This window comes from Urtica dioica, chromosome 6 (assembly GCF_054948205.1).
Source record: "Urtica dioica subsp. dioica isolate 48M chromosome 6, U.dioica_male_clone48M_v1_H2, whole genome shotgun sequence".
Lineage (NCBI taxonomy): Eukaryota > Viridiplantae > Streptophyta > Magnoliopsida > Rosales > Urticaceae > Urtica > Urtica dioica.
The window spans coordinates 5,285,720-5,346,667 of record NC_142761.1 but is presented as its reverse complement, the minus strand read 5'-3'; the positions used below and the strand labels follow the sequence as shown (position 1 = coordinate 5,346,667).

The 60,948-nt window shown below is 36.7% G+C and overlaps 2 protein-coding genes and 1 pseudogene across 3 annotated transcripts; 1 reads left to right on the top strand and 2 right to left on the bottom strand.

Moving 5' to 3' along the window:
* Window positions 1-435: 435 nt before the first annotated feature.
* LOC149393094 (receptor-like kinase TMK4) lies at window positions 436-4,627 on the top strand (annotated as a pseudogene). The gene is made up of 3 exons (XR_016299758.1): window positions 436-2,688; window positions 3,664-3,719; window positions 4,018-4,627. The product of XR_016299758.1 is annotated as a receptor-like kinase TMK4 (transcript).
* A 9,663-nt stretch (window positions 4,628-14,290) lies between these two features.
* On the bottom strand, window positions 14,291-19,339 carry LOC149393093 (sulfate transporter 3.1-like). Its single transcript, XM_089617499.1, has 12 exons — window positions 18,805-19,339; window positions 18,062-18,269; window positions 17,721-17,892; window positions 17,556-17,621; window positions 17,344-17,457; window positions 16,123-16,239; window positions 15,907-16,033; window positions 15,547-15,833; window positions 15,283-15,473; window positions 15,103-15,188; window positions 14,959-15,035; window positions 14,291-14,873 (listed from the first exon to the last, which is right to left on the bottom strand). Exons 1-12 carry the CDS (start codon window positions 19,151-19,153, stop codon window positions 14,685-14,687), a joined length of 1,983 nt encoding a protein of 660 aa, XP_089473625.1. The 5' UTR covers window positions 19,154-19,339; the 3' UTR covers window positions 14,291-14,684.
* Window positions 19,340-57,424: 38,085 nt separating this feature from the next.
* Window positions 57,425-58,069, bottom strand: LOC149393092 (uncharacterized). The gene has a single exon (XM_089617899.1). It carries the CDS (start codon window positions 58,067-58,069, stop codon window positions 57,425-57,427), a length of 645 nt encoding a protein of 214 aa, XP_089474025.1.
* Between the last annotated feature and the right edge of the window lie 2,879 nt (window positions 58,070-60,948).

Sequence of the window (60,948 nt, the reverse complement as noted above, 5' to 3'; positions counted from 1 at the left end):
TAATTTCAATTTAAGGCTATTTTTATTTCAAAATTGAGAATTTGGAAGTTAGGATACTGATTTAGATTTGATTTGGTTTTTCTTATATAAGAGTTAATATCAATGAAAGGGAGATTTGTGACGCTGTTATTCATTTCAGGGTATAATTTCGTCATTTTAGTTAAACAGATGGTATAATTTCGTCATTTTAGTTAAACAGAGGGTATGAACTCGACATTTTTGAAAACCGATGGTTAAACTCGACATTTCACTAAAGCACAGGGTATAAATGTGTTATTTTCCCTTTATATAAAATGACATGGGATAAAAATATGGCGTTTGATATACGCATAGAACAGTGCCGTTGACTGAGAAGAAAAAGAAAGTCAACTGGTTTACTACGTAGTCTATACGTTACAGAACCAAAAAAAAAAAAACACCCAAAATCCATGAAAACCCAACTCCAAATATGTAGACTACGTAGTAAACCAGTTGACTTTCCGCCATATTTTTATCCTCTCTCTCTGGCGTAGTTCTATGAGAGGAGAGAGAGAGCGGGAATGACTCTCTCTCTCTCTAAAACCAGCATGAAGAAACCACAGCTCAAAACCCTACTCTCTCTCCTCGCCGTCCCGATCTTCCTTCTCTCCGTCGCTGCCGCCGATGACGCCGACGTGATGACCCGGCTGAAGGCGTCGATGAAGCCCTCGCCGGCGGGATGGTCCTTCGGCGAGCCATGCTCGTGGAAGGGCGTGAAATGCGACTCATTCGGCCGAGTCACCGCCGTCAATCTCGCCAGACAGTCTCTTTCCGGAACCCTACCGTCGGACCTCAATGCTTTGTCGGCGCTCACGACTCTCTCCCTCCAGGAAAACAGATTCTCCGGCGCTCTTCCTTCCATGGCCGACCTCGCTCAGCTCCAGGAGATCTACCTCGACGGCAACAATTTCACCTCCGTCGCTCCCAATTCCTTCCGCGGACTCACCAACCTCCTGAAGCTCAGCATGAGCAACAATGGCGACCTCTCTCCCTGGGGATTCCCCTCCGACCTCACCGACTCGCCGAGCTTGGCCACGCTCTACCTCGGGTCCTACAACATCGTCGGTCCGATCCCCGATATCTTCGGTTCGTTTTCCAATCTGCAAGATTTGAGGCTTTCGTATAATAATCTAACAGGCTCTCTCCCCCCGAGTTTCGCCGGATCTTCGATTCGGAATCTGTGGCTGGACAATCAGATTTTGGGACTTTCCGGTGAGGTCAGCGTTTTGGCCAAAATGCCCCAATTAACCTCAATTTGGCTTCACAAGAACCAGTTCACGGGTCCGATACCCGACCTCTCGGCCCTGGAATTGCTCACGGATCTCCAGTTGATAGACAACCTCTTCACCGGCGTGGTTCCTCAGTCTCTTGCGAAGCTCCCGAGCCTCAAGACCGTCGCGCTCGCCAACAATAAGCTTCAGGGCCCGAGGCCGGCGTTCCCGGCCGGAGTAGTGGCTGAACTCAACGGGACCAACAGCTTCTGCCGGGACGTCGCCGGAGACTGCGATCCTCAGGTCTCGGCTCTGATCTCTGTGGCCGGTGGCTTCGGGTACCCGGTCCTATTAGCCGACTCGTGGAAGGGCAACGAACCCTGCGTGGACCAGAGCTGGAGCTTCGTGTCCTGCGACAGAGACGGGAATGTCATAACGCTCAACTTCAAGAAGCAGCATTTCTTCGGGATGATCTCCCCGGCTCTGGCGAATCTCACATCGCTGCAGAGCGTGTTCCTCAGCGACAACAACCTCACGGGACCGATCCCGAACGCCCTCGCGAAGATGCCTCAGCTCAAAACCCTCGACGTCTCGAACAACAATCTCACTGGTATGGTTCCAAAGTTTCCGGCGAATGTGAGCGTGACCACGGCAGGAACAGTCTGCTCGGGATACCGATCAGCCCCGGGAGTGCGTCCGCGTCTAGCCCCGGGACGAACGATACGAGCTCCGGTGGGTTGAATTCGACGAGCAATAAAGTCTCTGCGGGTATGATTGCCGGTATTGTCATCGTGTTTGTTGTCGTCATGTATGTGTTGTTCAAGTGCTACATCAAGAACTTGCACAGGCAGTTCAGGGGGATCGAGAATCCCGAGCTGCTGAGGCAAGTGACCATGCACAGGCAGTTCATTGAGTTGCAGAGCCAGAGCAATCCAGGCGATTTCAACGTTTTCGAGGTGCTGAGGCAAGTGACCAGCAATTTCGGCGAAGAGAACATCTTGGGCAGAGGGGGATTCGGGGTCGTCTACAGAGGAGAATTGCCCGACGGGACGAAGATCGCCGTGAAGAGGATGGAATGTTCCAACGAGGACACGAAACGGATGAGCGAATTCCAGGCCGAGATCGCGGTCCTCACGAAAGTGAGACACAAGCACTTGGTCGCTCTCTTGGGGTACTGTATCAGCGGCAACGAGAGGCTTTTGGTGTACGAGTACATGCCTCAGGGGACGCTGACTCAGCATCTCTTCGACTGGGACGAGAACAAGCTCTCTCCTCTCACATGGAAGCAGAGGATCACCATAGCGTTGGACGTGGCGCGCGGAGTCGAATATCTGCACACCTTAGCTCAGACCAGCTTCATCCACAGAGATTTGAAGCCCTCGAACATACTTCTCAATGAAGACATGAGAGCCAAGGTCGCTGATTTCGGTTTGGTTAAAAACGCCCCCGACGGCAAGTACTCACTGGCAATGACGGATCCAGAAATCTTATTCAGTGGGGGCACAAATAAAATAAATGTATAATAAATTTATAATTTTTTAAATAAATTATGTACACAATCAACAAAAATCATTTTTGAATCTAATAAATAATATAACAACTTATGTTAATATGAAGAAAAAAAAAAGTATTTTGATATCCAATGTGAAGAATAAATGAAAATTTATCATATTTGATTTGAATTATTTTGTATACGTGTATATAAGATATACAAGTGGATTGTGTATAAAAATAAATTCTTAAATTTGTTTAAAATTAATAATTCTTATTAAATTTATATTTTATAAAATAGATTAAAAATATAAACTTCAAAAATACTTCATATGATTATAAAATATATTAAAATAGTTAATAATATTTTATGTATGCATCGATCATCAAAGAACCAATGAATTAATTTTTTTTCTTCTCAATAAAGTATATATTTGATGCATAGAAATAAGAAAAATAATTATAGTTAATTATATTTTAAAAAAATTGTATTCGAGTTTAGAACGGTAAGAAATACATAGAATAGACTATTTTGTTTTTAATTAAAATGATCAAATTAATAAATAAATAAAGTATTCGAGTTTGAAATTTATAGAAAAATATGAGTATACAATTCATTATCATCGAAAGTTAACGAGGAAAGAAAGTTAAAGACAACATAATTAAAACAATAAGAGAACCGATGAAGAAAAAAACTAACTAACACTGTAAAGGAAAAAAGCAAAAGCTGAGAGTCAATCCCCTGACGTAGAATAAAAAAGCATACTGCTCTTACCATCACACCAATGTTGCACTTTGTTGTAGGCTGAGAAATGCAAATATATATTTGCAAACACATTTAATTATATATTAATTATTTTTGCTAATTCTACATTAAATTTGTTTCCCAATTTTTTGAGTGGGGACACGTGCCCCCACTGGCCCCTACCAAGATCCGTGCCTGCTCACTGGAGACTAGGCTGGCCGGGACTTTTGGATATCTTGCCCCAGAATATGCCGGTAATCACTCAATATAAATTATACATTATACTCTTTCAAAATTAATTGATTAGTCAAATAGACAAAAGTTTCGAGCCTTCAGCATAACAGCCAAAGTTACGTTGCCAAAATTGTTGATGAGACATGCATAAAAAAAAAAAAAAAAGTACTGACGCGGTTACGTTTTTGCAAAATAGTCAAAGTTCGTTGTCAGAAATGTTTTTTGAAACATTAATTAAACGTTTTGACGATTCGTATCAGCAATTTATCGCTTTCCCGATAAAAAGAAGTACTAATTGTGGTTATATTTGTTTGACAGCTACGGGAAGAGTAACAACAAAAGTGGACGTGTATGCGTTCGGAGTCGTGTTAATGGAGATAATCACGGGAAGGAAAGCTCTCGACGACACCGTCCCAGACGAGAGGTCTCATCTCGTCAGGTGGTTCAAAAGAGTCCTTGTGAACAAGGAAAACATCCCTAAGGCGATCGATCAGATTCTCGATCTTGACGAGGAGACGATGGAGAGCATATATAAGGTGGCTGAGCTGGCGGGCCATTGCACGGCCTGCGAGCCGTACCAGAGGCCCGATTTGGGCCACGCAGTCAACATATTGGGCCCGCTCGTCGAGCAGTGGAAGCCCAGTCGTCAAGAAGAGGAAGAGAATGACTTCCATATGAGCCTCCCTCAAGCCTTGCATAGTTGGCAAGGCAGCGAACGGATGTTCAACGACATGTCTTTCGCTCAAAGACATGCCATGTATTTTACAAGTTTATAAATTGATATATTATGCAATATTATTCGGAAACAAACACAAACAATGATTGAAAGAGTTAAAGAGAAATTTCGAAAAAAAATCTTGTATTGAACTTGTTTTTCCTTTCGCATAATAATAACAGTGCGGTTATTATTATGCTCTTTTCTCTGCCAAAGCCAAACAAAACACAATCTCAATCTCTCTCAGCTTTTGATAAAAGACTAACTGAAATTAAAACTATAACATCATGAAATCAAAACTCCAATATACTAACTGATTAACACATTTTGATAAAAGAAAAACAGTCAAAAGGCCATCAAACACAAGAACGTGATTAATCAATGAGATAAAATATCGTATTAAAAAATCGCTTGGTGTTTAACATTATTTGTTAGCTAAATTTGTTTAATTTATCAATTGATAATATGATAAACTCACCGCCATCAACAGAAGCAGCTCGGAAATTCGTGTACGAAGCACTTCTTGTGGACGATCTCGTCATACTCGCTCTTCGAAATCCACCTCTGAAAACATTTCGTTCAAAATAGCCGAGCACATGTGCGCAAAACACCCAACCAAAATATAAATAAATAAACGAATGAATAATCTTAGTCAGTTTTGACAAATTCATACCTGCTAGAAGGACGACCTTGATCTCCTTGCTCGTCCTGTCGGCGATCCTTCCTGATATGCTGAGATTTTGTTCCCGTACAGATCCTCACCTTCTACGGTCCTTATGAGAATACAAAAGCACTCCTCAGAGTCCTAGCAAAGGATAATAGTATACCAGGCATTTTGTGGAATACATGACAGTTAGAGACACTGTTATGCAAACAGAGAAGTTGCTTCCAAGAGGCACAATCCATCAATATGAACTGTCTACAATAAATCATATACTTGCCGCAGAAATACTTAATATTTTTTCAAAATCATATTTATATATCTAATTTATTTTTCGATAGCAAAAATATATGGGTGTGTTTGATAGTTAACTCAAAAAGTTTTTGTTTTCTATTTTCTAATTTTTGTAGTTTTACTGAAAAATTATTTTGCAGTTGTTTTCAAAAAGCTGTTTGGTACAGTTTTCATTTTTGTTTTTGAGAAATTGAAAAAACTGAAAAAAGTGTTTGGTACCGTTTTCATTTTTGTTTTTGAAAAAATGAAAAGAGAAGATGAGTAGAAGGAGGAGAGAAGAGAAGAATTTTTTTTTTTTTTTTTTTTCCAAAAACACATTTTATTTGTTTTCAGTTTTCTTTACTCTTTTCCAAAACAACTCCAAAATTTTTTAAAAAATTTTTCCGGAAAATTAAACCAAACGCAATTTTTCGTTTTTTGTTTCCAATTTTTTTAAGGGCACTGTAGCGAAATAGCCAAAATGAAATTATGAAATTTGTTTTTAGCCTATGTTTCACAACTTTTAAGGAAATAGCCAACAGACTTATGTGGCAATAATTAAGGTCTGATTTACCCTTATTTATTAACAAATTCGTTACTTTCTCTCTTCTACTTTTCTCCTACACTTTTTTTTACATAAAAACTTCAAAAAACCATATCTATCTCATATGAACTCGAAATTGAGTGATTCCAAATCCTACGGATTCGTGACGCCGAGATCTTCAAAAATAGATCCACTGTGTTTGATGAAAAATCATGTTTAATACCATAGATGTATAAAATCATGTTACTACCTTAAATATGGAAATAACTGGAAATTTTTTAAATTATCAAAAAAATAAATGGAAACGTAACTATGATGCATTAAACATAATTTTTCATCAAACACAATGGGTCTATTTTTGAAGATCTCGACGCCACGAATTTGTAGGATCTGAAATCACTCAATTTCGAGTTCGTATGAGAAAGATACGAATTTTTGAAGTTTTGATACAAAAAAAATTATTTGAAAAAAAATAGGAGAGAGAAAATGACGAATTTGTTAATAAATAAGGGCAAATCAGACCTTAATTATTGCCACATAAGTCATTTGGCTATATCCCTAAAAATTGTCAAACATAAGCTAGATCCAAAATCACATGTTTAAAGTGGCCTAGTTACTTACAAATCTTTTTTTTAACTAAAAAATTCTCTTTGAGATGAGAACCAAACACACTCATAATGTAACGTTTTAGGCACCGTAAGTATCTAAGCCGTTAATTTAGATGAAAAAACACATGTCAGTTTCAGATTTAATGAAAAAATTAATATTTTTCGTAAAACTAATCAAATATTAATTATATAATTTATTAGTACAAAAAATTCTATAGAAACTTTTTTTTTATTATTTATCTTCGTTAGTATACAAATATTATTAATTTTTTGTAAAAAGTAAATAAAAATTAATAATATCATTTTTTAATCCAAAAAAAATTATAAATGTCTCCCCATTAATTAAAAAAATATATTATTAGGATTAAGGTTTAATTAGCTTCGGAAAAAGTAGTGATATAATTAACATTTAATTAGTTTTAAGAAAAATTACTAAAAAGATGTATTATAAAATGTTATTATTAATATTTAATTAATTTTAAGAAAAAATTAATAACTACTGTATATAAATGAGGAGATATATATTTTTTCTTTTGAATTGTTTTATATTATAAAATTATATAATTAATATTTGATTAGTTTTAAGAAAAAATATTATTTTTTTAAAATATGAGGCTGACAAGTAGGGGTGGCAATTCGGGTTACGTGTCGTGTTCGTGCTGTGTCTTATTCGTTTTCATGTATTTTTTGACAGACCCAGACACGACCCATTTATTAATCGTGTCTAGGAACAAGACCCAAACACGACCCACTATATTTTTGCCAAACTCAGACCCAACCCACTAAGACCCATTTATTAATCGTGTCTTAATGGACTATGTAACCCACGAACCCACTTAGACCCACAGACCCATTTAGACCACTAAACTCATTTGAACACGCGAATCGGTTTAGGCCCTTAGGCATGTTTACTTCAAAATATTGAAATTCTCTAAATCAAATTAAATAACAAATTAGTCAGAATAAATAATTAATAAAAATACTCCATATAATCAATTAAGCCACCAACATAATATTTTTAATACAAAAGAGAAGTTCAAACACAATCCATTGGATCATCATGGGTCTTGATCGTATTTACCAATTAACAACCCATTTAATATTCGTGTCTAATTAGGTCCCAACGGGTTATCGTGTTCGTGTCGTGTTCACCCGTTATTTAATCGTGTTCGACATGGATGGACCCAGATCCATTTAAGGTTGACCCAAACTCATTTACACCGTGTCGTAACCGTGACATGTCTCGTGTACGGACCCAAATTGCCACCCCTACTGACAAGTGTTTTTCCATCCAACTTAACGGTTTAGGTATCTACGGTGAAACTAAAATGTAATATTAGGTATTTTTGCCGCGGAAAAAAAAGATTTGTACGTAGAAGAGATTGTGGAACCATCCAAGGAATTTCTGTAAGTCCTCGAAATGGAATCATGTTGGAAAGAATTTTTATCCAAACATTGATTGGCCGTGTATTAGCAGACGATATATATATATATATATATATATATATATATATATACATATATATATACATATATATATATATATATATATATATATATATATATATATATATAGGCTCACGATGTCTTGCCATTCGAAATCAAGATATTGGTATTGGACTTGTCAATCGAAAAATATGTAAGTATGATTTTGGAAAAATATTAGGTATTTTTGCTGCTATTAACTCTAAATCATATAACATATATTTCATAAGAAACACCAAACAAACACTTATGCGTTAAAACGAATTGACAAAACAACCGAAACAACAATTTTCAACGTAAAACCAAAGAAAAATTCGTTAAGGCTCAATTGCAGTTTTTCTCCTAACCGTTTCGTAGATGGGAAAAATAACTTGCCGGTTGTTGGATAGACATTATGTGAACAACACATATTTACAGTAAGTCACTATTATTCGCGAGTTAGCTCATTCTCTCCCTCTAAACTATTATATCACAAAAATAACTAATTAACTCACCCATTCCTCTCATGAACCTAATGACCCCCTAGTGACCTATTTATACTAAATTTTTTTACAATGAAATTGATGGAGCCTAACAGAAACATGGTCAAATCCAAACATTATTGAGGTTTACCTCATGCAATGGTTACGCAGAATACTTCACAAATACCGAAAGTAAATAAGAAGAAAAAAAGGAGGATTCAAACCTTTCTCATGTGTCCAAAGATGACGACACGCTGAACAGAGTTTTGGCTTGGATAATGAGATGGTCTGAATCCGTACTCTCGCACTACTACAAATTCACATTTTTTTGTGCGGAAGGGTCGCACCTAAGCATACTTAACAAATCACACCAAAAAATAAAGGGAAAAAATATAGAACGGGAAGTTTTTATTCATACAAAATTATAAAAAAAAATGAAATACTTTGTACTTGGTCAATGACTCAAAGTTCCTTCATGAAACATGTGTGAATAAACCCCAGTATCTAGCCATCCCGCAGTGGTGCACCTGAGCACACATGACAAAAAAAAAATACAAATTATGATGTATTTATAATCAAGATTCCAAACTTGAATTGCCAATAGTTTCATGTAAAATCCACTCTAGTCTGTAATGATTGACATAATTGAAATTATGTTTAGTCAGAGATAAAATATCGCACACAATGTAGAATAAATGTATGCGACAATTTGTTCCGATGCAAATGATGTACTATATAAAAGACAATGCATAAAAGTAAATGACACAAAGAATGATAACTCAGTTTGGTGCAACGCCATCTACTCTGGAGGGCAGTGAGCCTAGTGGAAACGAAATCCACTATATGAAAAGTAGTCAATAGTACAACAATGGACTTATATGCAGAACGATCCACGTTTCAATGCCATTTTACTATTCCTACCCGTGAATTTCAACTTAGGCTTCCCTTGAATCCGAGCTCTCTTCGCTTCCGCGCTCAAACACTCCCCAAATGTTTGGCAATCTTTAAATATCAACGCACGTGAATTTTCAATCACGAATACAAAAAACCCACACAACCCTTTAACACTCAAGTGATCTGAAAAAGTGTTTAGAGAGTTACACCACACACATCACACAAATAGTTTCTCAGTCTGCCGATCGTGCACGTCTAAGAACCTTAAAAGTATGATGGATGCGTCAAAACTACTAAGGGTGAAGCCCTTTACTTTTATTGTAGTCAACACCTCTGGAAGTCGAATTAGAGTTTCCTTACTCATACACGCAAAGAGAACCAATGTAGAAAGTTTTCAGCGAAACAGGAAGCTTCCCAAAAATACAGAAATGCGAACAGGGCCAAGATGTCTCAGCACATTGTGAAACATGATGCTAGACAACTTGCCATACAAACTTGCAGTAAAAAATAAGCCAACATCACACGTAACAACAAACTCCCTCATTGACTATTTTTTAGGAAAGCACTTCCAGAGCAATAATCCAAGTAGAGACTAGTAATTAAATGGTCAACACAAATGACATTTTAACTACCTCTACCCCCGATTGCCTCAAAAACAGACCAAAAGCAAGGATAAACCAAAACAGAAGAAGGCAAAAATTTGATAAACACACAAGAGTACTGAAACAAGGTTGCAAAAACAACTATCATCCAAAATAAGACAAGACTGAACACAAACACAAGAGTACGAGAGGTGATCAACATACAACAGCCACGAGCAGAGTCTTAAGCAGCACATATTAGAAGCAAGAACGAAAAGAACATAACCAACCATCATAATATCCATATAGTACAAACCAGAAACAAATCAAGTAGAGGGAGGAGGATCATAACCATCCTCATAATCATCTTCCTCTTCATTTTCTACCTCTTTACCTTCTTCTTCCTCTTCTTCATAGTAGGAATGGCAACGGGTACAGGTCCGGCCGGGTCCTCTTGTTCCGTACCTGTTTCGGTTTAAAAATAGACCCGTTACCCGAGCACGTTTACCCGGTTTTTAGAGCGGACCGGGTAACGCGTATACCCACCGGGTAAATGGGTAGAAAAGTGTCGGACCCATTCCCGTTTAAAGTGTTCGGGTCTCGGGTCGGGTAGACCCGATAGACCCGTTTAATTAATAGTGGTGAATTTAGTTAGCTAATTGGGGTTTTTTTAATTAATTTTTCAAATCATAAACATAATTAAAAACACTATATTAACTACTTATAATATTAGTCGAGTTGTAGTAAAAGCTTGAAATAACTTAATGTGTAAGGGATCAATTTTTAATAAAAACTATTTTTATAGTGTTAAGTTGTTAACAGGCCGGGTCCCGGATAGATGGTTACGGGTCCACGTATTCCGTTACTCGGACCTGCTAAAATCTTAACGGGCCTTACCCGTTTACCCGATAAGAGCGGGCCTTATTCGGCCCCTTTACACCGGTTGGGTAACGGGCCGGGTAATGGGTAACGGGTAAAATTGTCATCCTTACTTCATATTCTTCTTCTTCATCATCTTTTTCTTCTTCAGCATGAGCATCTGTGGTGTCCTTAGCAAGATGGGCATGCTGGGAGGAGGAAGTACCATCAGTGCGAGCAACATGGGTCATGACCTTGATCAACCCTTCACATATAGCATTGTGACGAGTAAAGGTGAGATAATCTCCTGGAGAGTAGAGACCTCTTTGATTAGAGCTCTCAAGATGTCACAAGACATATACCAAGACAGAGGAGCCATATTGAGAGTTTCACTATAGCCGATAGATGTCGCAACAGAGAGTCTGACAATATCACGAGCATGCTTCCCTTCAAACAGTTTGTGACCGAAACTCAGCTCAATTGGAACATCTCCAACAACATCATAATCTCTTAAGATATCCTTTTTTATGAGAGAGAAGGACTCCAATGATCAATGAAGGAAATCCAATAGGGAGTTTCACAGCATTTTACTCTACATGTTTTACCATCTATCAAAGATAAATTCTCCAAAATCAAATGAGGAGTGAATACCTATCTGTTAGAGAAGATTGATGAGAGCAGGGGTGACACAAGACCCATGAGACGAATGAGTCCAATCGGAAATCTCAATCCTATAGAGGACTAATTAAGCACTTTGCACTTAGGTAGGCAGAGGGAAACAATCTCATCTTTGGCCATTTCTTGTCGCCATGACCAGAAAGCTCATCCACAATAGTCTTCACAGAGGGCAACCGATCGGCATTTGTGATCCTATCATGACCAAGGTAGTCATTGATCACAGCCGGTGAGAGAGTGAAGCAGTGACCTCTCATGAACACCTTCCTGAAATCTAGTCTGTCAGGTTTATTGAGACCATAGGGCAGGTTACAAATGAACTCCTTAACAAGTTTAGAATAGTATGGACCAATCCCAACAACAATCTTTAGTAATTGGGCATCTTCCAGCAGCTCCATGACTTCACTAATCTTCTGAGCCTCCTCATAGAGCTCTCTCTCATGGACTATTCTCCTATAGTACACAAGCTTCCATTTCACCACATTCTCTTCGGCATGAAAGGACACATTGTCCAGATGAGCAGAATGAATATTAATCTTTGAGAGCTTCTTCCCTGCAATAGAATGCTTCCCAGACTTTGGAAACTTTCTAGAACGCTCATCCTCTTCTTATTCTTCCCAGATGTCGCCCAATATGGCCCGCAACATCTTCTTCAACAACCTAGCTTCTTCGCAGTTTCTTCTTCATGAACTTCTCATTATTCAAACTCACATTCTCCTTCTTTTTCGTCTTCTTCTTCTTCTCTAGTGTGCAGGTACTTAATCCTTCTCTGAATATCTATTTGAAACTTCCCTTGTTCTATAATATAATGAACATAGACATGCTTTTAGGCTACAATTTCTAAAATTCATTTTCATCCAGATTTTATGTTTCCTAAAGTAATCAAAATTTAATTCCTTTTTTACCCTCTGGACTCGTACCTCGATTTCATTTCACCCCCTGGACTCGGAATTGTTGCAGAACTAATCTCAGAACTTAGACACGTGTTACAACTTGTCACTTCCGTCAGTATTTGGACGTTAAGTTTAACTTTTTGATGACGTGTCAATATTTTAAAGGGTATAAGAGTATTTTTTATTATTTTAAATATTTTTAATATTTAAATATTGTTATCAGATTAAATATTTAAAAAATTTCTATTATTCTCTCTCTCCCCTCTCTCCCTCTTTCCTTTCTTCTTCTTTTCTTCTCTGATCTAAAATCCCCTAAAATCCAAATACACGAACAATCCTCCGAATCCCAATCGCAAACCCTAGCCATGGCGGCGAGAGATCGAATCTCAGAATCACGCAGCGGAGAGTGTCTCCTTCCTCTGCGAGCCAGTGGATTCCGCCGTCGGCGTTGGTGGCCTGGAAGACGTGCTCGATGAAGTACGGCGGCGTGTCCTCTGCCGGAATCCAGGTCGCGACGGACTGGTCCATCGAGATACTCGAGGTGGGCGACGAAAGAGAGTCTCGGTACGGAGAAGGGCTAAGCGGTGGCAACGAGTCCAGAGAGAAGAACGCGGGCTGAGACAGAGACCGTTTATGGTGGCCCTGGGTTTGTGGGACCTAGCTGAAGCTCTGGTGGGCCATCTGGTGGTTTATGGGCAGAGTCACGGGGATCTGCGAATATGGCGAGAGAGGAGGAATCAAGTTCGGGTTTCGTCGATAAACAAATTTCCCGTGTTGAAGCTTTTGTGAATGTGCGCTACAAATTTTGATTTTCTGTTCGTGAAATGTGAAACGAAATTGGGCTTTGTTGTGTCTGCGTGGTCTTTTTCCATTATAATCCTAAATTTGGTTGCTTTTTTATTTTCGTTCTTAGTTGTTTCAGTGAAATTCAATTAGTTTGCTTGGCGACCTCATATTTCGCGACAATGAAGTAAGTATTCTTGCTCTGTTATGTACATTTTTCAATCTCGTAGCCTCTTCAAAGATTTCCGACGACGGAGAACTCTGACCTTTGTTGATCGCTACGTTGTTGAGAACTGAATTAACCTGGTTGAACATCCGAGCGGAGAACAGAGATCCGGCGAGAGCCAGGTGAGATCGGAGGTCGAGTTTATCGGTGGCGTTTGCTCCGAGGAAGTTGAAGAACTCCAGGCGGCGGAGAATTGGAACCTTAGGGTTCGAGAGCACGATGTTCGTGACGCCATTGTTGAGCTCCGAGAAGTTTGAAACAATTGTAAAAAAAGTATTTAAAAAAGTAATTATTTTTTTGAAACAATTGTAATATTTAATAATTATTCTAATAATTAATATATCTAATATTATTTAAACAATAAAAGTATTCAGTATATGCAAAAGTACACTTATACCCTTTCAGACCAGCTCACGTGTTAAACACGTGACCACTTAACGTCCAAATACTGACGGAAGTGCCACGTTGTAACACGTGTCTAAGTTCTGAAATTAATTTTGCAACATTTCCGAGTCCAGTGGTGAAATGTAATCGGGGAATGAGTCCAGGGGGCAAAAAAAGGAATTTCTTCTAACTAATATACTATCTTAATTCGTTCATACTTGAATGCAATTTTCTTTTAAATCTATTTTTTTTTCTTTCCTAGGGATCCCGAAGTACTACCATGTCTGTTCAAAGAGAAGTATTTTAGATGATCTGAGCTGGAAGCAGCAAATTAGCCAGCATGAGATGCTTTGGGAATGGGATAATGTTAAAAGAGAATACTGACATGTTGAAGTGCTTGTATTTTTCCCTCGAGTCGGTATGCAAGTTCTTCCAAGCTGGTAATTTTTGGGAAGGGTTTTTTTTATTGTTTTCCCAGCGGTGTACTATGGAGTTTGAAGCTTGTTTGTAAGGAATTTTGGGGTTTTCCGAATTTTTGGGATATTACTCTTTGGTATGATTGATTTTGGTGTCTCGGTGACTGTGAAAAAATGTTTTCCCTCCTAAATTGAGTGGTCATTTCTAATCTTTGAGACTACCAAATGCTTACATCTGCTTGCAGATCTTCATATATATGACATATTTTGTTACAATCTTCTTAGTCTCTCCACATTGGTTTGTCGGAATATGAAATATTTTGTTGTAGGTACATAAGTTGAGAGCTTTGAGAAAAAAAAAACTTTAACCCATTTGCTTGAGCTCTCACGAGAAACTACGTTTTACATATGCCACCATTTTCAAATTATTCTAAGATTACAAGAAGAATCTATTCGTTCTTCTTAACTATTGTTGAGTGAATTGCTGACAGATAACACATAAAAATTAACCGTTGATATTTTTTGTTATTACACATTCTCATCTTGCCTATTTGTGTCTAGTGGTGTAACATTTGGCTTGTAGTTTTGCGTCATGAAGTTACACGCTGCAACAGCTTCTCCCACGGTGAGGTAGATCCAATCGTTACCAATCGCCTCCATCAACTTGGACTTGTCCAGCTTCTTTATCACCTCACTTCTTGGGTTTGCTACTACGAGCTGAAATCGCAGAGGTAAGATTAGGAAACTCGAGAAATGAAGGTTTCAGCTATCAGGTGATTTTTTCAAATTTTGTTATTAATACCTGGAGACCTTTTCGATCGGTACTTTTCTTGGCCTCTTCTAGCATACTAATCCCACTTGTATCGATGCTTCCGACAGCTGAGTTCAGAATCAGATTAAAAACAATCTCAAACAACATATCATGAAATAATTGTCTTGTACTCACAGCTTAGGTCAAGTATGACATATTTCAAACTTGCTTCTCCAGAGGATTTCAGCAAGTCTTCCTCCTCGGAGACCCACCTCGAGATCCTGCGAAAATCGAAACATATAGAACTGAAGCTTAGTATAGTAAGAGTTTATCAAACATCTAGATAAAACGACTCAGTTCAGTCATGTCTATTACCTTTCCCTCAAGTAGTTTGAGTTGGCAAAGTAAATAGGCGCGTCGATTTGAAGAATGAGAACTCCGGGGACGGTGTTTGCGTTCGGGTATTGATCGGTGCTTCTGTATATCATAGAGTTCGGAATGTTTCCGAGTACAAAAGTTCTTGGCCTCGCAACGAACATAAGCACTCTCAGCAGCGATATCGTAACCTGCGAGCATAGTATACCCAATCAGAAAAAAAAAGACCCAAAGAAAAAAACAGCTTTCGGGTTTATGAGTTACCGCGATGATCAGGCCAATCTCGATGCTGGCAAAGACGACACCGAGGTAAGCTCCGATGCACACGAGGAAGTCGATCTTGTCGAGCTTCCAGAGATGGATGGCTGATTCGTAGTCGATTAAACCAAGCATCGCGACGATGATAATTGCAGAGAGGACCACAATAGGGGTATAGTGGAACAGCGGAGTCAAGAACAAGAGCGTGATCATCACCGCGATTGCCATCACAATGTTGGAAACCGCAGTTTTACATCCCGCGTTGAAGTTCACAGCGCTTCTCGAAAACGGCCCTACAGATTAATTAATTAATTAATTAATCAGTTTATCGACTTATCGATTAATTTACAAAACATAATTTTTTACCGGCAGTTAAGTAGCAAGAAGTGCAAGAGCCTGCAATGTTCATCATTCCGAAAGCGATCATCTCTTTGTTGCCATCAATGTGGTAGTTCTTGAACGTTGCAAAGCTTCTTCCAACTGCCACTCCTTCCTGAATATAAATTAGAATTACATTAATAACTTTTTTAGAATGGAAAAAAATAGATTTTTTATTAGGAGGCAAAAGGTTGTGTCACGTACAGCCAGACCGATTATGCCAACTACGATCCCGGTTTTGATTGCCAACGTCAGATGTTGTGACCCAAAATCTAGCTCGGATATGGATAATGGGTTCAAACCCTTCTTCAGGTGTCCAATCTGTTACGAAGAAAGCATGTTATTGTAACGAGTAAATTAAGAAATTAATAGATAATCATCACGTACAAAGAAGTATCACTTTCTTTTTCTTTTCTTTTTTTTCCTTTTTTTTGTAATTTTTTAATATATATATATATATATATATATATATATATATATATATATATATATATATTTTAGGTTCGTATGGTAAAAATCGATGAATTAAAGAATAGGAACTTAGGGAACAACGGTAGGAACATCCGAACCGTATTAAGTATTTTATTCCGAAGGAGCATCTTAGCAACATAGCTAGAAACTTAGGTGCTTATTACTTTTCTAACGGAAATAGTAAACAAATTTAAAAAAAATCGGTAAAGCATAAAAAAAAAAGAATTGTTTACAACTTGAAAAAAATTAATTTTTTGATAAAAATTTTAGATACGTTATTCTTGCGGTTAGTTTCAAAAAATTATTATTACATGTAATTTCTACCATATACTTTTGATACCGGGCTAGGGTGAATGAGTTAGTAGGATAAGTAGAGATTATACTTCTATACTAATTATATTTCATTCATTTTTTTTATTTCATAAATAAATATTTTTACAAAATTAAAATTTTATAAAAACAAAATCATATGGAAAAAATGAGTTATTTTTAAAGTTTTAAAATATGAAATATTGATATAATTATGAGATATTTGTATAACTCTCAGTTTTTTATTCTCCACTCGAACTAGCTTTAGCTACTACTACTTGTTCCGTTGCATTTCTAATGCGCCAAAAAAATAGCTCTATGATGAATAGTACTACAAACTTTTTCCAAAGTAAAAAAAAAAAAAAAAAATTAAAGAAAAAAAAAGAGCACTTGTATTGTACTATTATATATTTATTTATTTTATATTGTTTTAATAAATCATGAATGAATAAAGGGCGGGCATGTGTAAAGGTCTTGTATGATTAAATTGGTGTACTAGAATGAGTCAAGCTTAGTTGGGTAGATATGTCACATAGTGAATCACGAGTGAAGGCATATATTGGTCCCAAACTATTTTTTTTGGTGGTCAGGTATGTCTTGTCGGAACAATTCTAGAAATTAGAGAGAAAATTCCAATAATTATACCACTTGGACGCCATGTTTTTCAGCGTGTGTTAGGTACACAAGAACACTCCCAAGAATCACAGACATCAGTGGTGCTAAAGCGTTTATCCAAAAGAAGGCCTTCTTTCTCTTGCACTACATAAAAAATAAAATGAAACACATCATTATATATATATATATATATATATATATATATATATATATATATATATATATTTGCTAGTTAGACTTACTAAGTATTTTGTGAGCATTAGGAAGAAGATGAAACAAACTCCCAAGAGACTGCTTTCCCATTTCCACTGCATTTAATATATAATTAATTTCCACAAGTTAGAGACATTATAGCTCACTAGGTCTAATAATACTAATATGTATAATAAAATTAATTGATTAATCACCTGGTGAATCTGGGAAAAGATAGAGTGAGAGACAGACATGAGATCAGTTTCGTGAGTGAAATGAAGCAAACCAAGCACTCCTTTGAGTTGCTGAAGACAAACCACTGTCGCTGCACCGCTCATGAATCCCACTATTGTCGCATGTGACAATAAGTCCACCACAAACCCAAGTCTATACATACACACACATATGATAATATAATTAATTAATGGGAATTTATACGAGTATTCAATCTCTGATTGAATTTTGTAATCTTTTTACAATTTAAAAAAAAAAAAATTAAAAACTAGCCCAACCCCTCCAAGTTTTTTGTTTTCTTTCCCCCCTAAATCAATCTAACCTTAAGAATCCAAGAGAGGCCTGAAAAACCCCGGCGAAGAACGTCGCGGTCATGGCTAGTTGGAGATAGAGCTTAGGGTTTTGCGTTGGACTGACTTCTTTGGTCAACATCGTCGATATTAGAAGCGATCCAACGGCTACGGTTCCAACTGCCAAGTCTCTTGAGCTTCCAAGCACGGCATACACTAATGGTGGCACAAAGCTAGAATCTGAACAAATAAACAGATATTGATCGTATCATTTTTATATGAGTGATGTAGTTAAATAGCCAATTTAAAGTTATGAATTTGCAAAATAATCAAAGTTTGTATAATTTAATGAAATAGCCAAAATGTGCAATAATTTAGTTTCAATTTTTCTTTTACCTCAAGAGTAATTTTTTTGAAAGTGATAAATTGTTTATGATAATCGTAATTTTTTTTTTAATTTTGACTGTCAAAAAAATTTTGAAAACATAAATTTGGCTAATTTTGCTGAAAAGTTGAAACTTTACACTTCATGTTAATCAATAAATTTCAAATAACTATTTTGCACAATTTTTCCTTTTTTATATTAGCACTATCGTTTTATATTACGCAGTAAGATACGTCATGTTTGCATGTTTTTAAAAGAAACAAGTATGTATATATGGGTACTTGTGATACAATTCTCAAGTATATAGTAAAACTAATTAAGGAAAACACATATAATTATGACATGATTAACGTGTTAATTATAGATTTAGGAAGACTTATTATGACTTACAAAGGCCGATAATCGTAGGCAAGTTGGCGAGGCTAGCGTAACTAATTCCCTGAGGGACGGCCAAACTCGCGATGGTGATGCCTGAGATGAGATCAGCTTTGAAGAACTCGAGGGTGTACCGTGGACCCCACTCGAGGATTGGGAAAAAGTATTGGAGACCGAGGACGAGCCTCCTTAGGCCCGGCTGGTTCTTGAACTGCCTGAAAGGATCGTCCGGGAAGAACGTCTCTTTCACCGATGCCTTTATGGCTTTGCGAAAAGGCTTCTCCGGTGGTATCACAACACGATGAGAACGATATTCGTAATTATTGTTGACGCTATCTTTGTCTCCCATTTGATCTTGCACCATTATTATTTGTTGGTAACAAAAGATAGAGGAGTCTACTATTGTATGTAGATAATATATGGATTACCCTAGTTTTAGATATATGGTTGCAATAGTATTATGATCAAGATTCAGGGGGGCAATATGAGAGAGAGAGAGAGAGAGAGAGATAGAGAGATAGATGTGTAAGTATTAGTAGTAGTAATAGAAGTGTGTGAGAGATGAGCTTTAGAGAAGGATCGATATGGCTTTATATAATGGTAGTGACTCGTGAAAAAGAAAAACAACGTATATATAATTGTCAATAAGCATTTTAGTAGTGCTTTTTAGGACCCACACGTTGAGTGCCACGTGACTTATTTTGAGGAGACCTACAGACCTTGAATTGGGGTCCTTACTTTGGAAAAGAGAGTTTGGTATATATGTTTCTTACCTTTAACGTTCGACATTGATTAGGATGTATTAATATGCTAATAATATGTGATATAAGTCGAACGACATTAGTTCAAGTGCGTGGTTGGATTTTATTGGAGCAATGAAACAAGTAGTAAAAAACGACGCGAGTCCTAATTAATTCAGTATAATTTGTAAAAAATAGTTCAGTAGGTCACATCTTGTGGCGTTTTGGTCCTAGTATTTTTTTTGGAGGATTTTGATTTTTCACATGTTTATTTTTGCAGCATTTTAGCCCTTTAAAAAGTATTTATATTATGAATTAAGACACCTGATATTAACCTAAAACATGTTACAAACTAAAATATACATTGTTAATTCTATAAAAGAAAACTATTAAATTATATTTTGACTCTAAAAACACTAAACAATAAGTTAAACAAACTTAGATTTATAAATCACCTTTTTATGTTAGGGATACTCTTTAAAATACAAAAGAATTATTAGTTTGTAAATATGTTTTACGTTGATTATTAGTTGTTGAATTTTATAAAAATTAAATTAAATTTTCTCGAAGTGGCAGAAAAAAAAAAAACAACTTTCAAAGACTAGTAGTTATATATATGAATAATTTGTTATAACTAGTCAATCTTCTAACTTTTTATAAGATTTTAGTCAAAGTTTTATTTTAATTAAAAAAATAGTCCATCAGAATCGAGTAAATTGAATTAACTTAGTTCGGCTTGATAGACTATTTTCTTAATAAAATGAAATTTTGACTATTTTTAAAATAAAATCTCTAATTAGGTAGTTATAATAAACTTATCTAGTGATCATCAATAATGGACATACATCGTATTGAACCAAACATGATCTACGTACCCAATAATATGTAAGTACTGATCGTTCAATGAATATTCAATAATTAATCGATCAACCATATATTAAATACATATATTATATTACATATTATATTATATATATATATATATATATAGAGAGAGAGAGAGAGAGAGAGAGTATATAGTTCATATATTTTCTCATCTTTTTAGGGTTTTGAACATAACTTTACAGTAACGTATATGTTATCGTGGGAGACTAGACATATGGGCGTATTATTGTTATTCCATTTTTATTATATACTTATTAAAGTCGTGCATATACATCTTTTAGCTAAAGGTGCAATGAAACGTCATGTATCGTGAAACACTTTTTGAAATAGACAAATGTGGTTCACTCGTACTGCAATATATCTTGAAGAATATTCAACCACTATATTATCACATCTTCATGTATGTGGGAATATTCTCGCCCATGGGTCTCTGCGAGGTCAACTATCTACAGAAAATTTTATCATCTGAATAATAGATACACTATTTTTATTGTAAAAATGTATACAGATTAGTCCTGAGAGTTTTTTTTTTTTTTTTTTTTTGGTAAAAAGGATTAGGAGACAACAATTACGTAGTGTGGCTACTCACTTGACGTGCCATATATAATATATGTTATGAGTCTAATACAGATCTAAAAGCCAAATTTGCAACTCACTTTTTCTTTTCTTTTTTTCGCTACTTAATACATTGACCGACCATTTTAGTCTTCTTTAGTGGGCTTCTGACACGTATCAGAGAAACGTGTCATTAAAGTCAAGCCGTAACCGAAACTATTCTTTTCCGATAACTTCAATTGCTACGATCGTAATATTTGTTTATTATGCCGTACACAATCAATTCGTAATTACTTAGATATTTAAAAACAAATTATGAGATGCAATTTTTTAACTTAGACGTAAAATTGTATTTACATTTCATAAACTTTGAACCCTTTTCTCAAATGAGGTGATCTCACCCAAACAAAATGTTTGGGGTCATGATTTGATGCATAATTTGATAGTTGTCTTTCAGAATTACAAGCGATTCTTTGTAAGGAATTGTGGTTGTTTACGAATAAACCCTCCTTCTGTTACTAAAATGATAATGTCATTTTGACATGTTAGCTAAAATATGGTAGGATGCTCAAAATCGACCGTTTCTTCTCACCGAAAAGTGAGTATAAATGGGTGGCGCTTCTTATTACTCTTCCATACGTTGCCGGTAACTTGATTTTAACTTATAGGCTTGAGTCTTAAATTGATTTTAGACTTAAGTCACGACTTGATGAACCGAATTGTTTGATATCAATCGTTTTGAGCTGATTTGATCGACATACATGTGCCATATTTGATATATTATCGGTTTACCATATTGAATGATATGACCATCAAGCGATAAGATATCATGAACACCTTTTCCTCACAGATAAAAATAAATTCATAGATTCCTAGCTCTATGAGATCAGCGTTTGAGATTTGTTTTAGAAATATGATAAAAAAAAAAAAAAAAAAAACTATTTTCGAAGTATATGTTGATAAGTGGAAAACTCTTAAACCAATTGAAATTTTATAAAAATAACGCATCTCAAAGAAAATTTCGTAAATACCATTAAATTTAGGGAAGTTGATGTTATTTACAAAATTTTCTTTAATAAGCATTTCGTTGACAATTTTTCTTCTTTTAACTACAACTACACGAGGACATGTTCAGTTTCTAGTATCTAATACATGTATATACCTAAGCAAATTGCTCATGGACTAACCGAAAATTCCAAAAATAACAATTATCAGAAAATTTTCGAATATATCATTTTTTTAAATATATGTTGATAAGAAAAAAAAAACCCCCCTTTTAAATTAATTGAATATTTTCAAAAATAACACTGTTCAAAACAAATTCCAAAAATACCATTCTTGAAATATGATTATATGCTTTAATTACACGTGCAAAGCATGTGTTCAATTCTCTAGTGTATGTGTGTGTGTGTATATATATATATATATATATATATATATATATATATATATATGTACATATTAATAATAGACGTGCTTCCACAAAATTATATATATGTGTATATATATATATATATATTTCCTTTAATAAGCATATGTGTAAGATAATAATATCTTAAAAAATAAGACTTATTAGTGTTAAAAGCTTGAACTATCAAAACACATATATTTTGTGCTAGTATTCTTTTTAGATTCTGGGTCCACTGCTGATAAAAGTCACTAAATAATGTTGCCTACGTTAATTGGTTACAATATTCTCTGACCATCATGATGATCAGAGTTTAAATATTTTTTTAATAAGAAAAAGAAGATCTGTGGATGAGAAGGTCGTCGAGTTTATAAGGTTGGTCGTGTTTAATTTGTGACCTGGAGGTATATAATATTATTGGTTTCATAGTAGTTCTATTTCCGGTGTGTATAGTATACAACTATACATATATACGAACCACCCCAGAAGCAGCCTACTCTGCATATATATAATATATCCATATCTCTCTCTCTCTCTCTCTCTCTCTCTCACACACACACACACACACACACACACACACACACACACACACACACACACATATATATTCTTCATTACTTGACTACTAATTCCAATCACTGACCGCTCCAAATTGAAAGCCCACCACTGCACTATTAATATAATCTTAATCACACGCGTTATATCATCTTTTGATTCTATTATTTGAAGACAGCGACATACAAAAAAATTATAATTTCAACCGTCACATTTGTCTGTTGATGTTAAAAAATAGATACAACATTTGTCTCAGCGAAATTTCATGTATATCGAACATGATATGTCGAATATATGATGATTTAGGCCGAATTATTCATATAATAGACGAATCTAGTTATAAGAAGAATAATAAATAAATATTGAGGGTGCTGATGATAGGTGAGAAGCATTGCGAGTCTAAAAAAAATGAGATCCATTTTTTCCACTTTCTTGATGTCCTTATATAGTGCTTGGATTATCTACAATGTGGATTGATCAGACTCACGTTTTGACAGTTATATTGATAACCGTTCATTTTGTGTCGAAGTTATTTTGATAACTGCTTTGGCTTATGTGGCCAATTGACAGTTATCTGGAGTTTAAGTGGCCATTGTAAATATTCTATTTTGACTAGTCTTCTAGTAACCGCTAACTTCTCCGATCTTTTCCGTTATGTTCAGGGCTTATCGGACCTTAACTTATGATCATTGTTCGTTTCTCATTCAAAGTTGCCACGACATATCTGTTGGGCATATAGTTGACTATTCGGTATATATTTGGTTGTCCGATAAATCACCTGGTCGGTATATCACCTATTTAGTATATCACCTGGTCGGTGATATTTTTTTTTTCTTATAACACCGTCTTCTAGTTTCTTAGTGTTTTGTAAAAATAGTGAGAAACTTATTTTATGTGTATTTCTTTGGCGTACTTTGGGTAGGACCCCGATATTTTTACTAAGAAAGTTTTGATTATTTCCAGACTTGAGTCAGGGTGTATATATTTTGATTTTTATTAACTTATCGATGTTTTTATCTAAGCCTCTTCTACTCATTCCGTTTTGAGTAGAGACATTTTATTCATGAATTTTCTGTTAGGTCTCTTTTATCCGTGATATCCCGAATGGAGACCGCCGAATAGACTTTAGTGTCTTATTCGTGAAATTTCATTTACGCGTCTTCTACACATTTCTTTTAAGTAGAGACTTTCTATTCATGAAATTTTTGCTAGGTCTCTTTTATCCGCGATATGCCGAATAGAGAACCCGAATAGTCTTATTCGTGAAATTTCACTTAGGCGCCTTCTACTCTTTCCTTTCGATTAGAGACTATTTATTCATGAAATTTATGCTAGGCCTCTTTTATTTGTGACATGTCTAATAGAGACCGCTGAATAGACTTTATTGACTTATTTCGTGAAATTTCACTTAGGCGTCTTCTAATCATTCCTTTTGAGTAGAGACTTTTTATACATGAAATTTCTGATAGGTCTCTTTTATCCGTGATATGCCGAATAGAGGCCACCGAATAGACTTTATTTTCTTATTCGTGAAATTTCACCTAGGCATTTTCTACTAATTCGTTTTGAGTAGAGACTTTTTATTCATGAAATTTCTGCTAGGTCTCTTTTATTTGTGATATGCCGAATAGAGGCCACTGAATACTTTATTTCTTATTCGTGAAATTTCACCTAGGCGTCTTCTACTCATTCCTTTTTAGTAGACTTTTTATTCATGAAATTTCTACTAGGTCTCTTTTATCCGTTATATGCTGAATAAAGGCCAGCGAATAGATTTTATTTTCTTATTCGTGAAATTTCACTTATGCTCTTCTACTCGTAGAGAATTTTTATTCATGAAATTTATGCTAGGTCTCTTTTATCTCGTGATATGCCGAATAGAGGCCAGACTTTATCGTCTTATTCGTGAAATTTCACTTAGACGTCTTCTACTCATTCCTTTTGATAGAGGCTTTTTATTCATGAAATTTCTGTCAAGTCTCTTTTATCCGTGATATGTCGAATAGAGATCGCCGAATAGACTTTGTTGTCTTATTCGTGAAATTTCATTTATCTAAAAAATACACTTTTTTTTTTTTATCATATATCATATATTTGTAATTTTTTTTATATATAAGTATTGGGAAAAAAATGAGTTTCTTAGATTGTTGATCAACCATTTTACTTCTTGTATGTATTTTTACAACAAAGTAGATAAACATATTATCACCCGATTGATATGATTTACTTTTACCCTGTTGAACTCTACTAGGCACTTTATTGTGCTAGGTATTTTTCGAATACCTTTCCATTGCGTTCTTGCTCTTCTAATATGAGTTATTTCTCTTTGTGAAATTTCATTGCCAAAAATCTTTAATGGGTTTTCTTCATAATTCATCAGAGAGTGTTATTTATCTGATCTGCTGGTGGTCATTTGCTTGCTTTCTTCATATTTCTCAACGCTATCCCATCTTTTTAGCGCCAAAATGTTGATGTCTGTTGCGATTTTTACGCTCGCAAGTGTACGTATCGCTCAAGTAATATAGTGAATTAAGTACGAGTGTCGATCCCACGAGGAAAAAGCTTAATTAGCAAACAAATCAACTAGCACGAATTGAACTAAGAGGAGATGGAAAGATGTGACAAATTATTGACAAGTTATCACGCAATTAAATAACAAAAAAACTCAAATAACGGTTGTAAGCAGAAAGAGAGGCTAATGACCAAGGCTTCATGAGTTTATTTAACGGTTTAGATACACGAATTTCACGCACAATCAATACTCAATTCACTACTCTTTGCTAATCATACTCACAGAAGAATATTGCTAAATCTCTCTCGAGCATATAACAACCTATGTCAAAATTAGGAAAATCTTCTCTCGATCTCAATCCCTAACAGCAACATGCATTAATATCAAGAGTATTCCCACGATTTTATGGCAACCTAACTATCTCTAGCCTAGGCATGCATCATAGTAATTCAAACCAAAACACTAACAACTTAATCTTTCTCAAGCATCAAGTTGAAGTATAAAATCATGAACAAGGTAGCTAATCTCGATTAAGCATTAAAACATATTTGAGTTAAGCAAAGCAGTAGAGAATGAGAATTGAACTTCAATATATTAAATCATATCCATAACCGAATCCTAAACCCGCTACGCCATAGTCCTTAATGGAATTAGTTCATAGCGTAGCGAGAAAACAAAAATAGAATAAGAAAATAGAAATAAGAAACCATAATTAAAAACTCAATTGTGAATTAAAATACGGGAGTTCAAGAGTAAAGGAGAAGAAGAAAACTGTAATTGGCGCGAATTGATGAAGAACGGCTCTCCTCTTTTTCTCTATCTCTCCCAAACACTAAGTGAAAACAATAAAAAAAAAAAGTGCTAAGATCCCTAAACAAGAGATTGAGAGGTGTATTTATAGGCCTAGGTCAAAATTCTTGGGTTTCTCTTAATTTTCGGAGTAGACTGGGTAATAACACTTGATCCAACGGCTCAGATTGACTCATAAAACGTGTTTCCTCTTTTTTTATCTCGGCGGACCTTGCGGCGCGTGGTTCAAGGGTTGCACCGCAAGGTTGACATCTCGGAGGACCTCGCGTTCCGCACCTCATGCTCGGAGATCGATTTCGGCGATTTTCGGAACCTCACGGCGCGAGGTCCTTGGGTCGCGCCGCGCACTTTTCTTCCCGCGCGCACCGTTTTTGTAATGGTCATAACTTCTAACTCCGATGTCCGATTCTTGCAAATAAATATGCGTTGGAAAACTAAGAGAGAGCTCTATCCAATCATGAAATTGGATCATCCCAAATATTTAATTCAAACTCTCAGAATTGTTCACAAGAGGACGTTGTATTTCTTCTTTGCTCTAACTTGGTGAAAAGTCTTCGAATCTTCTCAAAATTGCTCTGTTACTTCACGTGATGCTCTACTAACCTCCTTTATACCTCATTGGCCTCTAAAACCTATAAGTCTCTCAAAAACACGCAAAAAACGTCACAAATACTCGAGAACAAGCTCGGATTTAGTCAGAAAAATAGGAGTTTTCCGCGTGATTAACGCACCTATCAATGTCGTACAATAGATAAACATTTGTCTCAGTGAAAATCCAGTATGCCGAACATGATGTATCGAATACATGAAGATTATGCCGGATTATCCATATATTAGACGAATCTAGTTATAAGGAGAATAATAAATAAATATTGAGGGTGTTGATGATAGGTGAGAAGCATTGTGGGTCTAAGTAAAAATGAGATCCCCTTTTTTCACCTTCTTGATGTCCCTATATAGTGCTTGGATTGTCTATAACGTGGGTTGATCAGACTCGTGTTTCGAAACTGAATCTCAGAATGTCGTTCCTAGATCTAAAACGACCGTTTCATATTTTATCACAATTTTTTTTATATATAATAGATTTATTTTTGCGTAAATATGGTATATATACATGTAAGCAGTTATAGCAGATTTGACTTTTATCATGACCAACTAAATCGTCAAACATAACAAAAGACCAAGTTTTGTTAAGTGGTAAGAATGTCAAGCTAACAGAGAGGTGTCACGAGTTTAAACCCCAACAAACACATTGACATTGGCCCAGAGACCTGAGTGGCCCAACTCCCACCTTCCATACTCGCCTTCACACGCGCTACATGCCTACACGTGCCCGCCTACTCGCGTGTGACCTCTCTGTCCGCGTGGAAGACACGTGCCCGCCAAGTGTCCCTACCAGCTTTCTTCCCACATGATGACGTCATCCACCCACCAAGCCTAATTGGGCTTCCTGCCATGACGTCATGTGCCCACCAAGCCAAATTGGGCTTCCTGCCATGACGTGATACGCCCAAATTATTCATACTCGTCCAAAAACACATCCAAAGACAATGTTTAAAGCTAAACTCGGTTGGGCCCCACAAAACACCTCAAAAACCTTCAACACAACCTCAAAATATTATAAATATCACCCTTTTTCATTCCACCATTCTCTCTTAAGAAATAAATAAAAAAAACTAAGCACATCCATGTCAAATTTCTCTCTTTCTTCTCTCTTAATTTTTTTCTCACAAACAAATTTGAGATAAAAAAATAGAGAAAAATCACTCCACTCACACCATAAAAACACAAAAAGAGAAACGATTCTCCTCCATTCTCTCTAAAATGGAAGAAGAAATATTTACTCTCTCTCAAACAATTTCTAAAAATCAAGACTAACCAAGCCAAATTATATTTCATTCTCTAAAAGTTTCCAAGAGCTTGAGAATTCTATTCTCTTGTTCTTCACTTTATAAGAGAAAAATTTCATCGACACACTTCATGTTTTCTCTTTTCTTAGGAAACACGGCGACGAACTCACTTCCGGCTCGAAGTCGAGTAAAGAACCCACTATACGATTTAAGGATTGTCTAAAGCTTTTGGACGCGTTAGGCCTTATCCTAACCTTTCTCGAGTCCTTTGGAATCTTGAAGAGTGATAATGGGCTCATCTAAAACTAGACACATGACCAATCTAAGCACATCACATGTGCATAAAATGGCTTAACATAAGGCATCTACCACTGCTATTGCATGGATTCATGAGAAAACCATTTCAAATAGAGCCCAAGGTGTATGTACCCTCAATTTTATATTATTTTTATATTTTTAAAACTAGTATTTGATTGTTTCCATTTATTTTACATTACAAAAAGGGTTCTAGTTTTTAAAAAAAACCAATTAAAACAAATGAATTTGTAAAATATCTAAATTTATATAATGTTAGCAAAATAAATTTTTTCTAAAGTTAGTAAAATATCCATAGTTAAAAAATTCGTATAAGTACTTATATATTGATAAATATGTTATGTACACATGATAAAATACTTATTGACACGTTCAAACTTTGATTATTTTACTAAAAAATATTATTTTGATTATTTTACTAAAACTTTAAAATTTTGACTATTTTATGGATCAACTAATTTTAAACTACTATTTTGTATTTTTTTTTTCTTATAAAAGAGAGTACAAATTACCCCTTGAGATTGTTTTTACATATATTAGTCATCCGAAGAGTCTGACTCCATAAGTTATATATATATATATATATATATATATATATATATATATATATATATATATATATATATATATATATATATATAATATGCAATCAATATCCTGTAACAGGTATAAAATAGATTTATGATTTAACACATTTTAATCCTAATAAGTAATATGTCGTATGTCAAAATTATTCAATTTACAAATACAGACATTCATACATACATATATATATATATATATATATATATATATATATATATATATATATATATATACACACATATATATGTAAAGATAATTAAGTCAGTAGTCCAATAACTTACACTTCTTTTAAAAAAATAGTATAAGTTTTATTTTATTAAAAAAAATAGTAAATTTATTAAATAGTTATTTAAGTAATTTCAGTTTGATGAATTATTTATCTAATAAAATAAAACTTGGACTAAATCGCAGAAAATTGACTAATTGCAATAAAAATTTGATATATATATATATATATATATATATATATATATATTATATGTGATGTATATATATATATATATATATATATATATATATATATATTATATACTAGATATGTGATGTCAATATGCATTGCAACTTGTGGGCTTGTCCTTCTAAATTATTTAGTCTATCTCATGATTAAAATCAATGTTCCAAGTCTACCAAACGCAAGGGTGTCATCCGCAGATTAGTGTCAGCGATTAAAGGTAATCCACTGAAAGACAACAACGGATGCGATCAATAGTCTTTTACATATATAATTGATATATGATATAGACAATATTATTGAAAAGTATGTTGGTTGTGGGAAACACTATTACGGGCAATATCAGAAAATAAATTTATATTACTCGGACAATGATATAAAATAGGAAGATAATGGTATAAGAAAACCCATTTATGATAGTATGACATTATAAATTGTAATGATAACAACAAAGAAATCGGGATCTCAATTAGTTAAGAGAATAATAATAATGTAAAAACGAGTTGAGGCAGTTGATTGACCATGCATATATGTCGCGCTTTAATTGACTTTTGTGTAGACCGAATAATTAAAGTCAAAGTACCATGTAGTTGTAATCTTGTAACTTATATTAACATCGCAAATCAATGTAATTTTTTAAATATATTTTTATAGAGAATGTCTATAGTACTGTCATCTATTTGTAAAATCTAATAAAGTCTAATTGTTATGCAGCAATTGCTGATTAACAGTATTAACTAGTAATAACTTCACAAAATAAATTTTCAGACAACTTTTCAGAATAAGCACTACAAACATTGTTTGAAGTTATACGTTTGCTTATGTCGTAGTTAGCTTTACAAGTCATGTCCAGAAATCAAGGGGTAAAATTAATTGAATCGATCATGATAAGAGATAATAGAATGAATTCCCATATTCTATAAACATTGCCCTATTTTTGTTGCCCAAGGTATCTGGGCTAAAAGCTTAAAAACTAAATATTGCCATTCCCAAGACTTCCTCTCGATCGAGCCGAAGGCCTCGTCCTCTCCAGGGTGGAAGGAGATTTGCTCTGTTAGAGGAGTGGTGAGAATTAATTCCCTTATTCTCATAGGGGACGGTAAGTCGGCGAAGATTTCAGAGGCTGATTGGGTGGGTGGTAGTCGAGATGGGTTCAGACCGGGAATGCTTCAGGAGCTCAGCAATACCTGCACTATGGTGGAGTCTCTCTTGTGTGTGGAAGGGAGATCCTGGGACCGGGCCAAGCTCAAGGCCATCTTTCTTGATGAGAAAGTGGAGGAGATTTCTCGGAGCTCAATCAGACCACCGCCGCTCAGAGACAAGCGAATATGGAAATCGGAACAGAGTGGCGACTTCTCTGTTCGATCTGCCTATAGGGCCATGTCTACAGTGGAAGATATACATGTGAAATCTCTATGGAAGAAGCTTTGGACTCTCCAATTGCCTGAGCACCTAAAAGTCCTTTTATGGAGAATCGCACAACAAGCCATGCCGACCCGCGTAAAGCTGGCGAGATTTGCCACGTGTTCTGAATGCACATGCGTCTTGTGCAATGACGTCGCTGAAGATGAAGGTCATTTGTTCGGAGCCTGTCCGCTGACGAAGTGCCTGTGGCTAGCCTCCCCGTGGCGAGTCCCTTGGCCTCCCAAATGCAACCACAGGCGAAGAAGTGGTGGAGTTCTATGTCGAAACCTTTAGCTCTATGATGGACAAAAAACATCGCCGAAATTTTGTGTTGTTCGCAGGGCTGATCTGCGAGTCCATTTGGAGGGAAATGAATCATCAAATCTTCCAAGGAAAACGCTCTAATCCGGGAGAACTGGCTCCTAGAATTTTAGTGCAATGGGACGAGACTATTAGAAGCTTTGACAAGGCTATGCAGGTCAGCAAAAGATATAGACAAATTCAAAGCCCAAGCGTTGAGATAAGGTGGCGTCCTCCGGAAAAAGGATGGAAGAAAATCAATACGGATGCTGCCTTCAAGCTCGGAAAGGCGGGTCTCAGCGCGGTTGTGCGAGATGACGACGGGTCCTTGCTCTGGGTAGAGGTAGGGGCCGAGGTAGCAGCAAGTGCAGAGGAAGCCGAATTGAAAGCGGTGAAAATGGCAGTTTGCCTAGCAATCCGGGAAGGGTGGCCTCAGGTGGTCATAGAAGGAGATTGTAAACGTCTCCTCGAAGGTTTGCAGGAACAGAAGTGTCGCTCGTGGATTATATCATCCACTTTTCTTTGTATTATGAATTTTTGTAATCATTTCGCTTCGGTAAAATTCGTTTGGACACCGAGAGCTTGTAATCAGGAGGCGGATCGAACGAGTAAGTGGGCTCTTCTCAACACCATGTCTGGTGCTTGGAAGTCCGACGTCCTCCCGATAGCCCTCCATGCGTTTTTGGTTGGCCATTGTGTCCCTGAGTAAAATCTGACGTTTGATGCAAAAAAAAAAAAAAAAAAAAAAAAACTACAAACACCACTAGTTAATTATTGGTTATATATAGTCCAACTCATAGTAGTTGAATAAATAAAGTCATCACTTATATTTTGGATAAATAATGAGTATCTTTTACTTATAGTAAATAGTTCAAATTTTAAATTTCTACATATATGAAATCACGTATATTGTCGTTTCGGTTAAATATTGTTTGTTTAAGAAACTTGATATTTTTGTCATGCTAACCGATTCAACTATCAAAATAGTCAACAAAGTTTTTAATTTTCAAGTAAATTGATCTTTGGACCACTATAATCCTTTGTTTTTGTTTGTTTGTTTTTTTTTTTGTATAGTTCTTTAACATATTGAAAATTGATTAATCTGTTTTCTTAACGCTTCAATTTTTTTAATTTGTAGAAAATTATATTTGAAAATATCTGTAACTTAGGTATTATATATATTTTTTTATGGTGTTTGTGCTCTTCATTTTTTATCCCCATATTGTTGACACACTGTAAATAAAATTCTTATATTCTATATATATTCTATACCATGCAATAAATATACACTGAGTGATTTTCAAATGACGTTCTTAAATTTAGAACTATTTTTAGGTTCTTTCCTCTTTTTGCATTTAAAGACTCTTAAAAAAAAAAAAAAAAAATTGTTGCGACTGCTATTTTCCTAATTTCGTTATCCCATAAATACTTTAGCATGTGGAAATATAGTTAACACACCAAACAAATAAGTTGTTTATACTTTCGATCAAATATAGTTGTTTATGCTTGCCCAATAAATCGTTAATTTAAAGGGCATTGTAGTTTAATAACCAATAAAAATATTCATGTTTTGAAAATAGTCAACGCTTGCAAACTTTTGGAAAACTAGCCATTTTGTTACGTTATTTGTTGGCTTTATTTTTTAGTGCAAGTTGTGTGGAAAGATGTCGGTCGTTATGCTTCTACTTCTGGTGTGACATCTTTCCTCCTGTGTGCAGACTTTATTTCAGGAAAGTTTCCAATATTGACAGATTGCCTCGCTGGTGACTTGATTATGAGATATTGCCTCGCTGGTGACTTCATTGTGAGATATTTGCCTCGCTGGTAACTTGATTATGAGATATTCGTATGAGGCTGGGTAAGGAAACCCTAGATTCACTTCCAGGCTTGTGCAGCTGCTATAAAAGCCATGCGCTCCCCATTAGCAGCCTTGACGCTTTTGATAAAACACTTAGAGCTCTTAGACGCGCAAGACTGGCGGATTGGGAGGCTTTGTGTTTTGTTGATCGCGGTGTATTCTCTCAAACACTATTCCACAAAGATTGAGTGTCTATGAGAGTTGGGTTTTGTGTTCGCGTGATTGAAGGTTCACGAACAGCTGAAGACTGAAAGTCATCCAAGCCAGGCGGTTGCTTGAAGGGTGGAATTGAGACGGAGTTCAAATTCAGAGGGAGTCCCTGACTAGGTATTCACTGGTGGTAATAGTCTCTAGGTTTTATTGATTTGATGATTGTAATCATATATAAACCTTGCGTGTACTATTGACTACAAGATAGTGAAATCTTTTCCACTGGCAGAGTGCCCCCAGACGTAGATGTGTTTCACCGAACTGGGTAACCATATCGTGTGTACTTTGTTTTTGCACTGTTTGTTGTTTATCCATAATCTGTGTTCAAGCAAGTTGTCGGACACATTGTCAACACATTGTGTGCGTCATCTTGTCTTCATGACTAATCAGAATTTCAATTGGTATCAGAGCAGGTACCTAGATCTTTTGGTGGTCTTCTGGATTTTTCTTTTCTGTTTACCAGATATGGATAGTTCCAGAGAGGGAGGTTCGGTCAATCGCCCTCCAGTACTCGATGGAACCAACTATGGTTACTGGAAACCCCACATGAGCGCCTTCATGAAATCCCTTGATAGCAGAACCTGGAAAGCTGTGATACACAGTTAGGAAGCTCCAGTCAATGTTGATGATAAAGGAGCCTCTACGCGGCTCTGGGTAACTCTCGTGCACTCAATGCCATTTATAACGGAGTTGATAAAAATGTTTTCAGGCTTATAAACACCTGCACAAGTGCCAAAGAAGCCTGGGAAATTCTTGTTGTTGTCTATGAGGGAACAACGAAAGTCCGTGAGCAAAAGCTGCAGTATCTCACAACCAACTTTGAAGCCCTTACTATGCTTGAAGATGAATTAGTAGCTGAATTCAATGTTCGCATCCGAGACCTTGCCAACGAATCCTACTCTCTCGGGAAACTCATGACCGATGAAGATCTTGTTCGGAAAACTCTGAGGGCTTTAAGCCCAAGATTCAAAATGAAGATCACGGCTATTGAAGAAGTCCATGACCTTAAAACTCTGAAGTTTGATGAACTCATGGGATCCCTCATGACATTTGAGCTTTCTCTGCCCAAAACGGAGAAGAAACACAAAGGAATGGCCCTCATAAGCTCTTTTCATGAACAAAAGGAACATGTATACTCGGATTCTGACAATGATATTGACGATACTATAGCTATGCTGGAAAAAAATTATAGCAGGGTTATGAGGAGACTCAATCAGATGAATGGGAAAAATGTCTCGCAAGATGTCAAAGACAATTTCAAACAGAGATTCCAGAAGAATATTAACCCTCACCGGAATGGTAAAAGTGGTGAACGCTCCGGAAAGGGGAAAGGTATTCAATGTCATGAATGTGAAGGTTTCGGACATATTCAGAAGGAGTGTCCCAACTTCCTCAAGAAACAAAAAAAGGGGTACAACGCCACTCTATCGGATGAAGAAGATGAAGATAGCGACACCGACCAGATAAGTAACTTTGTGGCCTTTACTGCTTCTATCCATACTCATGAATCTACTAATGAGATTGGTGAATGCTCTCAAAAATATGGTAAGGATGAGGAACTATCTGACGATGCCATGAATGATGCATACAATACTTTGCACACTAAATGGATTGAGGAGTCCCAGATTCTCGACAAACAGAGTGCTCTTATTCTCACCCTGACTGAAGACAAGGCAAGGCTCCTAGAAACCATTGTGGATCTGAAAAGGGAAGTCAGTCGGCTAAATGGAGAGCTGGATCAGATGACTAAATCTGTCAGGATGCTGAACTCCGGCACTGACAGCCTTGAAAAAATCCTCACCATTGGTAAACCTGCAAAGAACATGAAAGGGCTTAGATATACTCATGGTGCTTCATCATCCCACACTACTTTTGTTCCCCAAAAGCATGCTAGCCAGATGTCGCGAAACATGCCTTAACCATCTGGTAATGACAAGTTTCAAAATCTACATCAGCGACATCCTTCTGGACCAACCAGGTCTCTTGTCAACAGACCTTGTTGGGTCTGCCATTATTGTGGTAGAAGGGGCCATATTCGACCTTTTTGCTATCGGTTATACAGGAGAAATGTCCATCAGCAAAAGTTCGTTCACAGAAATACTCTTCCTCGCCGACAACCTTCTACTCGGTTGGAATGGAGAGTAAAAGACACGTCATACCATGCCAATATTGCATACACATCTCTGAGTGCATCCACCGGTAGTGACTGGTACTTCGATAGTGGTTGCTCTCGCCACATGACAGGTGATCATACCTTCTTGACCAACGTGAAACCTTACCCTAACTGTCATGTTACCTTCGGAGATGGAGTGAAAGCCAAAATTGTGGGTAAAGGTCAGCTAAACTATCCTGGTATGTCTTGCTTGACTGATGCTTTGTTGGTAGAAGGTCTTACTACTAATCTTATCAGTATTAGTCAGCTTTGTGATATGAATTTACGTGTCAATTTTACTCGTGATAAGTGTGTGTTGGTAAATGAGGAACATGATGAACTTATACGTGGAGCCAGATCTCGTGACAACTGCTACATGTGGTTTCCCGTTCCAAACACTCAGTCCGACAACTGTCTCATGACCAAGGTTGACGAAACCAAGCTGTGGCATCAAAAGCTTGGTCACTTGAATCTCAGAAGCATGGAGAAAATTGTTTCTGAGAAAGCCATTATTGGTGTCCCCAATCTAAAGATTGTTGAAGGAAGAATCTGTGGGGAATGCCAGATTGGGAAACAGGTCAAGAAGTCTCACAAGATGGTGCAACATCTTACCACATCTCGTGTTCTGGAACTTCTCCTCATGGATCTGATGAGACCGATGCAGGTCGAGAGTCTTGGAGGGATGAGATACGTGTTTGTGTGTGTGGATTACTACTCCAAGTATACTTGGGTTGATTTTATCCGTGAGAAATCTGACACTTTTGCTATTTTTGAAGCTTTATGTAATAAGGTTCAGAGAGAAAAAGGAGAAAGCATCGGCAAAGTTGTCAGAATACGGAGTGATCATGGGAGGGAATTTGAGAATATGAGTTTTGCTAAGTTTTGTACTGCAGAAGGGATAGCCCATGAATTCTCAGCTCCCATCACACCACAACAAAATGGAATTGTAGAAAGGAAAAATCGAACCCTTCAAGAAATGACTAGAGTGATGATGTTGGCCAAAGATATTCCAGCACACTTTTTGGCTGAAGCTCTCAATACTGCTTGCCATATTCATAATAGAGTTACTATTCATCCAGGTACTTCTATCACTCACTATGAAATATGGAGGGGGAGAAAGCCAAATGTGAAATACTTTCATGTCTTTGGTTCTGTCTGTTATATCCTTGCTGACAGGGATCCTCGACGTAAATTTGATCCTAAAAGTGATGAAGGTATATTTCTTGGGTACCCTAGAATTAGCCGGGCCTATTGTGTCTTTAAAAAACGTACTAAGTCTATGATGGAATCCATAAATGTGGTGGTAAACGATGATCATGATGTTTCCAACAGTACTAATGATGAAGATGAAATTTTTCCTAGTAACACAGATGTCAGGACAGATGCTGAGAACTCTTTGGACGACATATCTTCTGGAAGCCATAATGTCAGGACGGATGCTGATGACAAAGTGAGTGACATTGTTCTAGATGAGGGATCTCCTCCTGTAACTGAACGAAGAATCCCTTCCAGAAGAATTCAGAAAAATCATCCTGTCCATGAGGTGATTGGCGAGATTAGTGAAGGAATGAGGACTCGCCCAAAACCCCCTGTAAACTATCGGGAAATGATTGGTAATCTTTGTTTTGTCTCTAATATTGAACCTAAAAATGTGAATGAGGCTATTGATGATGAATACTGGGTGAATGCTATGCAAGAGGAACTTGTTCAGTTTGAAAGAAATGAAGTCTGAGAGCTAGTTCCTAAACCTGACAATGTGAATGTCATTGGAACTAAGTGGATATTTAAAAATAAATCTGATGAGCATGGAAATATAACTCGAAACAAAGCTAGACTTGTGGCGCAGGGTTATACACAGGTGGAAGGCGTGGACTTTGATGAAACCTTTGCCTCTGTTGCGAGACTTGAAGCCATCAGACTCTTACTTGGCATCTCCTGTCATCTGCACTTCAAACTTTTCCAGATAGATGTTAAAAGTGTCTTTCTCAATGGGTACTTGAATGAGGAAGTCTATGTGGCCCAACCTAAAGGCTTTGTAGATCCCAGCTCACCACAACATGTCTACAAACTCAGAAAAGCTCTCTACGGCCTTAAGCAGGCTCCTCGGGCATGGTATGAAAGACTAACTCAGTTCCTTGTGCAGAATGGTTAGACCAGAGGTGGCATTGATAAAACCTTGTTCATAAAGAAGGAGGATGGAAACCTCATGATAACTCAAATCTATGTTAATGATATCGTCTTTGGAGGAATGTCGAACAAGATGGTGGATCTTTTTGTTCGACAAATGCAGTCTGAATTTGAAATGAGTGTGGTTGGTGAGCTTAATTATTTTCTGGGATTTCAGATCAGGCAAATGAATGATGGTATTCTTATCTCCCAAAGTAAGTATGCTAAAAACTTAGTGAAAAAGTTTGGCTTGGAAAAATCCTTTCACAAGCGGACTCCCGCCGCTACTCATATTAAACTTACTAAGGATGAGCATGGAGAATCTGTTGATCAAAGCCTCTACAGGAGTATCATTGGTAGTCTCCTCTACCTCACTGCCAGCCGACCAGACATAGCCTACTCTGTAGGTGTGTGTGCTCGATATCAAGCTAATCCCAAAGCTAGCCATCTGGCTCAAGCCAACCGAATCATAAGGTACATCTCAGGATGTGCTAATTTTGGCCTCTTATATACTTATGATACATCTTCTACGCTTGTGGGATACTGTGATGCTGACTGGGTAGGTAGCACGGTCGATAGAAGAAGTACCTCTGGTGGATGTTTCTACCTTGGAAACAATCTCATCTCCTGGTTCAGCAAGAAGCAGAACTGCATTTCCTTGTCCACAACTGAGGCTGAATACATTGCTGTAGGGAGCAGTTGCACTCAGCTCCTCTGGATGAAACAGATGCTTGCTGAATATGATGTTGGACAAGATGTCATGACATTATTCTGCGACAATATCAGTGCCATCAACATCTCAAAGAATCCAGTTCCACACAGTAAAACTAAGCATATTGAGATCAGACATCATTTCATTCGAGATCTTGTGGAAGAGAAAAAGATCAAACTCGAATATATTCACACCAAAAAACAGCTCGCAGATATTTTCACTAAGGCTTTGGATGCTAACCGGTTTGAAAATCTTAGATTCTCCCTAGGATTGTGTGTGATTGAACAATAGCAATTACTGATTTTCGGAGGGAATTTTGGTTTTACCCTCTGTGTTGTCAAAGCTGGTACCTCGCTGATTTTTGTTCACATATGTTTCGTGAAAGTTTTCTAATGGGCCCATTTTTCTGGTTGGCCCATTCGACTGTATTGTCGAGCTAAAATGACACTTGTTCTTTGCTTGGGCCTGAGACGGACCATGGCCCATTCCTTGCTACGACATCGTTTTACTCCTTGCCATGCTCTCTTACATGCAGACGGTTACGTTTTCGAGAAAAGTTGGGACGTTACCTATTTCTTTTTTCTTAATTTCTCGCATTGTTCTTCGCCCCTCTTTCACACTATCTCCTTTATTTGCGATTTCACCCCTCTCGACGGTTATCTGTGTGACAGTTTTGTTCAAATTTCTTTCAAAATGGTTGGGACTAGAAGTGGGATCAGCACTACCATTCCTTCCAAGAAAGAGAAGATTGTGATGAAGGCGAAAGATGTTAAAACAAAAGGGCCTGGGCTGGAGAGTAATAGACACGGTGTCCGGGTTCGGGGTTTGCGATCCAATAAACGCGCCGATGGTCAGCCCGGAGGTGCGATTACTGGGTCAATTCCTCCTGAGAATCCCTCACTCTCCGCCGCTAGAAGGGCAATTCTCAAGAAAGCCGCTCTCTCGATCACAGACATTACCGGAGAAGTAAGCTCCAGCAATTCCTCTGAAGAAGGAAGAAAAGATGACGCGGCTCCTGAAGAAGAAATCCACACTGGAGGATCTCCCATTGAGAGCCCTCACAAGGTTGTTCAAGGTAACCCTGAAACCTTTCTTCCCCCTATTGAAAATCCTAGGGACAGTGAAATGTTGAATTCGCTACTCCATGAACAAGAGCCTCCTCCAGTTGATGCCATTGGTGGCATTCTGGGTTTAAGTGAAGATGTCGCGAAAGATGTTCCAACATCTTCTTCTTTGAGGCAAGAGAGGAAGACTGATCAAGTCCAGGATGATGAGGAGGATATTCTTGCCTCTCTGAAGGAGAAGGTCTAGAAGGATGATGACGTCTGTATTGCCATTCTTCTTTCGAAGAAGAGAAAGAAGAAAAGGAAGATGCTGGAAGAGAGTATGTCTACAGTTCATGAACAAGAAGAAGCTGAAGGAAAAATCTGCTGAGGAGAATGTCCCTGATGTTCTGAAGGATATGGAGGAGGAAGAGGAAGCTGCTCGTCCGGAGGTCGTGTCCCTCACCTCCAGGAAATCTGTTGGGGGTCAAAAGCTTCCTAAAGATGTTCCCGCCGCTCATCTGGATAATATCTCCTTTCATGAGGAAGATTGCGTCAGAAAGTGGAGGTATGTCTATCACAGAACTGTTTTTCCGGAAAAGGAACTGTCTAAGGAAGCCCTGAAAATTGACGTGATCATGGAACTCATGTGCGATGCTCAACTCGTCAAACTGTCTCTGGGATCGGGCCTTATTTCCCAAAACTGGTGAAAGAGTGTATTATGAATTTGTCCTCTGAAATTGACCAGCCTCATCATCCTGAGTTTGGGAAAGTCTATGTTCGTGGCCACTGCTTTGATGTCTCCTCCACTGCGATCAATGATTTTCTGGGACGAGGGAAAATTGTCACTGCCGATCGACTTCCCTCCCTGGATGTGATTGCCAGAGATCTTGCTATGCATTCTGTCGCAACTTCTGTCGCCCTTGGTCGAACCATCAAGGTTGCTCCCCTTTCGGAAAATGCTAAGAGTGATATTCTCAAAGGCTTGTTGGAAGAAGTTGCTGCGCTCAAGGAAATCATTGACATTTCTTCTCGAAGGAAGACCGCTTGTGAACGACTTATCTCTGTTATGACTCCCTCTTCTACCTCTGATGGTGCAACTACTTCTCAGCCGAGTCACACTGTAAATCCTGATGACAACACATATGATGAAGATACAGAGGATGATGTCATCAGCGAATCCAAGGGCTCTGAAGGTCAAGACAATGATGTTTCTAATCCCTCTAGTTGATGTTTTATTTGATCTGGTCTGTAACATCTAACTTCTTTTGAGACATCTTTCTGTGGTCTTTCGCTACTGTTCTTTGTGTTTCAGACTGTGACGACCCGACTTTTCGGACCGTCTTACTTATCTTACTTTTTTTAAAAAACTTAAGAAAATTTGAGGTAAATTTTTATTTAAAACATAACTTAAAATATAAAGTTTGAAAACTCATAACCTAAAAATAAATTTTCATTTAAAACTTGATGAACGAAAACAACCAAAAAGTCGAAGTTGCATAATCGGAAATTAAAACCCAAAAATACCATTGTAAATAAATACCAAATAAAGTCGTAACCTTTAACGGAATTGAAAAACATAACTTAAACCATGAAATATAAAACCTTGGGTTAGGATTATTGAAAAACTTGAAATAAAGCGGAAATCTTTTATTTTCGAAAATGGCAACCATAACCCAACCCTCTCGCTATCGCCGCCGCTGATCCACCCTCCTCACTTGTTCAAAGGTTGTTTACCTACAACACGGACGTATATACATAGAGTGAGCTAACGCTCAGAGAGAATAACTATAACTCACAAAACATAAGCAATAAAATAAAAATGCATGAACCGGTTATTAGTACTTTAAATTAAACCGTGACATGAGATACCCTATTAAAAGTCTATCGTATTTTAGTTCGGGGTTCCCTAGAGTAGCCGTACCGATTTCAGTGTACACTTTGGTAACGAACCATGGGGCTGCGACCTCCCATAGAACGCCCCGTCACATACATAAACATATGAGGAACTCTCTATGTGAGCCCGTAGTTCGGCTCGAGAAATTCCTCTAGTTACCTCCGTAGTTCGAGGCGGTACGACTCTCTTGCTTACTTACTTATTAACCGTGTTTATTACGTTAAAAGCATGAGCGACATAAGATAAATAAAAACATACATGATAACATAGCTAGCAAGATAAGATGTGTTATAGATATTCTAATACACACAACATAAGATAACATAACTCACATATCGTCATACCAAATCATACCAAGCACGTTCCGAACAAACACACACACAAAAATTCACACAATACATAAATACATCATATCACATAATACTTAGTATATTTTGAACTAATCCGTGTTGCAGTGAGATTATTCTCACCGGGATATCGGAATTACGATCGAAGACCGTCGAAGGAAAATGACGCTCTTAATGACTCGGAGCCTAAACGGAAAAGGTTGACTATTACTTATCAGGTAAGAAAAGGATTTAATACATGACTTAGTTTCTGGAAATTTCAAAATTTCGGCTGAAGGTGTAAATTACGAAAATACCCTTGGGGTCGATAAAATATTTTTTTGAAAAATAAATCTATAAAAATTACTGTGAGAGCGAAAAAATATTTGGAACACTTCATACTTCAGAGGCATATACAAAATATGTTCAGATTATTTAATAAAAATTCAAAAGTATAAGAAAGCAATATTTAGTCTTTTTAAAAACAAAAACTGTTTTGGAACAATTCTGCGCACCGTTTGGATTTTATCCCAAATATATTCTCTGGGCATCCAAAAATTCTAAAATTTGGAGTAGATATCATAAACATATAGAACTAGGCCGTGTATAAAAATTAGCTCAAAAAGAATTTTGTAGATATATAAACAAGACGTTTTTTTGTAAAAAGATCAGGGTAAAAAAACTAGTCTGCGCACGGATCGCAATTAATTCATAAAATAATAATAAGAACTCGAAAAATTATAAAATTTAAACCACAATTAAATAACATGTGAAAGTATAATCTGTAAAAATATTAGATCCAAAAACCGTTTTTAGCTATTTTAAAACGTGCGATTTTGACACTGCTTAAAACTGATTTCTAAACAGGAAATATTAAACCTAATTTTTCTTATGAAAAACGAAATAAAAGCATAAAAAAAAATATAAAGGGATAGTATGAACTGAGCATGAAGAAAAAATACCTTAAAAGAGATTGGAAAAAAACTCACTAACACTTCTTGAACCAAAACCTAGAGATTAAGGTGACTATTTGGTGATTAGGGGTTTTTTTTTTTTGGAAAAGAAGTTGGGAGAAGGAGGAGTTAGGGAGAAAGAGAGAGCCGTGCAACATGGGTTTTATGAGCAGGAGAGGAAAAAGGCTTTTGCCGTGCAAAAGATCTATTTATAAGATACTAAGAAACCCTAACATGCTGATATTAACAAAAGAGGAAAAAAAAAATAATAAATAAATCAACATAGAAAACTCACACGCGTTGACAAATAAATTTCTTCTAGAAGCCATAAAGCTCAACCACGTGATTTGCTCAACAATACAAATATATCCATAATTACGTAATAATTTTTTTTAAACCTATATATATATATATATATATATATATATATATATATATATATATCAAAACATATCTTATATCCCTTTCATTTATTTTATATTGAAAATACACTATTGACTACGTATCCCAATATATATAAATATATTTTCATATTTAGTTATATATTTAACAAATCAAACGATATATATAAGTATATGTACTTCACTGATTTTTAATATCTTAAAAAAAAATTTGGGGTTTCACACAGACTGTTTTCTGGTTGTTTTGTAAGACATCTTTTCTCTTACTCTTGATGGTTTATGTAATGCTGTTTGTTCAAGTTCTCATCCTTTTCAGGCCGTTATTTGTTCATCCCTCTGTGTTGGTCGATCCTTGCCTTTGGTATTATTTTGAGGCAATCAGGGGGAGAGGTGTCATGAAGTCATTTATTTTGACTATTTTCTCTGGTCATGACGCTTGTATGAGAACTGTTCTCGGAAGTGCTTGCCTAAAAAATAGCCAAAGGGGGAGATTGTTGTAACGTTATTTGTTGGCTTTATTTTTTAGTGCAAGTTGTGTGGAAAGATGTCGGTCATTATGCTTCTACTTCTGGTGTGACATCTTTCCACCTGTGTGCAGACTTTATTTCAGGCAAGTTTCCAGTATTGACAGATTGTCTCACTGGTGACTTGATTATGAGATATTGCCTCGCTGGTGACTTCATTGTGAGATATTTGCCTCACTGATAACTTGATTATGAGATATTCGTATGAGGCTGGGAAAGGAAACCCTAGATTCACTTCCAAGCTTGTGCAGCTGCTATAAAAGCCATGCGCTTCCCCTTAGCAGCCTTGACGCTTTTGATAAAATACTTAGAGCTCTTAGACGTGCAAGACCGGTGGACTGGGAGGCTTTGTGTTTTGTTGATCGCGGTGTATTCTCTCAAACACTATTCCACAAAGATTGAGTGTTTGTGAGAGTTGGGTTTTTGTTTGTGTGATTGAAGGTTCACGAACAGCTGAAGACTGAAAGTCATCCGAGCCACGCGGTTGCTCGAAGGGTGGAATTGCGACGGAGCTCAAATTCAGGGGGAGTCCCTGACTATGTATTCATTGGTGGTAATAGTCTCTAGGTTTTATTGATTTGATGATTGTAATCATATATAAACCTTACGTGTACTATTGACTACAAGATAGTGAAATCATTTCCACTGGCAGAGTGCCCCCAGACGTAGGTGTGTTTCACCGAACTGGATAACCATATCATGTATATTTTGTTTTTGCATTGTTTGTTGTTTATCCATAACCTGTGTTCAAGCAAGTTATCAGACACATTGTGTGCGACATCTTGTCTTCGCGACTAATCAGAATTTCAAGTCAAACAACATATGTGGCGTAAGTGATAGCTAATAAAAAAAATACTTTTATAACCTTACTTTTTAAAATCGTCACTTTTTCTCTCCTGGTTTTGAATTCGTCACTATCTCTCTCTTATTTTCTTTTCTACATATGTTTTACATAAATAAACTTAAAAAATCCACATATATCTCATATGAACTCGAAATTGATTGGTTTCAAATCCTACGGGTTCGTGGCACCGAGATCTTCAAAAATAGATCCATTGAGTTTGATGAAAAATCATGTTTAATGTGTCATGTTTACGTGTGTTTGTAATGACTTTTCCAGAAATATCCAATAAATTTCCATTTATTTCCAGATGAATTTCGAAAATTTTCAGTTATTTCCATATCTAAGGCAGTAACGTGATTTTTCTACATCTATAGCATGAAAAATTATTTTTCATCCAACACAATGGATCTATCTTTAAAGATTTCGGCGCCACAAATCTGTAGGATTTGGAATCACTCAATTTCGAGTTCATATGAGATAGATATAGATTTTTGAAGTTTGGATAAAAAAATGTTTGAAAAAAATAGGAGAGAGAAAGTGACGAATTCAAAATCAAAAGAGAGAGAAAGTGACGAATCTAGAAGGAATAAAAACCGCTAAATTGATTTAAGGACATATTTGGAATTTTAACCCACTAGCTTAACTGCCATCTCATACATTTGACTATTTTTTTCCATAACTTTCGTTGGCTAAATCCTTAACGTTAATATTAAGATGACTTAATTAGTTACAAATTTCTAATTTCAAATCCCATTGTTGATATTATTTGACATTTCGTTTAGTTTTAACAACCATTACAGTTAATATGTACCATTATATAATTAATCATTGTATTATTAATTATTTTGAATCTTCTGTAATCAATTTAATTTACTTTTTAATTAATTAATTTATCGCTGATTTAGTAAACTTTTTTTAATAAAATAAAATTTCGGCTATTTTTTAAATGAATGTGAACTATTAATTTAATATTGGTCTTATATATATAATGATAAGTACTATACAGACAATCTAATAATTTTCCAAATTATCTTTGAGATTTGTAACTAAGTAGGCCACTTTAAACATGTAATTTTGGATCTAGCTTATGTTTGACAATTTTTAGGGAAATAGTCAAATGGCTTATGTGGCAATAATTAAGGTCTGATTTGCCCTTATTTATTAACAAATTCGTCACTTTCTCTCTACTATTTTTTTTCAAATAATTTTTTTTTCATCAAAACTTCAAAAATTCGTATCTTTCTCATACGAACTTCAAATTGAGTGATTTCAGATCCTACAAATTCGTGGCGTCGAGATCTTCAAAAGTAGACCCATTGTGTTTGATGAAAAATTATGTTTAATGCATCATAGTTAAGTTTCCATTTATTTTTTTTGATAATTTCAAAAATTTCCAGTTATTTACATATTTAAGGTAGTAACGTGATTTTTCTACATCTATGGTATTAAACATGATTTTTCATCAAACACAATGGATCTATTTTTGAAGATCTCGGCGTCACGAATCCGTAGGATTTGGAATCACTCAATTTCGAGTTCATATGAGATAGATATGGTTTTTTGGAGTTTTTATGTAAAAAAAATGTAGGAAAAAAATAGGAGAGAGAAAATTACGAATTTGTTAATAAATAAGGGTAAATCAGACCTTACCACATAAACCTGTTGGCTATTTCACTAAAAGTTGTGAAACGTAGGTTAAAAACAAAATTTATAGTTTCATTTTGGTTATTTTGTTACACTTCCCATTATCTTTTGGGTGATTTTGGTTATTTTGTTACACTTCCCTTATTCAATAAATACTTTAGCGTGCGAAAAAATAGTTTACACACCAAACAAAATACTTGTTTACACACCAAACAAAATACTAGTTTATACTTTCCCAATAAATCGTTAATTTGAAATCACATTGTTGATATTATTTTATATAATATTAACAACCATTACAGTTAATATGTGCCATTGTGTCATTATTCCTTTTATCATTATTGATTATGAATCCCCTGTAATATATTCTCTAAACGAATCGTTCAAAGGCCGCTGCACGTATTCGGAGGCCTTGAGCGACATGTAAAAAAGAGACATTTTATAATGACATTTAAATAAATTAAAAATAAAAAACAACACAATGTAAAATATGATAAATAAAATTCCCAAAATAAATTTGTGATATAACTAAATATTTTAGTATAAAAAACGATAATTCTTTTTGTTGTGAAACTGTAGACTTGTTGCACAGGTGACATGTAAAAATAGGTCTTTTATAATGATATTTAAATTAAATAAATAAAATAAAAAACAACACAATGTAAACTATGATACATAAAATTTCTAAAACAAACTTGTGATGTAACTAAATATTTTAGTATTAAAAGCGAGATTTTTTTTTTTTTTTTTTTTTGTGAAACCGATATACTTGTTGCAAAAAAATAAAAATATCTATTCATTGGTATGGTTGAAAATAAACAGACATTCAACTAAAAATAGAGGCCATATTTGTCTCTTTTTTTTTAAATACATTTTAATTCAAAGATAATAGCATTTGGAAAAAAAATCAATTAAATAACACCAATTACAGTAAAAGCCACTTTAAAGAAATATGCAAGTGGAAATAAAAAAGGAATAGTAAATTTGTTATAATGTGAAATCTCAAATTTTAAGCTTAATTAAAATGCTAAAATATTTGTGTTCGAGTGACGTTAGTATTTTTTTTTAGTAAAGTAGTAGTGAATGATTTTTTTTTTACATGGTAGTTTTTGAAGTTTTAGTTTTTATGTGTGATTTCGTATGTTTTTTTAATTTTAATATACTCTTTAAAATAAAAATTATAGATATATATATATATATATATTGTATATAAATTATATATTATAACTAAGTGATGTATATATATTATATATATGATATGATTATATATATTATATATACTTAATTAATTTAATTAATTAAGTTATTATATGTACGTATTATATATGAGTATGTAATATATTATATTATATAATATAATATTGTATTAAAAAGTTATAAGTTATAAAAGTCAGCGTTAGGTTAGTATATATACAATTATACATATACGTATATATTTATATAATAATAAAAATAATAATTAATATTTTAAGAGTAGACGTAGGATTAGGTTTGGGCTTTTAGGGTTTGGGTTTTTAGGGTTTAATCAAAGGATAGTGTAGCAAAATAGCCAAAATGAAACTATGAAATTTTTTTAGTCTACGTTTGATAATTTTTAGGGATATAGCCAATTGGCTTATGTGGCTTATGGGCAAATAAGAACTTAATTATTGCCACATAAACCATTTGACTATATCCCTAAAAATTGTCAAACATAGACTAGATCTAAAATCACATGTTTAAAGTGATGTAGTTAGTTACAAATCTCTTAATCAAACCCTATATATAACATCCAATCTTTTTTTAACACTTTCTCTTAGTCCTCTCTCTTCCGTTTTTTTTTTTAATTCATAGCCCTAGATAGATAACTCAATCATTGAAAAAAAGGGGTATGTATTTCTTCTATCTCGTTCGGATTTAATAAAAAAATCGTTTTTTAAAACACCTGTCGTGGTTTCAAAAATCATTATTTTGAATCGATTCATTTTGGAAAAGTTAAGTTTAAATGTCTTCTATCTAAATCTTTAATGGAAAAAATATTTTTATTATATACAGAATATTTTCCGATTATTTTCAAATCAGTGCGCAGACCTGATTCTCTGGTCTGACCTATTTCCGATTTTCAGACTTTAAAACGTTTACTGTGGATTCAAAAATTATTATTCTGTGTTGATTCTTTTTGGAAACGCTCGTTTTACATGTCTTCTTAAAAAAAAAAATCGAAAAATATTTTCATGCTATACATAATATTTTTTTATTATTACGATCGGTCCGTAGATCAGATTTCAGTAATTTTATAGTAAGATGTTATACTTGTTTATTATTAATAAATAGTTCCGATTTTCTTTTTCCGTGGTTCTTTCACAAAAAGTTCTCAAAATCACGTTTTATAGTTACTGGAATTTTTACAAAAGTTTTAGCAGAGTTTTATTTTTTCCCCGAAATCCTAATAGCCAAGGATATTTTCGTAATTTCACATCGAATCTCGTTCGGAAAATTTTCAGAACCTAAAGTATGTCTTGAATCCTTTCCTTAGCTGATCCCCGGTAGCATTTTATCCCTCTTAGGTTTCGAATTGTTTTGAGCGTCCAATTCCTTCAGCGATCTACGATCGTAACCTCCGATATCTAGGTGAGAATAATCTCACTACAGATTAGTTCACAAAAATAAAATACGATAAGTATATGATCTGAATGAGTTAATAATATTTTTTTTAAAATTATTATTGTGTGATTGTTTGACATATGTGTGTTATGGTATGATATTTATGATATGATAAATTATGAATGATATGTTATCATATGCTGAGTTTATGATATGATATGGTATGGTATGTTATGTTATGATATGATATGGTATTGTATGTTATGTGATGATACGTTATAAATTAAAATATTTATATAATTTTCTTATTTATAGTCATGTTATCATGTATATTTTATGTCATACATCATTCATGCATGTAACGAAAATAAAAAAGTGAAAAGACAAAAATAAGCAAGGGAGTTGTACCGCCTCGAGATACGGAGGTCTTAAGGAGAATTGCTCGAGCCGACTTACGGGCCCAAATGGGGAAATTTCTCAGGCGGAGGCCCTAATATATTTATTAGATAGAGCGAAGTGTGAGACCTTGCAACCCCATGTCTTCGTCTCTGAAGTGCGCACTGAAATAGGTACGACTACTCTAGGGGCACCCCAAATTAAATGCATTGCATTACTCTTTTTATTTTTTGAGCTTTATATGATTCTCGCTGAGCGCAAGCTCATCTATTCAAAAAAAAAAATATACGTCTGTGTTGTAGGTAAACAACCTATAGAGAACTGAGCAGGGTGGACTAACGGAGTCGATAGCGAGATGGTTGGATCATGGTTGCCATTCACAAAATAAGTCTTCCGCTACGAGTTCAATTATTTCGAAGTTATGAAGTTTCAAAGAGTTTTCTAATTTGGTTAAAATTTAGGATATGGATTATGTTTTAGTATTTTTGCCGCTATGTTTGGTTTTAATTTCGTATTTTCAATTCTGGTTAAGTACTTATCATGAAACGTTTCAAATGCAATCTTCATATTTCTTTTATGTTTTGTTTCTTTTTAAATTCTTAAAATTTGGTTTTGTCACGCCCCGGGAAAAGTGAGGTGTGATTATTTTATAAAGTGAAACACTAATAAACTTTACAAAACTAACCCACGGTGCATACTCAGTTATTTACTTTACAAGTCCAAAGATAAAAGAAAGAAAACGAAAATTAAAACCAACCTTCGACACTTGATAGTCTATCCAACGAAAGACTTCAAACTCTCGACCACGCTCAACCTCGAAGTCGTCCTAACACTTCTTCTCACTTTCCTGGTTATACAGATAATTTAAGAAAAACAAAGAAACGCAGGGGTGAGCTTGAGGCCCAGTAGGTGTTATAATATTTGGCTCGATTTAAAAAAAAAATAGATTTTCAAAAATAATAATTCTCATATATCATAGTACTATTCTTGTCCCGTGTAAATCTCCATACACGTACAAGTATATCCATCGTCACATGTTGATCTCCAACCACGTACGAGTCCAGCTTGCAGAAAAGTAAACGTGCATTGAAAGATGAGATATGCAAATGCAAAATGCGATTTTTATGCTGGTGGCCTGCCACCGCCTGCCCACATAACCCGTGGCAGTCCTCTGATCAGAATGGTGCACTCTCCACACCCTTTTATATATACGCATGCATTCTCCGCTTCGTATATATAAGTATCCGGCTATCCCAGACCAATAAAGAAAAATATTATATTTATATTTTTCAAATAAGGGATATATGTATAGTATCGAAAATATTCTCAACTTCATGATCAGATATCCTGAGATGAAGTTCCGCCACATTTTCTAAGAACGGTTTGGGTTTCGTGGCACGTTCACAACCATTTCATTTCGAAAATAATATATACTTGAGGCCAAACCATAAAATCAGGAGAGAAGGGTTATAATAACCTACCTCGAGAATAAGCGTCTATGATGCTCGTCCACGAGTCGTTCGCTCGTCCTGTGAACCTGGACGTTCACTAATATCGAGAATCCAGACGTTCACTTACTCCGTGAACCCTCTAAACGACTTTCAGTCTTGAGTCCTATCACGGTAAATCAAACCGATCCTGAATCAGAATCCTGCGAGTAATCCACAATACTCAAACTCAAACATACGATTTAAAAATCGTAGGACTCAAAGACATATCCAACTATAAAGAATCCAAGTCCTCGGAACAAAACTTCAAACGATACGAGAACGTGTAAACTCGAACGAAAACTACGATCAATCTCAAAAACCCGAGAAGTACTCCTAATAAACAAGCCTCGTTCTTCTCTTTTATGAATTCCAAAAGAAATATCCAATCTTATTATTACTAAGCTCGAGTAACCGAGAAATCCATAAACGAGCTTGATAATAATAATATAATAATTTATTATTCTTTTCTTTTACGACATACATCGATACCGACTTAAAGAATAAAATTTAATAACGTGCCAAACTGAAATAACTCGTACAAAATAACTTAAGCGTCACAATAACTCAAGTCGAGACTCGAAAAAATTCTTGACTCGCAAAACTCTAAACGGACACTCAAGAGTCTCCGAGCCAAAGCCGAAACGTTGGCCTCCTCTCTGTCTTGTCCGGTCTCGCCTCGTCGACACTCGAGCGGCAGCTCCGCCATTCCTTGGACAGCGTCTTCGCCGTCCCTAACTCGCTGCTCCAAGCCTTGTGCAACCACCTAAAACGAGCCTAAACTCTCGACAAAATATAACTCACAACAAAGAGACAACTTCGTTACAATCGAATCATCACTGAAAACCCAAGCTAACAAAACATATCAACAATTCCTCAGCCAAACAGCAAGATCAACTCCAATCTCAACACAAATACACTTACACACACGCACGGCCAAAACAACATACACGGCCAAACCACTTCAACCCTTCAAACTTGTCCAAAAACCCATAACAACCACAAATCCAAGAATCACTAACAATCTCAAAAACATCTTATCACGTTCAAAAACTGAAAACCCCCAAATTTGATGAACAAACCCTAAAAATCAATCCCCAAATTGATTTCATAATTGGAACAAAATATTCGAGCCTCAAATTCGGGAATCCAAGGTTGAGGGTGAGGGAAACCGAGATTTTTACCTTGAATTTACTTCGGCGAAGCTCCCACTCCAGCCGGCCCTCGCGCGCAACCTCGGCGAGCCACCGCGGGTTCTCCTCGGCGTTGTGGCTGTTCCTCGGACCCCCGCGTTCGTCTCTCTCTCTCTCTCTCTCTCTCTCAAGCTCTCTCTCTCTCTCTCTCTCTCTCTCTCTCTCTCTCTCTTCCATTTGTTTTCTTGGTCGGTTTCCTGAAGAGCTCGGGCTCTATTTTTTTTTTCTCTGCTTGCTTAAGTATTTCACACGTCCAAGAAGATAAGGAGGAAGAGAAGAGTCGGTTCAATATAGGATAAGGCTGAAGCAATTTTTCCAAAATTGCTACTAGATCCTTCCTTTTCTGCAACTTTTAATTTTCCTCCACAAAAGAATCTTTCCTTTCTCTAAATGTTGCAAATGAGTTCCTTAATCTCAAAACTTAATACTTAGATCCCGAATCGATGGAAACAAACTTTAGAAAATTAATTACATAATTTTCTATCCATAAACCCTTATCGATATTTTGTTTCCATTAACCACTGATTTGCGTCCATTCAAAATTCTAATTTGCAACATTTTTATCTTTTAAATTTCGAGATGTTATAGGTTTTCCCTTGTAAAATATGTTTTTTTTTTTAAATTTCCTCCAAGTTTTCTAAAGAATTTTCTAAAATTTTAAAAAGTAAGATAAGTAAGACGGTCCGAAAAGTCGGGTCGTCACATATAAAGAGTATAAGGAACTATTATATAGAAAGCTTATTTGCCATATATTACTTGATGTAAGCTTGATTGTACTTTAAAATTTCGAACTTTTATATAAAAAAAAAAGCCCTATGTGCCATATATTAGTTTTTGACGTAGGCTTTATTTTATTTTAAAAATTTCGGAGGCCTTTTTTCCAAATTCGGAGGTCCAAGAGTGAAAATGACTTTTTAAATTGCAAAATGGTTAGGCTTTTCTCTTTATTCTATTATTCTTGTTTTATTTGTCCAAGTCCAGCAGTAAAAATAAAGCCATTACCCCTCGCCCCCCACCTTGGGCCGGCCCTGATAGCCATCAAGGGCGGAGCCATAAGAGGGGGGGGGGGGGGGGAGCTAATGTGTGATAAAATTTTCAGGTGGACTAACTTGGAAATTTTTAAGGTAATATAAAAAGGACAAATTTTGAGATGAGAAAAAATAAAAAATAAAAAGGGCATTCTTAATGTTTTTTTCGACTTTAATTTACGTTTGGATAAATTAGATTTGAGTATTTTAATTTAGGTAGTTTTAGGCAATAAGTATTTGGTGATACTAAATTTTTTGGTTTAAATTGTCTATTCTTTTAAAATCAGGAATTGAGCTAAAATTTAAGAAGGTAATAAATGAATTGTGCTATATACTTAATCTGCCTGTTTTAATGGAGGTCGTGGGTTCAATCCCCACTGCAGCAAAAAGCTGCCTTAAGAAAATGGAGTTTTCAGTCTGTTTTAGCATCTTATTACTTTTCAATAGTTATATCTTGAACACCAAAAATTGCTATATTTTCCAATAAAATGGAAGATAATGGTAAGTGAGAGCAAGAATTAGAGGAACAAATGCATGGTCATTTTCAACTGCCGGCCATCCGCTCTTGGAATTCTAAAAATATACATCCCTTTAGACAAAAGGAAATATTCATTTAAAAAAAATTGTGGTCTTCCACCAAGACACTGACGGGTTTGAGCTAGAGGGACATGATAGATTTTTGTGGTTGTAGGCAAGTTGGTATCCACTCTTGACAGTGTATTCTCCATCTTGTGTGTAGTGCCAACGGAGCCGATCGATGGCATATTGAACTTGGGGCAGGGAATGCTAAGGTGAGACTAGCATCATCGGATTGGAAAACAGCATCAATGAAGTCAATATCCCACTCGCCATTTTACCGGCGAAGGTCCATAACTCGGGTATCATTGGGGATGTAAGGAGCTTCTATGAATCTGAAAGAAGGGGCCCGAGGAACCCACTTATCATGAAGAACTCTTATATTTTCTCCATTCCCGACTCGCCATCGTGATCCGGAAAGAATAAGGTCACGGCCCCAAAGAAGACTATGCCATAAGACGGTGGGTTTTGGCTTGGGTGAAGGGCTTTTTGGGGTAGTAGCAAGCTTTGAGAATGCAGGAGGTTAGAGAATAGGGATTTCGGATGAGTCTCCAAGCTTGTTTGTGTTGGAATCGATCTAGGGTTTAAGAAAATAATTAACGCTTCGGTAAGCGGCGAAATTTTAAAAAATTTATTTTCAAGTAAAAACAGTTTTTTACTAACCTAGACAAAGAGCAAGTACATGTAATTAAAAACTATTATGAGTATAGAAGTTTACTAACCTTTCTTGAAGCTTGAACCTTGAAGAAGCTTTTGGAAAGTTTGCAACGCTCGTCTCCCCTCGCAGCACGTCTCTCTTTCTTTCCTCGGCACCTCGAGCAACCACGAAAGTTTCTATCACTAAATCACTCGAAATAAAGGAATTAGTGAGTGGGCACTTTTAAACACTACGACTTAAGAACGAGTCTTGAAGTCGCAGAGCTAAACACTAGGTCGAATGAGGACCTAGGTGCCAAAACAAAAAAAATCGAAAATAAACTAGAGAGAGAGAGAGAGGAAGAGGCGGCAACCACAAGTTCTAGAGAGAGAGACTCTCAATCTCTAACTTATGTGGAATGAGAAAAATGAGAAGAATTAGGCTCCTATTTATAGGAGAGGTCTCACCTTCAATAAGGTAGTTTTCTCTTCTATAGAATATCACATATTCATGAGCCAATTTCCCTTTTCCTTCATAGAGGTGCACGGCCAAGACAAAACAAGTAAGTCCTTAGATTTGTTTCCTCTTTTGTTTGCTTCTCCCTTGACCTTATTTGGGCGCCCACCATGTTTCCTCTTAGGGGAAATTTGTTTCCTCTTTTTCTTTTGGCAAGTATCTTGATACATGTATGCACAAAATATTCTCTCTTTCTTTGGGTGTGTTGGGCGCCCATTATGTCTCTAGAAGGAGCTTCTAGAAGCTTCTTCATTTGTTCATGACAACATGAGAAAAGCCCATTAAGAATTTTCAATAAAATTCTTATGAAATGAAATTAATTCACAAGGCCCAATGATCAAGTCATGGTCGAGTGACATTAAGTCATCAAATGAACTTGTCAAAAAATTTATTGACATTCATTTCATCCTTTGTCTCAAAAGACAAAAATACCCTTTTGACTATTTTCGTTTTTGTTTTGACTTAGCTTCCAGTTTAACTATTCCTAATCGATGTGATTCGTGACAGTGACCTCATGGACCCAAATGAACAAAGCTTGAGCTAAACACTTGGACTCAAAAGTTCACAAACCTTTTCCAAGTTGAGCTTAATGCCAACTGACTCCACTAAAGAGTTGACACTGAAAATCTCTCGGTTCAAATGAATTTATTTTCTACTCAAGAATTCAACCTAATTATGATGAGCGGATCCACTGATTATTATCTATGTTTACCCTTCATGAATGTCATCAGCTAGTCGGGATTTACTAAATTACCATTTTACCATTCTAGCTGTTATTTCCTCAACTCCTTTGTCGCTTGTGAATAAGTTAGAAACAATGTATTGACGAGGAGCTAACAAGTCACATTGTTTCATCCAAAAGAGTCAGGACTCAATTTGGACACTGGCCAGTTCATTTATTCACACTCCAAGGAACAAAGCATGAGGTGACATACATTGCATTTCAGCAATCTTGTACATGAATTCCATATCTATGAGAAATTCACAAAGTTACTCATGACATTCTCACAACTTAGTACTTCACCAATAGGCCCTGTTCGGAATCACATAGTGAGTCCGAACTTTGACTTTCTCAAATGAGAATACTAAGGTGTGAAATGACATGTCTCATTTCAGGATTAAGGTAAGCACGATGCAATTCATACGTAGTGACTTCGAGACATAAGAGGTTAAATGGTTTGTTCTTATCTTGTCTCTAGAAGTGCACTGGTCAATTCAGTACCTTCGGAAGATACCTAGAAGAACTATAGAGTCTCCAACTCTCAATGCCTCATAACCAGACATCATAGATTCTTCTAACAATCATACTGAGGTCAATAGTCCTTTGACCCTTAGATTGCGAATATATCGTTTTAAGCAAACTACGAAGAGTTTGTTCATGCAAATCTACATTTGTCTCTTCGTAAGTTGTTAAGTTTGTTTATGGACTAAAAGACTAAGGTTTTATCATAAAGCTTCAAACAAAGAAAGAATGAATGAACGTTTCAACTTTATTATTAATGAATAAGCAATTACAACCAAGAGTCTTCATGAGACTTTATTACATCAAATGCATAATATAAAGATTACAACTCTTCTTGTGGGCACCATTGACAACAGTTTGGCAAGAAGACTTGGTTAAAAGCTTCAAGGTCACGAAATCCAAGGCCTCCGTCGATTTTGTTCTTACAAAGGAATTGTCATTTGCACCAATGAATTTTCTTTTTTTCCTCGGTAGAACCCCACCAAAATCGAGCTAAAAGGCGGTGTATTTCGGTTAGAAGGCTTTTTGGTAGACGAAAACAGCTCATAGCATAGCTTGGTATAGCTAGAACAATGGATTTAATGAGGACTTCCTTGCCGGCTTGAGAGAAAAAGGAAGATTTCCAGCCCCTCAATTTATTCCAAACATGGTCTTTTATGTGGGAAAAAAGGGTTTTTTTTCCTCGTCCAGCGAAGGCGGGAAGGCCATGGTATTTTTCATGGCAAGGGACAATGCAAACGCAAAGAGTGGAGGCTATGGCAATTTGGTGATCGATGTTGACTGATTTTCGGAAGCAAAGCTCAGATTTGTCAAAATTTATTTCTTGGCCTGAAATAGCGGAGTATGTGTTTAAGGTGTCTCAGAGAGTAAGGTATTCACTATTTGTGGCTTTGAAAAAAACAAGACTATCATCGGCAAATAGGAGATGGGAAATTTGTGGGTTTGTGGGACCGAATGAGAGGCCTTGAATTTGGTTGAGAGTTTAGGCTTCATGCAGAAGGGAGGAGAGGCCTTCGACGCAAAAAAGAAAGAGTAATGGTGAGAGGGGATCACATTATCGTAAACCTCGGGTACGGGTGATATTTCCATATATTGAGCCGTTGAGGACGAATGAGTAGATCACCGTTGTGATACAATTCATGATTTTAAGTATCCAGCGGTCATTGTAGCCTAACCGCCGCATTATAGCTTCGATGAATGACCACTCGACACTATCAAAGGCTTTGGAAAGGTCAAGTTTGAGGGCTTCCATATGACCGTTTCCGAACCGACCAAATCTCATCGTGTGTAAAGCTTCAAATCCGATAATTGCATTGTCAAATATTTGACGGCCTTGGACGAAGGCAGATTGGGTATCAGAGATAGTGGAAGGCAAAGTTGGTTTGAGTCGGTTGGCTAGGCAAGAGGATATGGTTTTTTATATCACCGAACAAAGACTAATGGGTCGGAGATCCTTCATTTGAGTAGGTTTGGCTTTCTTAGGGATGAAGCTAATGAGGGTGTGGTTTATATCCTTGGCCAACCTATCATCATTTAGTACACCTAGGGAAACTCGTGTGAAGAGGTTACCAAAAGTGTCCCAATGTTTTTGGAAAAAACTTGCTGGAAAGCCATCAATGCCCGGTGCTTTATGGGGAGACATATTGAAGAGGGCTTTACGAATTTCGTCGGGTTCGAAGGGTTGTAGAAGTATCTCATTTGTTGCTGGGGATATTTTAGTGGGGATACAATCAAGGATGGCAGATGTTATGGTTTTTGAGGGGTTAGAGGAGCGGTAAATGGTTTGGAAATAATGGGATATTACCTTTGAGGTGGTGTGGGGTTGATCCTGCCATTTACCCTCGGAATCGAATAGGCCGGAGATCGTGTTCTTCTTTTAACGTTGAGTGGCCTTTCGGTGGAAGAAGCGAGAGTTACGATCACCATGTTGGAGCCACGTGGCTCGACTTCTTTGGCGCCAATACCTCTCTTCTTTATCAAGGAGTGTGTTGAGGAGTTTCTCTTCATGACAAAATGTATTGACCGTGTCGGGACTGAGGTTTATTCTTGCTGAAGCTAGCATATCTTTTTGACTCCTTATCGAATTTTGGAAGCCACATAATTTTTCACGATTCCATTTTTGAAGGGTAGTTTTGTAGCCGAAAAACATCGTCGTCCACTCCTGAAGAGGGTTTGAGGCCTCATAGAGGACGTTGGTGTCTTGTATAAGCTGCTCATAGTCGGGATCATCAGCCCATGCTTCTTCGTAGTGAAAACGACGGTGGCGGGTCGTTGCACGTTGGTCTTGGAAGTTCAGCCCATTGCAATGAAGAACAATGGGAGCATGATCTGACGACCAAAAGTTCAAGTGGCTGACAGCAGCATGAGGGTATTGAGTCTTCCAAGAGGTGGTTGCAAGGAATCGATCAAGTCGCTCTTGAATCAAATCCTCACCAGAAGAGCGGAACCAAGTGAATGAGTCATGACTCGGGCCAAGATCTTGGAGGCTGCAATCATCAATAGCATTGTTAAAGTTGCCCATTTATTATTGGGGTGTTGAGCAGCCGCCTCGTTTTTCATCAGGGTGGGAGAGTTTGTTGAAGTCGCCACCGCAGATCCAAGGTCCGTCAAAGAGGTGGCAAAGACGGCGAAGAAGGGTCCATGTATGGTTTCGTTGTGAGGTATCATGATGACAATAGATACCGGAGAATCGGAAGTGGGTACTAGAGGTATCGATGATGAAGGCATCAATGTGGTGTCGAGAGTAGGAGGATATAGAAACTTGGATTTTATCTGTCCAAAGGATGGCAAGGCCGCCGCTGAGACCGATTCGGTCAACAGCAAGGCCATGGGGAAAGTTAATTGCTTGCTTTAGGTACGTGAGTTGGGTTTAGAAAAGTCTGGTTTCTGAGAGAAAAATGAGGTCGGGGGAGAGGGAGGTTGTGTAGGATTGGAGGGTACGAACAGTCTAAGGGTTCCCAATCCCTTGGACGTTCTAGGATAGGATTAACATTGTGACCATCGACCTTCTCCACTAAGGTTCGCCGATGAATGTTGAGTAGAGGCTGGTGAAGAATCAATGATCTCAACTGAAACTTCAGCGGCCGTAGGAATTGCAGGTGAGGTTGAATTGGTATCGAGGGAGTGGTCATTTGTGGCCGGGTCATTTTCTAGGGGTAATTTGTCACTCGGAGAGTTGAAGAAAAGGTTTTTGTGTTTGTCTTGGTGTTTTAGGGAGATGGTTTTCCTTGGGGTATGTTGTATGTTTTTTTTTTATTGCTATTTTCGTGGTTTTAGTGAGTGAGTCACGTGGGTGGGGGGATTGTTTATTTTTCCTTTTTGGGATGGTTGGTACTAGGCCAGATGAGAAAGAGAGAGTGTTGATGGTGATTGGTGCCAAGTGGTTGGTTTGGGAATTATTGGCTGAAAGGATATGAGGCTGATTAAAAGGGTAAGAGACAAGGGTTATGTTTGTGTTTGGTGGGTCAGTCGTGGCTGGGAATTGGGGAAAGATGGGCCCATGTATGGGTACATTAATGAGGGAAGTGGAGAGAGGGATTTGGGAATTGGTATTTTTATTTATGTGGGGATTAATTACAGAGGATTTGGAGGAATCGAGATTGGCTTCATTGGATTTGAAATTTGGAGCATTAAATGGAGGGTTTGGGTTGTCGATGGAGTGTGGTGTGTCACTATTGGTGGTGAGCGGCGGTGATTGGTTTTGGCGATTGGTTGTTTCGGACTGGGTCGGAGGCGCAGCGGTCGTGTTTGGGTTGGTGAGGTGGGTCGGAATTTGAGCGGGGGAGTGGTCTTTGGCTTCAGGCTGAGTTTGGGCGCATGGATGGCGGTGTAGAGGAGTATTTGCAGTCACTGGTGAAGAGAGATTGGTTTTTGTCTGTGTATTTGGATTGGGTATGTGTTGGGCATTTGGTTGGGAAGTGGTGTTTAGGGTTTTGGCGTAAAAGCTAGCTTCGAAGCCATTTTGTGGGGATGGGGAGCTGCGAAGCCATAGGCCAAACAGGGGCATAGCCTCCATATGATCGTCGAGGACGGTGGCAAGCGGTTCTGAGCAGTTCCGATTGTCATGGCCTAATTTTCCGCAGATGAAGCACATCTAGGGAAGCTTTTCATAGTGAAATTGAATCCAGGTTTTTGTGTTTTGAAGGGTAATAAATCTTCCTGGGTATAAGGGTTTTTGGATTGAGATATTGACTTTGAATTTGATGTAGTTTTGGAATAAAACTTGCTCCAGATTATCAGTTTTCAGGTTGGAAATATCTCCGGCGGATGAGACGATTTTTTGGATATTTTTTGGAGTGAGAAGCTTTAGAGGAATGTTCGAAACACGGCCCCACAGTGGCATCATGTCGAGGTTAACAGATTGCCATTCTCCAGAGTCCGGCCATGGAGTGAGGGTAATGAACCCGTTGGAGAACAGCCAAGGGTGACGGTTGAGTATTGCAGAACAAGTGGGTTTATCTTTGAATTTGGCTTTGAAAATAGTAGAGTCTTGGTTCGTAGCAAGTATGTGAAGCTGCGAGCTTGGTCCTGGACACGACATACGGTCAAGTTGGGCGTGAAGGAGAGGCTTGTTTGTGGGTTTGCGAGTGGTAATTTTTCCGAGGAGAATGATATTGGTTGTGGCATAGATGGTGTCATCTAATTCCCACTCATCCTTAGAGTCGTCATGGATAGCAAGAGATGTGGTCTGGTGTATCATTTTATCTACGGTGGAAGACATGGTAGAGGCTTTACTCAGAGAGGAAAGAAGGGAAGACTCTACTCAGAGAGGAAGGGAAAGTATTTTTAATTTTTCTTTAGAAACTAAGCCATGGATTCCTCCCTACAAATGATGTCCTCTCCAAAAGAAAAGTTATTAGTGACCGTGTGTGCCCCTTTTGCAATTCTGCTCCAGAAACAGTTGTCCACGCCATTTAGACATGCGCCGATGCTTTTTCTCTTTGGCAAAGTTGCGACCTCGACCACGCCATCGACCCGCGCTGCACTTCAGATATAATTGGCTTCCTTCTTGCTATTGCCGATCACCTCAGCCCGGAATCATTCTGTCTCTTTGCTACCCTCTCTTGGTCTCGGTGGACTTATCGCAACAAGGTTCTCAACGGTCAACAACGACTAGACCCTCGCTTCCTTATAGATTGAACTTCTCAACTTCTCGACGAGCTACGTCCGCCGGATCAGTTCAAGTCCCTACTGGTTTCCGCGACTCAACGCCGACAAAATCCAAATCAACGTTGATGCTGCTGTATGCTCTCGTCGGAACCATTGCAGAATCAGTGTTCTTCTCCGTGACAACACAGGTGTAATTATCGCTTCTCACATTGCCCAGATCCCCGTAGTTCTCGCCCCCGACATCGCAGAAGCCACTGCAATTTTGCACGGTATCAAGATAGCTAGAGACCA

Excerpts from the sequence above, each read along its gene's own strand:
- LOC149393093 (XM_089617499.1), bottom strand. The coding sequence starts at position 19,153 with ATGGTGCAAGATCAAATGGGAGACAAAGATAGCGTCAACAATAATTAC. Across the intron at positions 18,270-18,804 it reads GCCTACGATTATCGGCCTTT|ATTCTAGCTTTGTGCCACCA; the intron begins GTAAGTCATAAT and ends TTATTTGTTCAG. Across the intron at positions 15,036-15,102 it reads TGTCATACTTGACCTAAGCT|CTGTCGGAAGCATCGATACA; the intron begins GTGAGTACAAGA and ends TTCTGAACTCAG.
- LOC149393092 (XM_089617899.1), bottom strand. The coding sequence starts at position 58,069 with ATGGGCAACTTTAACAATGCTATTGATGATTGCAGCCTCCAAGATCTT.